Below are 72,089 nucleotides of genomic sequence, written 5' to 3' on the forward strand. Positions count from 1 at the left end.
GAATTGTTGTAATGTTATAATATAAAACTTTCTGTCCTTTATATCCAAAGAAAGAAGTGGTGTGGACAGTGAATTAATAAAGTTTTCCTTGAGTTACATTTAACTTCTAGTGAATACAGGAGCATAACTATTGAGTTTGCTAGCAATAATGCATAATTAGTATGCCAATGTTTTTGTTTTTTTTGAGGATCATCATCTAGAAGAGTCTACAGAACTAGAAATTCCTACAGTCTCCTATCTAACTGTACAAGTGCAACCAAGAGTGTTTTAAGATCAGATCAGATTCAGTGAGAGAATAGATAAATTCTTACATTGCTCCAGAATTTACACTATTATAGGCATATTTTTATAGAAGAATTGTTCCCTGAAATAATCTAGATAATTACATGAAATTAATCTGCATTCTTCTTGTATATAAATAATGTGTGTAGTAATTCAGTGATGGGAAACCTAAGCAGAAAAGAAACAGAGTCTACATATTGACGCTTAATGCAAAATAGAAGATAGGTACTTCCATAGACAAAATAGGAACAAGCTTTGGCTATAAGAGGACGGTTTCTTACATTTGGGGCTGTAATCAACCAGCAGCAATCTAATGGCATTGCTGAATTTAGAATATAGCAATAGCAATAGCAGTTAGACTTATATACCGCTTCATAAGGCTTTCAGCCCTCTCTAAGCGGTTTACAGAGTCAGCATATTGCCCCCACAGTCTGGGTCCTCATTTTACCCACCTCAGAAGGATGGAAGGCTAAGTCAACCCTGAGCCGGTGAGATTTGAACCACCGAACTGCTGCTTGCAGTCAGCTGAAGTGGCTGCAGTACTGCAGTCTAACCATTGCGCCACCTCGGCTCAATATCTGAGATTTCAGATCAATTGCTTTGCTATAAACCACATTCAATGTAACATCCCTTGCTATGTATTTACACAAGATGAGGTGAGATGAATACTTGAGTCTACTCATTCTGTGCAAAGTTTCAGAGAAGAGTTTTTCTCTTCTCTACAGTATCTTGGATCTTTATTTCCAAAGCATGTACTTTGCCTCTGAGTTACAAACTTACTGTTGTAAAATTGTTATTCAGTCACTAAGTCGGGTTCAGCTGTTTGGAACCCCATAAATCATAGTGTACCAGGCTCCCCTGTCCTCCACTGCCTCTTCGACTTTGGAAAGTGGAATCCTATCCTGGTGGCGCAGTGGTTAAATGCAGCACTGCAGGCTACTGCTAGATCAGCAGGTCAGCGGTTCAAATCTCACCGGCTCAGGGTTGACTCAGCCTTCCATCCTTCCGAGGTGGGTAAAATGAGGACCCAGATTGTTGGGGGCAATATGCTGACTCTCTGTAAACCGCTTAGAGAGGCCTGTAAGGCCTATGAAGCGGTATATAAGTCTACTGCTATTGCTATTGCTATTGCTTTCAATTCTTTACAATTTTTGTACTTGAAATTGAGGCATTGCTCTTTTCAGCATTGGGGTTATTTATTAGGAATAAATGCTGATTTTTTAAAAACTTCAAGATGGCAAGAGAATCTTACATTGTGTTCTATATCAAAATAAATCAAAAGTCAGTCTTATAAACTTCCTGTTCTGACCCAGCTCCCCAAACACAACAAACCCTCTGAAGTTAAATCAATGATTCATTTATTAGGAGTGCCATGAGCCCTGTCAAAAAGTTTCTCTTTTACCACAGGCTAACAAGTTGGTCTGGCAGGGAGATGAATAGTTGTCTGCCACATCTATTCATCTCTGCCCCATGCCATTTATCCCCAGAGCTAGGGTGGTGCTTCACTAGCAGCGGTGGCTCTTCTGTCCCAAGGATCGGCCCACAGATTTCCACTGCTCTCCTCTCCTCTGCCTTCTTCACATCCACATGTCAGGCATTGCACTGAACTGTTCCTCTTCTTCCTCATCAGCCACCTCCAGACCTGGGGGCTGTTGACTCTCCATCTGAGAGCTGATGGACAGTCCAGGCTCCACCTCTCTCTCTCTCTCTCTCTCTCTCTCTCTCTCTCTCTGACAGCTTCATTCCTTGTTCCACCTCAGGTTGCCTTGATGCTGACCCTAACTCCCACACCTCTTCCTCATCTGATTTGGCTGCTGGAGGAACTGGCGGCTGACAGACCACAAGACTTCCTTACACTTGCATTTCATTATTCATCAGACCACTTACAATTGGTCATTTAAGATGACCAATTCCTGCATGTTTCTGCCCACTCGTAGTACCTTATAATAATAAGCCTTTTATTAAAGAAAAATCTCTACAAACATATTGAATTTCTGGACAATCATTAGCACATTGCATAGTATATTAAAATAACACAAGGTATCCATTGATATAGGACCAGAAGACCCATTTCCTTGAAGAAATTGATCGAGTTGCTTTAAACTAGCTGGTTCTCTCACTTTAATTTTCCTCACAGTTTTAATATTATAGAGATAATTTGAAAGATATGCATACTATGTATGCTGACTTGCAATCCTATGGGAAAGAATCTAATGAGTAATAAATAAATAAAAAGGTAAAATAAAATAGCAAAGGATTCTTATTCAACTTTTTCAACTACAACTTAATCATTGATTTTTCCATTCAGAACACTACCTCAGCCAAAAATTTGGCTATCAACCAGATACAAAAAAAAACCTTAAAAATATTACAAAGCTTCCTCCTTTCTTATTAAGGAACAAAAATGCTGATCTCTTCCTTGAGCCTTTGGATGGTGATTTCTCAGCAGGCCATCCTCAAAGGGCAATTGAACTCCATAGAGATTTGAGGTCACACAGCATGCCTAAGCTTTCATTGACTGAAATATAAAACTAACAAACAAATCACATAGGAAGTTACATTTGGCATTGAGGGACATAATATTAGTGCTGCCATATCTGGGCTGAAAAAGTCCAGATGACCACCAGTTGAGAGAAACAGATTCAGACAACCGTGAATCTATTCCTTAAATTTGATGGTCATCTGGATTTTTTCAAGCATCTGGAAATGCTTACACCATGCATGTTCAGCCTTTTGACTTGCCTGGGCTTCATTGTGTGAAAAGAAATTCTCTTGGGCCACATATAAAATATATGTTATATTTAATGTATATAAATATCCAACTTCCTTTAACAGTTTTCAATCTTGCGGGACTGCATTACTAGCAGTTCAGGGCAGCACGTGGTCTGCAGGTCACAAGTGAGGCCATTCATGACGTACAGTAATACTATGTTACTTTGTAATGGTCCTATTGATTCTAAACATGCATGCAACCTATATTTTGGCCAGCAGTTTTTATTACCACCATTCTATTGCTGTATTTGATTTTCCACTAACTAGCATTAAGAGCCAGTGTAAGAAATTCAATTTATTTCCCTAGGAATTCTCAGGGCAATGGCCCACTGTCAGCAGTCAGATTTTGATTCATGAGAACCAGGGTTGAGTGTTGAAACTGATATTGGAAGCTGGACTTCCTGTTGCTAATACTGTAAATCCAACTGTGATCTCAATGAAAGGGCTTGCAGCAATCAAAGCAATCACTAAAACATTACTTAAATTGACTATATTCTGTGTTTGAAATGTCATGTAAGTTCCCCGTAGGTGGCTGCTTTGTATTGTTAACAGCCAGAGGGATGCATGGAGGATGTGAATGGCATGCTAAATGGGAAAGTTAAAACTGATTAAGTAATTCTGTGATTCTTGGTATGCTGAAGCTCAGATGGAGTTTTAATCCTCACAGACACAGCCACTCTTAATAATGTAGTTAGAAAGCCAATCGGTGGTGTCAAAATTTGAGATTTCAATTGATGTATCTGAATTTGATAGAACTGACATTCCAACTTGGGATACAAAGTAGCCAATGTCTATGAATGTCATTAAGCCGCCCTCAAAGCACACGCACTAGCTCAACTGTAATACATAAAAATCTGGTCCCAAGTTTAGCAGTTTCAGAAATGGGTTATAAACATACATTATTTTAATTGGAGTGTAACTTTTTATGGATGGATGTTCATTGGAGGTAGGGGTTTGAGTCCACACTAAAACTTGGGTTCACACTAAAACTTTCTTGAATTGGAATACATATTAAGAGCTGGAAATTAAAATATATTTTGCAAGAAAGTTGGGGTGCAACTTTAAAACTCTCTCAAGGTGGCGCAGTGGTTAAATGCAGCACTGCAGGCTACTGCTAGATCAGCAGGTCAGCGGTTCAAATCTCACCGGCTCAGGGTTGACTCAGCCTTCCATCCTTCCGAGGTGGGTAAAATGAGGACCCAGATTGTTGGGGGCAATATGCTGACTCTCTGTAAACCGCTTAGAGAGGCCTGAAAGGCCTATGAAGCGGTATATAAGTCTACTGCTATTGCTATTGCTCTCTCCTTCCATCCCTCCCCCCTCTTCCCCCCCTCTTTCTCTTTGGGGTTTGTCTAGAACAGTGATGGCTAATCTTTTTGTTGCTGTATGTGGAAAGTGTGCATGAACCCATAATGCAATGAACATGTGCCCCCCACACCTCACTCTTCCACGCATGTACACATGACCCCCCCACCTGCACCCCACCCCACTGCATGTGCATGCAACCACCATGCACAACCCCACACATGTTTGTGCATCTCCCACTTACACCCCCTGCATGACTGGCAGAGACCCAAAAACCAGCTGGCTGGTGGGAGGTGTGTGCAGAGTGCGATGGAGCTAAGCTGGGGCGATGGCTTGCGTGGTCGTAGAGAGGGTTCTGTGTGCCACCTGTGACACGCATGCCATAGGTTCACCATCAAGGGGCTAGAAGATCTCCAAGATCCCTTCCAATCCTATTATTCTGTGTTCTATTCCAACTTCATGCTATAATTCCTTTTTCTGGGTCTTGTTTTTGCCATGTAGTGAATCAAAAACATATGGTTCTCTGATTTTTTGTTCAGGGCTATTCGGCTTTTCACTGGTGCCCAACGTAACAACTGAAAGTATTAATTACTAGAATGTCGTCATCATCATCATCATCATCATCATCATCATCATCATCATCATCATCATCCCCACCACCACCACCACCATCATCACCATCCTCATTTCAGCCATTGTCCAACACTGCAAGATGAAGGCCTCTTCTTCACTTTTCCAACCAATACGGACCTGAGCTTTCTTTTGCTAATTCAGCCTGCAATACTTTCTAATGTTGTCAATCCATCTTGTTTTATGTTTCTTTCGTGGATGTTTTTTATCAAGTCGGATCCATTCTATGACTGCCTTAGTCCACCTGCCAACAGTTTTGTAACCATCCCATTTCCATTTCAATTCTTTTAATTAATCTCTTAATGATATCTTAGACTTTTGTTTGTTGTTCTCTAATCAACGGGCAGTCTTTCAATCTGCCAACCAGAATGTAAGTGAGATGAAATAGCGCAATAATACAATATTTTTAAAAAACAATGGTTGAAGATAAAATAAAAAATAGCTACAAATTCTAAGACCTTTTGTTTAAACCAAAGGGAATCAATGAGATTAATCTTATCAATCATATTGCTGATAATATTTTGTAATATTGCTACTAATTGACTACAATTATAATTAAACTAATTAGTGACATTAATAATTTGCACAAATCTTTAAAGAACTTCACCTGTCCTTAGACTTCTGTTTCCTTCTTCCAGTACTAAACCCATTAATAAATTGATTTGACTTCTATGCATTAGTATCTCAAGAAAAAAAATTCCTATAATATCATTTAATTTGATAGACTCGGTCTTTCAGGGCTTTAGGGAAAATATGCTGGAGGAGTAGCAGAGATATGTGAGGTTGTACTATGTTCAGTACATAGTTCAGTAAGAGGGAAGAGATGGCTCAGTGGCTAAGATACTGAGCTTGTCAATCAGAAAGGTTGGCAGTTCAGCAATTTGAATCCCTAGTGCTGCATAACGGAGTGAGCTCCTGTTACTTGTCCCAGCTTCTGCCAACCTAGCAGTTCTAAAGCATGTAAAAATGCAAGTAGAAAAATAGGGATCACCTTTGGTGGGAAGGTAACAGTGTTCTTGTGCCTTCAGTGTTTAGTCATGCCGGCCACATGACCACGGACACGTCTTTGAACAGCGTTGGCTCTTCGGCTTTGAAATAGAGATGAGCACTGCCTCCTAGAGTCAGGAACAACTAGCACGTATGTGCGAGGGGAACTTTTACCTTTACCTTCTTACTATGTTCAGGGTTAAATCATATTGGAAATTATAGCACATTTTTGTGGAAACAGCGAATCAGCTACAGAAAAAGGAGCTATTTGGATCAATGTGGCGAGGGTGAGCACTGTAGATACTTTTCTTCCTAAACACCACTTTATTTATTATTAAACAACTTCAGGAAACATCTTAAAGCATTGTGAGGATTATTTTTTTCTCTAACAAGGCAGAGTGAAACATTTCTGCAAGGTGAAGAAGCTCACAAGGGGCATTGATTATGACCCACAGAGTGGTGCAATCTATATTTGATGTCTCTAATAAATATCTCCTTGTAAGTATGTGCATTATAAGTGGTGTCATCCGGAATGATTCTCAGTTAATGGTAAAGTGAATGTGTGACAGAAAGTGGAGGGGAATGTGTTGAAGAAACTATTGAGTTTGTAGAAGTCATCCTTCAAGCTGGAAGAGGACATCCATAATCAGATGAAAGCATCTGACATCGGATCCTTTCGTCCTCACTTTCTTGCTAGCTGTATCTTTCATTGTTTGAGAAATCCTATGCTCAGATAGCCTCAGTCTTGACTTCAAATGTCTTTTAATTCAGCCGATTCTCTCCAGTTCGGTAAGACTCGTAGCAGTGGTTGCGGGAGGTTCCTCCCACTCGCCCCAAGGTAATCCAGAAGCATTCCACATGCACAGAAGGTTGTGCACATGCACAGATGAGGCACGTGCGAGTGAAGCAGGTGTGCATGTGAGGGCGCTCACATTTGTGAACCAGTAGGAACCACCCCTCCCATGCTCATTCCCTAAAACTGGACATCTGATAGATCTTAAGTAGTTTTCTACTTCTTTGCTGAACAAACTCATTCCATGGTGAAACTTCTACTGCGGTTTTGGTTTATAGCATGTAGAAAATTGTATTGTTAACTTCCCCAGTTACTTTCCACTAAGTAACCATTATAAGGGTTTTAAGTTTCATACATGCCTTGTAGAAGGATAGAAAATCACAAACATTTGTCCATATCATCCCGCTTTGTTCAATACAGCTTAAAATAAGTTGAATAAATTGGAATACTTACTTTGGTGTACAATAAGGTTTGCCCGATAACAAATTATTTCATAACCTGAAAGAGACTTTAAAAAGTTAGCAGTGCTTACAAGTAAGCACCCAAAACATAACATACCATGGAATTTTGTATTCTGCATTTTGTTTCATTGAAATATCAAAAGAAATTTTTATCTGAATTAATGAGTACTATCATTTTCCAAGTATACATATAAATAACTGGCTCTGCATTATGTCCATTTTTTGTTTTTATTTATTTATTTTGTTGTTGTTTTTTACTTCTGGCAACTCATTTATTGCAATGGTGGTGAATATCTGTAGCTTGGGTGTAGGATGAAGATGGAATTTCATTCTCTGAGCTTGTGGGTTGGTTTCAACTATCAGCTATCTTGAATAAAAATATGTTTTCTGAACACATTGTTATTCAAGATAGTTTAATATATTAGGGCATTTACCTTAGAATAATTAAAAAATTGCAGTTCACAATTGCTCTTATGTTTTCATATTTCCTTTTTCCTTTCAAGTTATTTCCCTTTGAGTATACATATATCAAAGATATGAATATGAAATCCTTATTTATTTCATCTGATTCAGTGTCAAATAGCCTTTCTTATCAAAATTCACACATGGTTTCCAATTATAATCTACTGCAGCAGTACTGCATAAAGCATTTTTCTCATATTCACTTAAAATGTAAGGAACATAATAAGAAAACATCCTGAAAGGAATAAACATTTGCCTCATCCACCAAAACTAATCTTTCCAAAACTACCCAGGAACATGCTTTCAAGAAGCCCACAAGCTTCTCATCAAAAACCATACATCTGCCACTTGATTTTTGATTGATATATATCTATCTGAGCCATGGTGACACAGTGGTTAGAGTGTAGTACTGCAGGCTACTTCTGCTGACTGCCAGCTGCCTGCAATTTGGCAGCTCAAATCTCACCAGGCTCAAGATTGACTCAGCCTTCCACCCTTCCGAGGTTGGTAAAATAAGGACCCAGATTGTTGGGGACAATAGGCTGACTCTGTAAACTGCTTTAGAGAGGTCTGTAAAGCACTGTGACGCAGTATATAAGCCTAAGTGCTATTGCTATCTATAGGATAGGATAGGATATGTGAGTTTGGAAATTATTAAAAAGTCACACTTTGGATCTTGCATGTTCCTCTCTGCTATTATTAAGGAAAATATCCAACATTTTTCATGCTTCCAACTGAGTCTGAAAAGAGACAGCACTGCATTAATACAAACTCTAAACATATACTTTGACAATGATTTGATACATTAAAGTTCATACATTCATAGACTCTTTTAATCTAAACAAGCTCTTTTTCATTTGTATGCTGTTTGTAGAATGATTTGCAAGACAGAGGTGTGTGCCAGTTGCATTACGACAAATAATAAATTCACCTCCCTTAACATGGAATCTGCAGCTCCAGACTCTGATCCAATTTATCACAACCACCAAGACCATGGAAGTAATGCATTTCAGGACAGAAACACATAGGATTAAAAGACAGAAAATCTTAGAATCTTAAGATAGAATAGAGCTGGAAGGGGCTTGGAGATCTTCTAGTCCAACCCTCTGTTCAAGCAGGAGACCCAGTGGTGGGTTTCAAAAATTGTTCGAACCTACTCTGTGGGTGTGGCCTCCTTTGTGGGAGTGGCTTGCTGCCCATGTGACCAGATGGGAGTGGCTTGCCGCCCATGTGACCGGATATGAAGATGTCAACGACACTTGTCAGAACCACCTTAAATTACCTCACACACAGCACTGGCATGCATAAGAATATGATGTAAAATTGTTTTTTTAAAAGCATCTTTGGTTTGCGTTAAAACAACTTCAACACACTCAATGTTCTGATTGCACCACAAATGCAGTAGTCATCCTTACCTTTCACAGAGGCACTGAGTTTTAAAAAATATGAGCATGATAGTGTAGAATAATCATATCCAAGGACCAGTGATGGGTTTCAAGGTGGGTTTTGGAACCTCTTCTGTAGGTGTGGCCTGCTTTCCGGGTCCATTGGTGGAAACTCTTCTAACCGGTTCGGTAGATTTGACGAACCGGTTCTACCGAATAGGTGCGAACTGGTAGGAACCCACCTCTGAGGAGACCCTACAAGCATAACATTGCAAAATAAAGTTCTCTGGGAGCTGTAGTCTTGTCAGGGCGCTCTGCTTCCCAGGAGTTGTCTGGAATATGCAGTGCTTTGGTTTTAATTCAGAAAAGATGCTTTTTTGTCACAATGCCAGGAAATTAATCAACTGCTTTAAAGGGTAAAGCGAGGTTCTATATCTCTGCTCCTGTATGTTCCAAAGGACCTTTTTGGAAATTAAATCCAAAAGGTTTCAAAATCCTATAATTAATTGTTCTGACCCCCCCTCTTCCCACACCAAAGCACGCAGTGACGTGCGGTCAGCTTCAAGCCTGGGGAGGCACTTTTTAGACTTGTGGACTTCAACTCCCAGAATTCCACAGCCAGGCATGCTCAGTTCCGATTTAAAGCGACAGCATTTTTCCCCCTTGCAAAATAAGTTTTCCCATTCTTTTTCTTCTCCCTCCCCCTCCTTCCTCCTTCTCTCCCTCCCTCCCCCTTCTCTCAAACAGACACATGCACACAGAGAACTTGGATCCCTCTCTCACTCACTCACTCACTCTCAAACAAACACAAACACAGAAGTTGGATTGGATATATTTTCCAAAGGCTTGAAAGCAGCTCCTCTGCCATACAACCCCACCCCATTCCCCTGCTGCCTTCCAATCAGAGCCTTTGATTGCAGGTGAATCACGTTGCCTTTTCAAACTTGTAATCAGTGAAGCTGGGCTTATATACTTTTATCCAGCTCTCTCTCTCTCTCTCTCTCTCTCTCTCTCTCTCTCTCTCTCTCTCTCTCTCTCTGTGTGTGTGTGTGTGTGTGTGTGTTTGAAAAGGCAACGTGGTTTTGTACGCAATCAAACTTTTTGAATTCCTCCCCCCTCCCCACACCCAGACCTTTTCCAGCTGTTTCAGAGACGATTTCAACTCTGCTTCTCCCTGCCTTGCCCTGCCCTCCCCTCATGAAAGGCCAGAGCTCTGTCAGACTGAGCTAGTTGCTCCCAGAGAACTCTAAAAAGCCTCTAAAAATGCCCTTTACAGGAGGCGAGAGAATACGTGCCTCATTTGCATAAGGAACTTTTTGCTTGTTAACCCTTGGTATACTCTTAAAAGGCAAAAAATTCCTTATGCACAGGAGCCCCCTAGTTCTCTGGCCTCCTCCTATGGTTAACATAAATCACTGTTCCAAGTCACTGTGAATCTGGCAGCAACTACCTTGGCTTTAATTATTTTAAAAAAAATCTTTAAAATTCTTTTTCTTTTCCTCATGACTGGTGAAGCCATGCCTCCCTTGCCTCTAGTGACTGCACGTCCCTGAAAGCACGCCAAGCCAAAGATACTTTAAGGAATTTATTAAAAGACAGCACTCCAGCACAGTCCAGGCATTGGCAGCAATCCAGCTCAGAGAAGACGTGGCAGCAATCCAACACAGACTAACCTTCGCAGCAATCCAGCCTGCCAAGCTAGCCCCAAAAGTTCTCCCACTTTAGTGCAAATGTTGACTCCTGCAAAAGGGGCATGTGCACGAGCATTCCTCATAGTCTTGAGAGGAGCCTAATTACCACCAGCTGAGTGCAATTACCTCCTGTAACTGCGCAACTGTTCCTTACACCTATTAGCGCTTTGGTGCCAGGCATCCAGGAACAACTTACTGCTGACGTCCGGATCACACTCCCTTGTCTCCTCCCCGCTTAGGCACCTCCTGGTGGCCAACCAGCTTCTCTGCACCCTGCTCGAAGTCAGAACCTTGTCCAGGGTCCTCCACATCCTCCAAAGCCGACTCATAGGGCCCCTCGCTGTTGGAGTCTGGTGGCAGCCCAATGGCTCCTGCTGGGCCACAACAATTAATGTACATGGATTGATTGATTGATTGATCGTTCATTCATTCATTTATCACATTTCTAAACCACCACATCATTTATGTGACTCTGGGTGACTTAAAGCAAAATCCTATCATAATATAAAGTATAAATAAAGCAATGTTAAAAACAGAATTAAAAGGTAGGATTACAGTACTAAAAGTTTAAAAATTAAAGAAAGATTTCCTCACAACACCAACCCATCCCCAGGACTACCTGGACTTTTTGGCTCATGCCAATTGGCAGAGCCCCATCTTAATACTTTGCCTGAAGGCTAGAAGGGGGAGGTGGTGCTCACTTTGGGGTTGGGAGGGAAGTTATTCCAAAGTATGGGGGCACTGGCAGAGAAGGCTGTCTTCCAGGATCCCACATGTGAAATTCTTTAACTGAGGGGATCTGCAACTTATCCTCCTTGCCTTACTAGGTGGGATGAGAAAATATAATTAGACAAGATGTTCCTCAAGTTACAAGGTCTCATGCCATAAAGGGCTTTAGGGGTGATAATGTACAACTTGAATTGGAGCTAGAAGCAAACTGGCATCCAATGCAGCTCACTTAGCAGAGGTGCTATATCAGTGATGGCTTTTCGGCACAGAGTGCCCAAACCAGAACGGGCGTGCATGCATGTGCACCGGAGCACCACAAACCTGAAGACCAGCTGGCTGACATGCACATTTCTGTTTCTTGGCCATTTTTGGCCTTGAGCCTGTTTTTTGGCTGTTTTTCAGGACATTTCCAGGACATTTTTGGGATGTTTTTGGCTCAAAGACCAGCTGCCTGGTGCACATCTGTATGCTGGAAACCAGAAGAGAAGCTGGTGATAGTTCATGTGCCCACAGGGAGGTCTTTGCATGCCACCTTTGGCATGCATGCCATAGGTTCTCCATCAGGGTGCTATATGCACAATTGTAGAGACGCCCATGAAAGTTTGTGCCACCATATTCAGCACCAGTCGTAGTGTCTGCATGCTCTTCAAGAATAGCCCCATGTAGAGTGCTTGGTTGCTCATGCTTCCTATATAAGTTCAAAGAGAAAGCTTTAAGTCTTTTATGTGAAATTTTCAATTTGGAGTAATGCAATACTGGAAACAGCACTAATAGTTTCTGTATTGTCTTTGAACCTGCCTTGAACTTTCAAACTGACTTCTTAAATTCTGACTTGTATATATTCTTCAGTAATAATAATTTTTAGGCAGCTTTTGAAATTTGTCCTGTTTTCTGACTTCCCATTGACTCTCTAGGAGAAACTTCAGCCCATTCAGCTATTCTTTTACTTTATACTTCTGGACTCAGTGCAGTACAAATAGTACTTTGGGTGTTATTAATTTGGATTTTTTTCAGTTCATTACTTAAAAAAAAAAATTAAACAGAACCACTCTTAAAATTATGGAAAGAAATAGTCCTTTTCTATAGCAGTTCATTTAATCTATAAAATAATCCTTAATTTGATTATAACCTGATTTTTGTAGACATGAAGGAAAATGGGAAAATAACAGATCTGATTTTTCTTTTCTAATGTAGTATTAATTGTTTTAATTATCAATTTTGTATTTTTATAATTCTATCTCTAGCTGCGTTTATGTAATTTTCTAAGTCACATTTCCCCCACTCTATGCTCTTTGGGAAGTCTAAACAATTTATTTAGTACCGTTCCACCTGTTTAGAATGATAACCCCTGATGAGCAAAAATAATTATGCACTTTTAAAGTTATCTATAAATACTTTGCCCATGAGTAAGGATATAACTTTCCAGTCTTTATAAATCATTTCTTTTCCACTCTAGAAAATTTTGATATATAGCTCTATTGCTGAAGTATGAGTCTCAAAACGCACAGATTTTATTTTCATTTTGTTAGAAATGAAACCAGAGGGATATCATTAAATTGGGGAAAGAAACAAGTAGTTGGAGAACATCACATCACCCTGAAAAAACATTGGTTTACAGTATTGATTTCTGGAGCTGGCTCACATAATCTCTCACTTAAATACAAAGAGACCTTACTCATTTGGCCCCATTTCATGACATTTGTGTTCACATACTCATCCTTGTGTTGGCTGCTCCGAAACTAACCTGCTCCCTAAAACACTTAAGAAATTAAATCCTGTATCATGTTGAAATCAATTCTTGAATTCAGCCGGGATCATAAAAATAACACATTCTTGTTCTCAAGGACTTTATACATCTACTGGACAAACCTTTTTTTAAGATCCTAAAAAGCAAAACAACAACAACAACTGGGAGTCCCCATTCAATTGAACCAATGGGTGTTTTGATCTATTTCACACCCCATTGTTCTCTCCTTTTTTCTGTTTCTGAATACCACCACATGCTCTCTCCCTGTCCTCTAGATTTTCCACTTCTATAAAGCTTTTTACCAGATACAGTGATTACATCTGCCTCCCTCTGCAAAACCTAGCAATCTTAGTAACTTTAGGTACATAGATCTGCTGTAGAGAATTAGAAAGGGAATAGAATAAAATACATGTAGTTCAGAATTGAACTATACATTTTTTATGTGCTCTGAACTGTATTGTTTGTTTGCAAACAGTTCATTACCCAATTAGATAACATCATCGTGCAAGTAAATGTGGGGTTTTATCTTTTACCTGTTTATACATAATGTTCACCCTACCAAGTTTTTCTTTGGATGGGGAGATGTTATGGATTCCTTCTCGGTGGTTCCTTGATTAGAGTATTGTTTTATTAGAAATCATACACAGAATAAATTCCCAGTCTCTAACAAAATCCAAAAATGTGGTTTTTTTATACAGTATATACGAGATCCAAGGTGTGAAACCTGGACTTTTTGTGTCAATATCTGGATTTCTATCCATTTGTGACCTTCCACATTTCTTTCTTTGATCTTTGTTAACAAAAAGGCTTTATCTGGAGTAAAAACCACCAGGTTTTCACATCATCATCTTTAATCCTAATATTTTTCTCCATTTCCTTTTTTTTTCTTTGTTTTTCCTCCATTTTTTCCCACCCACTTCTACCTATGCCTAACTATAATTTTCCTTCTTGGTCTTATCCCTTTTGCTGCCCACCTGTCCATTTTCTACTAACTTTCCTCATTGCCACACCAGATTCTATCCTAGGATCATCTCTCTCTCATCTCTTTTTGACGTCAGCCTAGGATACATTTTTCCAAATCAGTAATGCCAGAAAGAATTTCCATTCAATGGAATGAAAAGTAAAACCCAACCAGGAGGGAAAAAAAGAGAATAGCATTTACTACAATTTCTGTATTGTTGCCTAGAAAAACAACATGAATATACACAAGCCCAGAGAGATTAACAACCCATATATTGTGTTCACTAAGTACATAATCTCCTTGCTCCACAGGTTTGTCTTCAATATTTAGCTTCTTCCAGTTAAAAATAACAATGTCAGTGGATTGCTAGTCCTCCTATTTAATTTCTTTCTTCTTATTTCTATTTCTATTTCTATTTCTATTTCTATTTCTATTTCTATTTCTATTTCTATCTATCTATCTATCTATCTATCTATCTATCTATCTATCTATCTATCTATCTATCTATCTATCTATCTATCTATGTGTTTGTGTGTGTATGTTCCAGCATAACTCTGGAACGCCTTGAGCAATTTCAACCAAACTTGGTACATAGATGTCTTACTCTCTGGAAACAAATACTATAGGGGTAAGAGATCCCTAACATCCCTCAGTGTGTGTGTTCTGTTAAGATACAGCTTGTTGGGCCTTAAAATGGCTTCTACTGTACTGCCTTAAAATGGATTCTTCTGCACAGCACAGTGCAGCTGCCATGGTAATGGCTTCACAGTACTCCACAAGAGGCTCCCTCTGGTAAGAGTGAAAATCCAACATTAGAAATTACATTTATTGCGGACATTTCTCCCCTATAAATATATACCGAGGCAATGCCGGGTTATTGGTTAGTTTGATTATAAAGAATGAAATAAATCTGTAGGCATAAACTGTACTTTAGCATTCATGGTAATTCTTAGGTATGAGATGCAGGAAAAGACTAGGCATATCACAGTACCTTATCTTGCAAGAGGTACAAAATTGTATGTATTGCTGCCAGAGGAAAAAGACAAGATAGTACCATATACAAAATCTATCTACAGAGCCCATGTGGTTTAATGATTAGGGTGTGGGCTAGAACCAAGGATATCTTGATTCAAGTCCACCCACTGGTACTCAGAAACTTACTTGGTGACTTTAGGCTAGCTGTTCAGCCTGACCTACTTCAAGAAGTTTCTGACGGTATAAATGAAGGGAGATCCCTTCATAGGCCATCTTGAACTCCTAAAGTAAAGCAGGGTATAAATCAAACAAACAAACTGGGAACTTACTTCAGAACTGGTAGAAATGAAAAAAGTAGTCTTCATAATTCAGGGAAGTCACATAGCATTTAACATTGGCTGCCTTGCTGCCTGCCATTTTTCAGCCTTTATAACTGCCCTACTATGTGGTAATGTCAATCTTGGTTTATAACAAGCTTAGCCTCTGTTATTGGTTAAGATAAATTAATTACATCTCTAGGCTCATGAAAAATAGTAAATGTGATAATACGGGGAGAGAGTTTTTCCTCTGGAAAAAAATAATTGCAGAGGCATTTGGGGGCATCTGAGGTTTTTACCATTTCTCCATTGTAGACTATTACTACACTGAATTAGTGTGACATCTTCATGAGGCCATCAGAATCAACAAATGTGCAGACTTCATAGAAGCATTTTCTTCCCTGAGGATATATATAGCCATGTCCAGCTTTGATTTAATAGCATAATTCTGCAGTTAAATGTTCCTGTCTGATCTCTTCACATTTGGGGGTGGGGGGTGAGGGTAATTTATATCTGCAGGGGAAAAATATGGAAGTTATTTGTCAGCTTGAACTATCTCAGCTTTTCTGTGTGTCTAAAACATTAACTGAGATTCTGGCATAGGTTAAGCAAACAGAATGGATGCCAAATAAAAACAATGAAAACTCCTTTAAATGTGTTTTAGTGCTTTTTAGGCTTTTAATTAATAATGAACATGTTCCTATACCTTCAATCTTGAATAAGGTCAGACAGTTAGAGTAAAATGCAAGCTACTTCTCAAGGAACCTAAACTCAAGCTTTTGCAATGACATATCAGACATGTCACTGTAACCTTACACTTTGTGCCTATCTTCTCTTTTTTCCACTTACGTTTTAAGGCTAGCAATTGATTTGATGTGAATTCAAGTGATTCATCAATGGACTAAAAATGTGGCATACTGCAATCTTAGTACTTATCCTTCCTTCAACTGTCCTCAGAGCTCTGGACGATTACATCTATAGCTGAAGTCCTATACGTTCTGCATTATTAAATTGTAGCATGTATAATTAAACCAATATCAAATAGGAAAGGGGACAATGATATGATCCATTACACTCAGGGAGTATAAAAGCTTCAAGGAGGGGGAAGGAATATTACTAGCATGTTTGTCAAGTGAGAGAGCCAACTTGCTATATGGGGTTTTGTAGGTTTTCAGAAATCCATCAAACAGTGGTGTCCAAAATGTCTGCCTGCCTTCTGCAGAGTTTATTTGGCTTTTATACAGTTTTAACAAGTAAACAACAGTATTGTTTTTGGTTTACTCCCTCATTTTTCCCTTGTGAATCCAGAAGGCTATCCCAGCCAAGGTTGAATCTCACATAACTCCCTGATACAGCCTGTCTCTGTTCAGGGAGATAATGGGCTAAAAGATAACCGGCCACTTGAGATCACGGCTGTAATGCGCATGTCTGTACGTAACATTTCCTTCTGCTAATTAAGTGAGCTTGTAGGTATCCAAGATAACCAGCTACTGAGATCATGGTAGCTTCCTACGCATGTCTTTACCTAACCTTACCTCTATTCTTTCAGGGTTTGGCAATATTAGACGGAGACTCTACATTTGAGTACATTTGACAATGTAACTCCCTTGGTGACATGAAGATACTTAACACCTTTGTTTAACCTATCGCCATTATGTTTTAGACTTAGAACTTCACACAACCATAACTTGACTTGCAATCATTACTTGCTTAATTACAGTTTATCAAAGAGATTATAATTGATTGGATTTTTTTCTTAAAAAAGGACAGAATGTTGACTTCACATAGTATATTAAGGTGACGTTGAACAAAGTTTAAGCCTAGTGGCTTAAAACAATGAGTGGGCATTGCCATTTGTAGTTTATGACCTATATCCACCTAAACTAACTATTTTCTGGATGGATGTACCCTTTATTGCCTGGTTCAGCTTACTTCACAGACATTTGAGATGGTGTGGGCCCTTTCACCATCCATGTATAAAATCTTGCTTGGCAAACAAAGAAGCAAGGAAATATATGTACATATGTGTGGAATAGAAATTCAGTAGTAAAGTAGTAAAGGTGGTTCTCAACATAAGGCATGTAATGAGCTGAGGTGGCTCAGTGGTTAAATGCAGCACTGCAGGCTACTTCAGCTGACTGCAGTTCTGCAGTTTGGCTGTTCAAATCTCACCAGCTCAGGGTTGACTCAGCCTTCCATCCTTCCGAGGTGGGTAAAATGAGGACCCGGATTGTTGTTGGGGGCAATATGCTGACTCTGTAAACCGCTTAGAGAGGGCTGAAAGCCCTATGAAGCGGTATATACGTCTAACTGCTATTGCTATTGCTAATTGAGCCATTAATTATGGTTGTAAATCTTGGTGGTTGATAAAGGAGTCATCAGGTGTCTGCTAAGTGAGTCAGGAAGTGACTGCATCTTGCTTTAAATGAATGCATTTAAGAAAAAAGTGTGGACTTTAAGCAAACCCGTTGTACCCAATTGCATTTCTCCCCCAGAAACTGCCAAAAAAAGTTGTACATCATGGTCATATGACCATGGGACACAGAAAATGGCTTCAAATGTGGGCTGGATGCAAAGTGCCCCAACTCAACCACATGATGGATTGGGATCAACTGTCAGAGCCTTGATGTCAGGTCATAAGTACGTCTGGTGAGCTCCATTGTAACTTTGAATTGTAACTAAGAGAGGTCATAAATTAAAGACCATCTGTAATGGTAATTCTTTTTTTAAAAAAATATTTTTTATTGAATAAACATTAAAAACATTGGACATATGGCTCTGTCATTTCCATATATATTTTAACATAATAACAAATACAGTTTCTATTTATAGTACATATGTATTATCCACTTCCAATTTTACAATACTCAAAATCTTCTGTTCCAACTCCTTTTCCTCATTTCCAACCATTGATACATTTTGTTTCAAATTTCATAATATTCTGTCTCATCTCTATTTTTGATTTCTAGTGTTATTCTGTCCATTTCTGCATAGGTCAAAATTTTATTTATTACCTCTTCTTTGGTGGGGGTATCTCTGTTTTTCCAATTTTGTGTATATACCAATCTTGTTGTGGTTATCACAGGCAGCATTAAATATGTCACTCCTTTACTATATTTTTTAATTATTATTCCTAATAGGAATAGTTCTGGTTTTAAATCTATCTTTTAGTCTAACATCTCTTCCAACCAAAAATCATTGGCTTTATACGTAACCACCACATTTGATAAAAAGATGCTAAAGCCAAGTTACATTTCCAGCACTGCAGAGATTGATTCTTATTCATTTTGCTAATCTTGTGGGAGGAAGATGCCACCTATAAAACATTTTGTACAAGTGGCAGGTGTTAGTTTTTTTATTTCTCTCTCATAGATCTTGCTATTTGTCCAGTTCAATGTAATAACCAAAGTTCTTGGCCCACGTTACCCTGTAATGATAATTCTTTTGATCCATCTATTTTTCCTACTTTTCTAAATCTCTATTTAAATGCTCCTATTCCAAAACCAGATTATCTAAAACATAGTCATCCTTACTGCCATTCTGAAATTAAAGCTGAAATTAGGATAAGGGCAGAAATACATTGTCTAATCCAAATGCTGAAAAAAGAAAGTCTAAGGTAACAGCAAACCACTTTTATACTGTTTATGACAAAAACATTGTCATAAGAGTCATGTATCAGTCATTCAATCCATCAAATAAATAAAATACATATACATGGCATCATCAGGAATTCAGGACAATTCTAATTTTATGAGAAATTTGGGAAAACTGCGAATCAGTCACTTGACAGTTTGTTTCATATAGAGAACTGGAGGAGACAGCTGCGTTTCATTTCCTTCCTTCCTTTCTTCCTTATTCTATCCTCCCTCCCTCCCTCCTTCCCTCTATCTCTCCTTCACTCCCTCCTTTCCTTTCTTTATTTTTGAGACACTGCCTTAATTAACTAACTAGAAAGGAAGCAGGGAAATTCTTCTTACAGTTTCCAAGATTCTGTATTTACACCAAGAAGTCCAAAGCATTAAGGATACTTTATTGAAGTCAGTCTCATTTTTTGCTTTTGAGGTCCTGCCAGCTACACAAGGCCTGATAACCTTAACATATAAATTGCAAAAGTGAAAAGATAGCAGTTGTTCAAATGGAGAAACAACTGGACTTACTATAAATGATATAAGAAGAGTGGAGTCATTATTTGGACAAAAATAAATAGCTGTTAAAACCTAATAAAATAGCAGAGTTGGAAGGGACTTTGGAGGTCTTCTAGTCCACCCTCTGCCTAGGCAGGAAACCCTATACAATTTCAGACAAATGGCTATCCAACATCTTCTTAAAAACTTCCAGTGTTGGGGCATTCATAACTTCTGGAGGCAAGCTATTTCCACTTATTAATTGTTCTAACTGTCAGGAAATTTTTCCTCAGTTCTAAGTTGCTTCTCTCCTTGATTAGTTTTCACCCATTGCTTCTTGTTCTACACTCAGGTGCCCTGGAGAATAGTTTGACTCCCTCTTCTTTGTGGCAACCCTGAGATATTGGAACACTGCTATCATGTCTCCCCTCATCCTTCTTTCTATTAAACTAGACATACCCAGTTCCTGCCACCGTTCTTCATATGTTTTCTCTCCAGCCCCCTAATCATCTTTGTTGTTCTTCTCTGCACTCCACATCTTTTCTGCATCATGGCAACCAAAACTGAACGCAGTATTCCAAGTGTGGCCTTACCAATGCCTTATAAAGTGGTATTAACACTTCACATGATCTTGATTCTATCCCTCTGTTTATGTACCTAGAACTGTGTTGGCTTTTTTGGCAGCTGCTGCACACTGCTGGCTCATATTTAAATGGTTGTCCATTAGGTTTCATAGTTACAACTATTGAGCAAGCTACCACCTATACTGTACCTGTGCATTTCATTTTTCTTGCCTAAATGTAGAACCTTATGCTTTAATAAATGCCTTGAATACAATAACAACGTTGAGCATCCAAAAATAGGGCAGATCATACTGAAAACTGGAAGTAGAAACCAAACATGAATTATTTCTCATCTTCTTTCTCTTGAAGAATAAAAATCAATTACCATTTTAAAGTTCCTCATACCATTAAACTGCTTATTGGATAAAGTGTACATTGAAATGGTTCGTCTTCCATTTATCATTTAAGTACAATTAGAAGATCACTATAGAGATTTGAGAATGGTCAAGCACAGCAATTACCAAATGATCCAATCATTTGAGAGCTCTTTCATGAAGAATTATGGATTTGAAGTGCAAAGTTCACTGCAGAAGTCTCTTCTATCAGTCACTGCTGTTTCTCCATAATTTTATATTGTATAATAACAAGCCACAGATCTGTGCAATAATGAACATTTGCTTGGAGTTTTCCTATATGTACTTCTCCAACTGTATCTTAGTATCAGCTTCTTTACCTTGCTGCAGATCCACAGTTTAACAGAACAAGAGAGTTGGAAGGGACCTTGGAGGTCTTCTAGTCCAACCCCTGTTCAGTAAGGAAACCCTATACCATTTCAAACAAATGGATATCCAGTCTTCTTAAACATTTCCAGTGTTGGAGCGTTCATAACTTCTAAATGCAAGTTGTTCCACTGATTAATTGTTCGAACTGTCATGAAATTTCTCCTTAGTTCTAGGTTGCTTCTCTCCTTGATTAGTTTCTATCCATTGCTTCTTGTTCTTTGCTGCACCTCTTAGATATTGGAACACAACTGTCATGTCAGCCTCAGTCCTTTTTTCATTAAATTAGACATATCCTATTCCAGCAATGGTTATTTATATGTTTTAGACACCAGTCTCTAATCATCTTTGTTACTCTTCTCTGCACTCTTTCTAGAGTCCCAGCATGCTTTTCTCTATCATTGCAAGTAAAACTAGATGCAATCTTGCTTTTAACATAGTGACTGTTGCATCTTTTCACTGGGGAAGTTTCGTATATCTTAGGACTTATGGTCTTTAAGAATGTTAATAAGAGTTACTTCTTTTTCTATAGACATCAAAACAACAGAAATCTAACAAGGGCATAATTTACCATAGATTTGATCTATATGTTGCAGTATTTTTTTCACATCAGCCAACAGGATCAAAAACTATTATTTTTTGGCCATCTTGGCAGATAAACAAATATTCAATGCCCATTAATTTTAATGAGTTTTTAAAAACTGTCCAGATTGTTTAATAGCTGAGATAAGCACTCATCTAAACTCGGAAAGCTGGAAAGTATTGGATTAGTGAAAGCTGTCCCTCAAGATCATATATTGATTTTCTTAAAAGCATTTTTTTCCAGTTAACAATGCAAGAATCAAATGTAACCATGCATTGAGCTAAATGTGAAGGATGAAGGAAATGCTGGCAATGAAGTACAAGATCTTGGATAGTCTGGGGAAGTTGAAGCAGATGGTTTTTCAAAAAACGATCTATATTGAATTAAGCTTTGCGGCACAAAGTGCAGACAACTGAATTTAAATGGAGATATTGTTAAGAATTCAGCTTCCAAATATTAAATATTATGTTGTTAAAGAGATAGTCATATTATTTTTAGTTTGGATGAGATAGCTAAAATATGAGCTTCAGCTGCAGAGTGGAACAGAAATATAAAATTGGGATGGAGCAGCAAGAACTGCATTGATGTTTTGGTATGTTAGGGGACCATGCTCCATAATGCAATGCTCAAAGTTAGGTTAAAATTAATTTACTAAAATATAATTGATCTTATTGCTCTTTCACCATCTTTTAGCAATTTTTCCATCAGTCACTTTCAAGTAAATTAGTAACTATTTTTATTAATCTCAGAGTATGGCGCTCAAAGAGTTTTTGGGCCACAAGGTGCTCTGTGGCCTTGACTGACCCTTCTTTGCCCTCAGACTCACAATACATCCTCTTAGAACCTGAAAACCTAAACTCCTAATTAAACTCTGGCTCCCAGAATTCTTCACTACTTACTAAAGAGGTTTGGAACATAGTTCAGCAGCTTCTGAAGCACCACAAGGGTCTGATTCATGACCTCAATGCTAGGAATCAGAGTGTGAAACATTAATATGATGTTGCCTATCCGTCCCACAATGTGGGAATGCAACCATTAAATTACACAGGAAAAAGGAAAGTGATATCTCCTGGAGGTAGAGCTGGCATAGACAGTATGTTGCTTTCCAGATATTTTGGATTTTACCAAATCTTATCATTCACAAATTAGAAGAAGCCAAATAGGTCATCTAATCTTCTGCTCAATCCAAGGATATACTGAACCATCTCTGCCAAATGGCCATTCATGCCCCACTTGAAAACCCCCAATGAGGATCATCCATCACTATTTTACCTAGGCTATTCCATTGTTGCTATCTCTCCTATTTTCCCTGAACGTGGTGACACAGTGGTTAGAATGTAATATTTCAGGCTAACTCTGTCCTCAGCCTGCAGTTTCAATCCTGATGGGCTCAAGAATAACTCAGCCTTCCATCCTTCTGAGATCATTACAATGAGGATCCAGATTGTTGGGGGCAATAAGATGACATTGTAAGCATATTGTAAACACTATAGAGAGTGTTGTAAAGCACTATGGGGAGGTATATATGTCTAAGTGCTATTGCTATTTCTGCTAATGTGAACATGTTAGTTCTTGTTTTATACTCTAGCAATGTTGTATAAAATTAATACTACAACGAGAGCCAAGGTGGCGCAGTGGTTAGAGTGCAGTACTGCAGGCCACTTCAGCTGACTGCTATCTGCAGTTCGGCGGTTCAAATCTCACCAGCTCAAGGTTGACTCAGCCTTCCATCCTTCCAAGGTGGGTGAAATGAGGACCCAGACTGTGGTGGCAATATGCTGACTCTGTAAACCGCTTAGAGAGGGCTGAAAGCCCTATGAAGCAGTATATAAGTCTAACTGCTAACTAACTAACTAACTAACTAACTAACTAACTAACTAACTAACTAACTAACTACTTAAGACTAAATACGCAAAACTCCAACTGAACACCATTGCACAACATTCGACTATTCACACTGAAAATCAAAGATCTTGCTTTGCTCCACACACTCTTTGTGATTAAGTGACATGTAATTCCATGATCTGTAATGCACTATAGCTGTATGCATTTTTACTCAGAATTAAGTCCAATTAATTTCTGTGGGAAATATTACCAGGTAAGAATGCACATTTTCTTTTCTTGTTTTGCTTTTTCTTACTTAAGACTCATTGCAATGTAAGAAAGACATATACTGCAATTAAAAGAAGCTTCAGAGTACAATTTATTTGGTCAGTTTTACAATGGCTGACATGTTCCTTGGTAAATGGGATTGTGTTTTAAGAGAGTGTCACTAATTGCCTTTCACACATGGTGATGACTAGGCTAATTTAGTAGAAGCTATTAAAAGAAAGAGGCATTTAAACAAGTAATGCTCTATTCCCACAGCAGAAGAAGTCTTAATATCATTGGTGAACATTTAGAGTAATGCCAAGCAATGGATTGTTCCTGAATTAATGCTTCCTTTCTGGTAATTAGATGGTTAGTTGATTGGTTGATTGATTAAACATATTTAACCCTAGATTAAAAAAAATGATCAGGGATTGCAAAGATTTGTTATACATTATGGGTCAAAAGTGATGACAAAGTAATTGGGAAATGCTACCAGGTTGATTCACACAGAGATGTAAGATTCATCATTGCTTTTACTTTAGGGTGCTCCATAGGTTGATAGAAATTTTAACCTCTTCTATTGGACCTTGTCTGAATTTGTATAGCTAAGGAGATCAGAAATGGTTAATATTTTCATATAAAATTGGCACAAAATCCCAGGGTTGAAAATGAAACTAAGAAATTAAAAACAAACAAACAAATAAACAAACAAAAAATCTCAGCATTCTGGAAGAAGGCTATCATAAATCAATTCCAAATTTATTATTGATAAACAAAACAGTTACACTCACATTAATTAATTAATTAATTAATTAATTAATTAATTAATTAATTCATTCATTCATTCATTCATTCATTCATTCATTCATTCAAACCACCTAACAGCCAAAACTCTTTGGGCAATTTACAATAAACAAACCAAAAAATAATTTAATTTGAGTTAAAACATACTTGACCAAGTCAAACAAAGTATAAAATTAAAAAACAAATAGTACATCCTAGGCAGCAGCAAGGCAGTCAACAAATCTGAAACAATATGAATTCAAATATGATTAGCATATAATTAAAATATGTTTACAAAGCCTGGGCAAATAGACAATGAAATGATGCTAATATGGTTTCTCCTCTCTGGGGAGAAAATTCTATAAATAAGTTGCTGACATACAAAGTCTCCCTCAGTGGTGGGAATAATTTTTTTTTACTACTGGTTCTGTGGGCGTGGCTTAGGGACTTGGGAGGCAGAGGATAGATGAAGGTGGGCTAGTCAGAGGTGGTATTTACCGGTTCTCTAAACTACTCAAAATTTCCACTACCGGTTTTCCAGAACTGGTCAGAACCTGCTGAATACCACCTCTGGTCTCCTTCCCTTGCACAGACTCACCTCATCACCTTTGGTGGAGAGACCTAGATTAAAAATTTAAAATCTTAAATACATCTAAGTTGTTACTAAGGGTTTAATTTGATTTGAAAGTTTTATCTGTTCTTAAATGGGCAGTGAGATTCCACTTCACTTCCAATAATGTTACCTCAGACTTTACTGTATTTTACTTGAAACTTTGCATGCTATGCCAAATTCTAATGTATTTTGTTTACTGTTGGTTTAGCACAGTGTGTTAATTCAGTCCTGTGACTTCTAAGCAATGGTTTGAACAAGATGGACATTATTATTTTTTGTCTAATCAAGAAGAACAAGAAAAGAATACTTCCAACTACTCCTGGAAACACCAAACCTGAAGTAGTCAGCAGCAGCCTGAAGATGACGAATGTGACTTCGTCGAAACGTCGCCAAGACATCTCCAATTCTACGCGGGAGAAAACCCGAACAACTAGAGACCTATATATATAGCTAGCTGATGAGAGCTAAATAGCTTGAAATAGATCTATACTAGTCTCCCTTTATTTATTTATCAGCACAAATTAAACACACACACACACACACACATATGCTTTCTGGTGGCTACGTGGCTGTATGGCTGTATGGCTGTATGGCTGTATGGCTGTATGTATGTATGTATGTATGTATGTATGTATGTATGTATGTATGTATGTATGTATTTATGTATTAGAGAGAGCCCCCAGAAAGCAAAAAAAACAACCCTTTTCTTGTTCTTCTTGGTTAGACAAAAAATAATAATGTTCATCACACACACACACACACACACACACACACACACACACACACACACACACACACACACGCTGTGAGGGAGGTTTACCCCTTTCCAAAATCAGTTCCCATGAAATAGACCAAAGTGTTCTGAAGTCATGAGCCATGGTGGTGCATCGGTTAGAATGCAAAACTACAGGCTACTTTTGCTACCTGCTGGCTGTCTGCAGTTTGGCAGTTCAATTTTCACTGGCTCAAGGTTGAGTCAGCCTTCTATCCTTCTGAGGTCAGTAAAATGGGGACCCAGATTGTTGGGGGCAATATGCTGACTCTGTAAACTGTTTAGAGAGGGCTGTGAAATGGTATATAATCTAAATGATATTGCTATTCTGAAGTTATAAAAGGTACATTGAAGGAGCATTCATTGTGATTCATTGCTTAATGTTGGATATGAATAAGCCATTATGTTCAACAACCCAGTATATTCAACAATGCTCCACAATGTATGAACCCACAACTGGCATTTTAAGAAGCCTGAACCACATGTGTCTTGTAAAAATCAGCTGCCTATTGTCTGTTAAAAGCTATTTAGCTGAGGTAGCACAGTGGTTAGAGTGCAGTACTTCAGGCTAGTTCAGCTGACTGATAGCTACAGTTCAGCAGTTGAAATCTCACTGGCTTAAGGTTGACTCAGCCTTCCATCCTTCTGAGGTGGGTAAAATGAGGACCCATATTGTTGGGGGCATTATGCTGACTTTGTAAACCACTTATAGATGGCTGTAAAAGCACTATGAAGTAATTTATAAGTCTAAGTGTTATTGCTATGGCTATTTGATCTCAGTGGATAATTTATCAGTGGCCTCATGATGGTGAATAGAACCAATCCATTTTTTCTTCTATGACTTACTTCTATTATTCCACAGTCATAGTTATTCACTAGACTGTCAGCAGAATAAATAATAAGATATTTATGTCAGTGTGGTCTGTAGTTTCAGGTTGTCTTACCCTTTTTTGAATTTTGAATGTGTTTTGTGGGAATTCTGACATATGGCTGCCCTGGTGGCATAGCCAGTCAAAATGTCATTTATCAGTAAGCAAACTAGTGAAAGTGATCAACATTCCCTAAGTATTTTAAATAGTGCTTTGAATCCTAGCTATGTAGCATATGGTGAAGTATTTGTATCTATAAATCAATTTAAAAAATGAAAGAAAGAAGACAGTAATATTCCTGGTTCTTAAGCATAATAATTTATTAATTCAGGTAAAAATAGCGAGTGATAATTAGTTAAATGAGATTTTTTATCATTGATGAATAATCATGTTTTTGATTAGTCTCATAAATGTATATCTATTTTGATCAAAACAAGTGTTTCTCATTAAAATTGTATAATTTTAATGATGGGCTGGAAATTAATAGACATTATTTCATTGGAGTGAAAAGTCCACTAAAAGGTAAAGTTATAATGAAATGCATACTAAAATGGTTTGGGGGTTTCTAATAAAGCAATATATGTGTAGAAGTAATATATATGGTTTTCATTATCTAGATCCCAGAGGTAGAATCTTTTGTATGGTAGCCAGTATCATTAGGGAAAACATATTATTGTCCCCATATCTTACATTTGGAGAAAGTGCAATCCTAAACGTATTTTGGTATTCAAATGGATACTTTTTAATCAAGTAAACCAACATGTTTTCCCAAAAACAAGACAGGGTCTTATTTTCTTTTAATAAGGTTTTGGCCTTATTTTTGGGGAGGTCTTATTATTTTTGAAGTGCAGGAGGAGGCAAATGTGGTCACCTCATGGCTGCTGCTGTGTTGTAATATTTTCAGGTTTATTTTTTTGGGAGGCTTATATTAGCATATGCACTCAAAAGCCCAATTGGGCTTATTATCTGGGGAGGTCTTATTTTCAGGGAAACTGGGTAATTAGTTAAAATATAATTTAAAATGTTTTAATATTTATGATTTATTCACATTCCTATTTATTGGACTAAATATATTAAATATATTTGAATTAAAAATATATTCTTCAGGATATAGTAAGCACTGTTCAGATGCTCTGAATCGGGGCTGACTTTTATGCATGTGTGGGTTCCTATATGATTCTGCATTATTGGGATCCCAACTCAAATTGCTAATTCAATTGAATTCTTTTCTAAAGACATTAATATGGAACACTGAAATGGTTTTTTAAAAGCCATTGAGATTGTAAATGCCAATTTTCACTTTAAAGAAAAATTAATTTCAGGTTGAACACACTAGACAATTTTTCTTTAACTTACATTCTCTAGATCCTTTGAAATAACAACTTCCATATTTCCTAATTAGCATATTCTACTAAACATGCTAGCTGTGAGTTCTGGAACTATATTCTCAATACATTTAGATAACAAAATATTGACGAATGCAAAACCATTCTTTTCCCATTTTGTGTGATGACACCTAATATTTTTCTTTGCCTTTCTGAAAAATTGCACATATATAAATTAATATCCTGATCCAGGACTATTTCAGAATTCTTCTGAGATATCAAAGACAGTCAGAAATGAGGATGACATTTTAGATATAATGAATGGATTCATTTGTACCTGAAATAATGTTCTCTTGGGAAACTTGAATGAATAGATATCCAACCTAATACATAGGTATTAGAGATGAAATCTCCTCCTATCGAATTCTCACAATGATTTTAGCACAGTGAAAAAGTTCTATAGAACTTCTAAATGAGTATTCATTATAATATACTTGCTTTTGAAACGGTTAAAAACATTCTACAAATATAATGTATTATTCATATATACCCATTAAGGCGGAACAAATAATGGATGGTTCTCGTTTATCGAGAAATCTATTTTGCTGACACAGTAAAACCTTGAGGTAGAAAATGTATCCCAGGTATAGTCAAAAATGATGAAACAGCCACCATGGAAATGCAGCAAGCCAGCCCAGTGCTTTTGAAGTTGCTTCAGTCAGCATCAATAGTTACCTTTATTGCACTTTTATTCCTGAGATCTTGGGAAACTCAACAGAGGAAGCTAAGAACCAAATAAACAAACTATATTTTTAACTCAGAGGTATGAAACGTAAAATTATTATTTTTTTTAAAAAAATGAAATAAAGCTCAGTAGGACAATTGGCAGCCTCAGGGCTTCATGGTATTCTGAACCTCTTGTTTCATTAGCCCCCAAAAGTCTTCCAGCCACAATTGCTTTAGAAAAAAAAGTGATTTGGCTTTACACAATTTTGACTTAGGAAGCAGAATCATAATGTAAATCCTTTAAAATAGGGAGTCTTAATTTAGTTTAATAAACAAACAACTCCTTATTTAAAGAAGGCTAGAAAATGAATTCATGACTTTGTTCTGTAAACAGTAACTTTTCTACTCTGATACTCAACCCCTTTCCAAGATGTTAAAAGCAGTTCACTACCATCAAAAACATGGCCTGAGCCCCTTTTGTTTGAGTGTCTGGAGATGTCAATGTTTATTTTTGTGGTACACTGCCCAGAGTCTCATTGCTTAACTGGCTGGTGCTTATCAATTTAAATAATAATAGAGATTGGGTAGCCTTATAAATGTGTGGAATAAATGCATGCATGTACTAAGAATTCTCAATTGATTTTGAAAACGAAAGCTCTCTTCTTTGCATTTAGCTCTTTTCAACCTTTATTTGACATCTATAAGGAAATCAGGAATAAATATAAGCAATGATAACTATCAAATGGAAAGTTCTAATTTTTCCTGGGGTCACTTTCTGATACTGTGTCAGAGTGTGTTGCAGAAAAATCAACTCAATATGGATAACTGATTCAGCTGGATTAATTAACTTCTTTATATACATAATAACAGATGAATAAATGTACAATACCAATAGTAGATTCTTTCAATCTACTAGAAGTTACAAGCAGAACACAAGCAGAGAGAACAGTTTGTTTCATTTCAGAGTTCAGAGCAGACAGAGTAGTTTCATTTCCAGCACAGAGTTTCTCAGCACAACACAGAGCTGCAGAGCTAAACCATGCCCGATCTCCAACCTGTTTCAACTCCCATTGGCTGATCTGTTGCCACACCTATTCATTTGCTGACCTTGTTACCATGTCTCTCCCAGTCATGAATATTCTAACATACTGGAAGTCTGTTTTGGCTAGGATTTGCTACAGCATCTTCTTTCATTTCTGCCTCTAAATGCTGAAAATTATAAGGGATCTTATGTAATAATGAAATAATCAAGGGAAGATACAACAGCTCTACCAATTACAGTTCTAAAAAATTGCACAGAGATTCTCATTCTCATAACCATGGCTGAGCCCTGGGGAAGACAAGAGTTTCCAGAATGAACTATTGCCCCCCCCCCCCCCCCGACCAGACGTTTGCCTAGCCCTCCTTTTTTATTCTTTAACACATTCCACCAGCATCCTGTCACTTCAGATGTCATTTTGCTGATATGTTTGCTGGGCCAATGTGATTTGCCTCTTGGCAATTAAGTTACTTATCTCTGGTTACTGTCCGCTGGTCCTTGTCTGATTTCAAAGTTGACTTCCTTATCTCTTTTGCTTACTTACATGTGCTCATCCTTTGGTAGGGTCAAATTTTGGTCATTCTACTTCAGCTACTTTCCCCAAAATTGTAGCCCATGTAACAAGACTAAGGCTGGAAAATCTGCTCCTTATTTTATCACCACTTCGACCAGGAAAGATATAGTTGAACTATTCTGAGGAAAACATCCATAGATAAGATAAGGCTATTAAGTCCAGGTAAGTAATTTTCAGACTGTGGGCTTATTTGTACTGACATCCTTACAGAGATGTTTCTTTATTAGAGTTAAAAAGTTAAATGGCTCTGAGAAAAAAAAAAAATTTTTTTTAAAAACCAAAAACTCCCCAAAACATTTCTGATGGATTTCAAACTGTCACGTTATATATATAACCCTTTACATTTGTTATTGCCATTGTTATTGTTTGTAATATTGTAATTATTATGCCTACATATATGTTCATTTTAATATCCTGTGTGTGTGTGTGTGTGTGTTTCTGTGTGTGTGTGTATATATTCAATCTCATACTGTGTTTGTGTGTGTGTGTGTGTGTGTGTGTGTGTGTGTGAGAGAGAGAGAGAGAGAGAGAGAGAGAGGGAGGGAGGGAGGGAGAGAGAGAGGTGGAGTAAGGGTATATGTTTAGGAATATCAGATATAGGAATAATAAGAAATTGCTTTCCTGGGACAGAAAGGTGGAATGGCAGAGAAGAGGGAAAATTTGTTGACTAGAATAGCAGAGTTGGAAGGGACCTTGGAGGTCTTCTAGTCCAACCCCCTGCTTAGGCAGGAAACTCTACACCACTTCAGACAAATGGTTATCCAACATCTTCTTAAAAACTTCCAGGATTGGAACATTCACAACTTCTGGAGGCAAGTTGTTCCACTGATTAATTGTTCTAACTATCAGGAAATTTCTCCACAGTTCTAAGTTGCTTCTCTCCTTGATTAGTTTTTATCCATTGCTTCTTGTCCTACACTCACGTGCTTTGGAGAATAATTTGACTCCCTCTTCTTTGTAGCAGCTCCTGAGATATTGGAATACTGCTATCATGTGTGCCCTAGTCCTTCTTTTCATTAAACTAGACATACCCAGTTCCTGCAACCGTTCTTCACATGTTTTAGTCTCCAGTCCCCTAATCATCTTTGTTACTCTTCTCTGCACTCTTTTTGGACCCTCCACATCTTTTCTACATCGTGGTGACCAAAACTGAATGCAGTATTCCAAGTGTCACTTTACCAAGGCATTATAAAGTGTTATTAACACTTCATGTCATCTTGATTCTATCCCTGTTTATGCAGCCTAGAACTGTGTTGGCTTTTTTGGCTGCTGGCGCATATTTAAATGGTTGTCCACTAGGACTCCAAGATCCCTTTCACAGTTACTACTGTTGAATAAGGTACCACCTATGCTGTACTTGTGCAATTTGTTTTTGTTGCCTAAATGTAGAACCTTACTCTTTTCACCATTGAATTTCATTTTATTAGATAGTGCCCTATGTTCAGGTTTCTCAAGATCCTTCTGTATCTTGAGCCTGTCTTCTGGAGTGTTGGCTATTCCTGCCAGCTTGGTGTCATCTGCAAATTTGATAAGTTCCCCTTTTATTCCCTCATCCAAATCATTGATGAAGATGTTGAAGAGTACTGGGCCCAAAACAGAGCCTTGGAGTACTCCACTGCATACTTTCCTCCACGTAGATGCAGTTCCATTGAGGACTACACGTTGAGTGCGGTTGGTCAGCCAGTTACTAATACATCTGCTGGTGATGTGTCTTATCCACATTCTTCTACTTTATCTAGTAGTAGGTTATGGTCTATGTTGAATACTAGCGCGGGAATAAGGTCTCCCTTTCTGATTGGTCCTCGGGCGGAGCCAGTTCAATCCTCTCCCCGATTGGTCGAGCTACTCGACGCCCCATTGGCTCATCGTTCAAACCTGGGGGTATAAATGTTTGGCGCGAACCACGCCACGTTGAATCATAGTTACTCTGCTTTGAATAAAGGTTGCTGCTTTTGCTACCCCTCTTGTCGCGTCCTCTTCCTTCGCTCCAAGATGCAAAACTGGCGACGAAGGTGGGATCTGATTCCCGCGACCACGGAGAAGAACAAGCCAGCTTGCCACCGCGTCTGAATCAGCACGAACACGCTCCCCAGGCTGAGGACCCCGGCAGCGAACGCAAAATTTTCTCTGCTTTCTTCCTCCCCTTCTCTGGCGTCGCACCACAATGGCGTCAGCGCTTCCTCCCTTCGCACCTTTCGGATCTGCCGGAGAGTCATGGGACGGCTTCATGGAGCGTTTCGAGTGTTACTTAATCGCATCAAAGAACCGGGCACAGACCGACGAAGAGAAATGCAGTTTCTTCTTGTCCTGCTGTGAGCCTTCCATGTTCGCCTCTGCGAGAGCTCTGGCCGCCCCGAGGCCAGCCTACAAACTTGGGTGGGACGAGCTGATGTCCAGGCTGCGGGACCATTACGCTCCCTCACCTTCTCTAATCGCACGCCGTTTCACTTTCCGCCGCCGAGTGCAGAAGCCCAACGAATCCATCAGCCAGTTCCTAGAGGCTTTGCGCACAGTGGCCGCCCAGTGCGATTTTGCAGACCTGGAGGAGAACCTCGTGGAGCAGTTTGTATGCGGGGTCCGCGACGTGCAATTGCGCAGCCGAATGCTCCGAAACCACAAAATTACCTTGGTGCAAGCCGTGGAGACAGCGCGAGCAGCAGAGCTCTCTGAACAATCCACGGCCGACATCGAACGTCTCCAGCTGAAAACCCCCGCGCAAAACGCTGCGGGGCTTTCCACCCAGACGAACCTCGTTGACGACCTCTCTCCTACGGAAGATGAGGAGGAGGAAACCGTCGGACAAATGAGAATGCAGCCGAAGCGGAGGCCACACCAGCAACCGCCGACGCCCGCTCAACCAGTCTCAAACGCACCTTGCCGCGGATGCGGCGGCCGCCACAGCCGCACATCCTGCCCGTTCCGTTCTGCCGTCTGCCGCCGTTGCCGAGGAGAAGGACACCTCGCCAGGGTCTGCCGGGCTCTCGTGCCAGCCCCATCGTTCATGCAGCCCAGCGACCAGCGCCAGGCATCGCAACGCCGCCAACAACTGCGTCCTGCGAGGCGAGCTGAGGACTGCCACTCAACCTACCAGCTCTCCAGCGCCGACTGCGTGGTCTACCAGGCGTCCCACATCCCCGCCGGCGGTCGCAAAATTAGCACCGCCGTCCGCCTCGAAGGTCAGCTTTGCCGAATGGAGGTGGACTCTGGGTCTTCCCGTTCCCTTCTATCTTGGGCCCTGTTTTCTCGCCTTTGCCCCAGGGTTCCCCAGAGTAAATTGCGCCCCGTTGGGGTCTCCCTCCTAGACTACCAGGGAAATGGGATTCCTACGGCAGGAATATTCCACATCCGGGTGGAATATGGAGATTTTAAGGGGAAACTTCCAGTTTTAATTGTCAGGAATGACCTGCCCGCTCTCCTTGGGTTGGATTGGTTTCCCGCCTTGGGCCTCACCATAGAAGGGGTGCACAGGGTAGTTCCCCGTACCGTAGATAGCGTTTTAGACGAGTTCGCAGACGTGTTCGATGGGAAATTGGGCTGTTATAAGGGCACCCCTATTTCCCTTTGCCTCGATCCTCAGGTCGCGCCCATTAGGCTGAAGGCACGTAGGGTCCCCTTCGCATTGAGAGCAAAGGTAGACGCCGAACTTGACAAGCTTATAGAGCAAGGGGTAATTGAACCCGTAGATCATGCCCGTTGGGAGACCCCCATAGTCCTCCCGGTCAAACCTGACGGATCGGTGAGAATATGTGCCGACTATAAGTCGACCATCAATTTGGCCCTGCAGGCAAATCCATATCCGGTTCCTGTAGTGCAACACCTACTCCACTCCTTAGGGCAAGGCCGTATTTTCGCCAAGCTAGATATGGCACAGGCCTACCAGCAGCTTCCCGTAGACGACAATGCGGCTACAGCCCAGACCATCGTCACACACCGCGGGGCTTTCCGTTGCCGCCGTCTCCAATTCGGCGTTTCGGTTGCCCCGGGGATTTTTCAGAGTCTCATGGAGCGGTTGCTCCACGGGCTCCCTGGCGTCGTTCCTTACTTTGACGACGTCCTGGTCGCAGCCCCTAACCACTCGGAACTCCTGAAAATATTGCGGGAGGTTCTCACACGTTTTAGGGAGGCAGGACTGAAATTAAAGCACAGCAAATGCGAAATCGCTGTTCCCCAAGTAGAATTTTTGGGATTTCTTATCGATGCACAAGGCATCCACCCCACTCCCTCCAAAGTTGCCGCCATTAAAAACGCACCTGCACCCACCTCTAGGGCGGAATTGCAGGCGTTTCTGGGGCTGTTAAACTTTTATGCCCCTTTTATTCCCCACAAGGCGTCGCTAGCTGAGCCGCTACACCGATTGCTTGACCGGTCAGCGACCTGGAAATGGGGTAGCCGTGAAGCGCACGCGTTCGCGGCTATAAAAGATATTTTAACCTCGTCAGCAGTCCTAATTCAATATAGCGATAGGATGCCCCTAGTCTTGACATGCGACGCCTCTCCCTATGGCATAGGGGCGGTCCTGAGCCATGTCCTCCCAAATGGCTCAGAGGCCCCCATAGCTTTCTACTCCCGGACACTTTCTTCAACGGAGCGGAACTACAGCCAAATCGATAAAGAAGCCCTGGCTGCAGTGTCCGGCATTAAGCGATTCCATGACTACCTTTATGGTAGGAATTTCACCCTTGTCACGGATCACAAGCCGCTCCTGGGGCTACTAGCAGGCGACAAGCCAACCCCCCCCATTTTGTCTCCCCGCATGACACGCTGGACCGAGTTTCTAACGGCGTATTCGTATACGCTGTTATGCCGTCCGGGTAAGCAGCTAGGGCACGCAGACGCCCTGAGCCGTTGCCCCTTGCCGCAGACGGATACAGCCCACGTGCCCTCTCTCTCTATTTTGTCCATTGCTGAATCCGACCTCCCCGTCTCTGCCGCGGATGTTGCAGCTTGTACAAAGGCTGACCCCGTCTTATCCCAAGTAGCTTCATGGGTTTTGAGGGGTTGGCCCGCGGAAAAGGTAGCGGAAGGATTCCGACCATTTAAAGCACGACAAGCCGAACTTGCACTTCACGGGGGTTGTCTTGTCTGGGGGGATAGGGTAGTGATCCCCACAGCCCTGCGGGCACGAATCCTGCCCGCTCTCCACAAAAACCACCCAGGCATAGCGCGAATGAAAGCCTTAGCCTGCAGCTATGTGTGGTGGCCCTTGCTAGATTCGGAAATTGCAGAGTACGTAGGTCGATGCAGGATATGCCAAAATTCTAGGCCGAATCCCCCCACAGCCGCCCCTCGTGAGTGGGAAATTCCTAGAGGCCCATGGTCCCGTTTACACATTGACTTTGCCGGCCCCTTCCACGGCCGAAATTTCATGATAGTAGTCGATGCTTACTCCAAGTGGGTGGAGCTGGTAATCATGACCTCCACTACAGCAGAGAGTACAGTGAGGGCCCTTCGTAAGATGTTCGCCACACATGGGCTACCGGATGTGATAGTCTCAGATAATGGGCCCCAGTTTACCTCCACCACGTTCCAAGAATTCCTGGCCGAACAAGGAATTAGACACGCAGCCACAGCCCCTTATCATCCAGCTAGTAACGGCCGGGCGGAGCGCGCAGTTCGCTCAGCCAAAGAAGCCTTGGGCCGCATGAACCAGGGCGACTGGCAGGAAAGAGTGGCGGCTTATCTCTTGAGCCAGCACTCTATACCCTGCCCAACGACTAATAAAAGTCCTGCGGAGCTCTTGATGGGTAGGAGATTGCGAACCCCCCTAGATAGGCTCCATCCACTTTACGCAGGGGATCTGCCGAGCAATCTGGGGGCCCTCCCTTCCCACACGTTTAAGTTAGGGGATCCCGTATGGGCCCGTTCCTTTTCTGGGGATCCACGGTGGGTTCCCGCAACCATCACAGCTCTGACTGGCCCCTGTTCCTTCAGGGCCGGCCTGGCCGACGGAACACAATGGAGGCGCCACCTGGACCAGTTAAGGCGACGCCTCCCCGCGGAAGCAGACGGCCCAAGCCTCTCAGACATTCGTTCTCAGCGTGAGCTACCCTCGATGACCTTTTCCCCAACGGACTGCCTCCATTCGGGGAACGGGGGACAAGCCGATACGAACTTTTCGGACAGACGCGCCTCATCCGGCTATTCCTTTCCTCGAAGCCTTTATCGAGACTCTGAACCTACATCCCAACCAGACTGCATGGGGCCCCTGTCGGACACTCCTGTTGCCACGGAGACGTCACCTTGGACAAACGGACATCGGGCACGGGGCACGGAACCAGCGCCATTTCTCGGGGCCGCGTCGCAGACTCACCGCCCCGCTACGGACACGCCTCCGCCGGCGGCTTCCCCCCCGACGACAACCGCCGGGGAGCTACGAAGGTCGGGACGAGAGCGTCACCGTCCCACCTACCTACAAGACTATGTTTGCCCTTCTTAAGGGTACTCTTGACTAGGGGGGGAGGGGTGTTGAATACTAGCGCGGGAATAAGGTCTCCCTTTCTGATTGGTCCTCGGGCGGAGCCGGTTCAATCCTCTCCCCGATTGGTCGAGCTACTCGACGCCCCATTGGCTCATCGTTCAAACCTGGGGGTATAAATGTTTGGCGCGAACCACGCCACGTTGAATCATAGTTACTCTGCTTTGAATAAAGGTTGCTGCTTTTGCTACCCCTCTTGTCGCGTCCTCTTCCTTCGCTCCAAGATGCAAAAGTCTACCTTATCAAATGCCTTACTGAAGTCCAAGTAAACTATATCGATGGCATTCCTCTGGTCCACTAATTTTGTCACATTATCAAAGAATGCAATAAGATTAGTCTGGCATGATCTGTTTTTGACAAACCCATATTGGCTTTTGGCTATTACTTTGTTTGCTTCTAGGTGTTCGCTAATTCGTTGCTTGATTATCTTTTCCAGAATCTTTCCTGGTATTGAGGTCAGGCTGATAGGTCTGTAGTTTCCTGGATCTGTTTTTTCCCCCTTTTTTGAAGATGGGAACCACATCAGCTCTTTTCCAATCCTCTGATAGTTCCCCTGTGCTCCAGGATCTCTGAAAGATATAGTTCATTGATTCTGAGATCTTGTCTGCCAGTTCCTTGAGAACCCTGGGGTGTACTCCATCTGGTCTTGGTGATTTGAACTCGTCTAGGGTAGACATGTGCTCACTTACCATTTTCTTCCCTATTTCAACTTGTGTTCCTAATCTGATTTTTGTGGTGGTGCTTTTGATAGGTTGGACTGTTTTATACCTTTGTGTAAAGACAGATGCAAAACATGAATTAAATAGTTCTGCTTTCTCCCTGATGCTTGTCACCTTCTTGCCACTTTGGCAAGAAGTATGGACCAATTGTTTCCTTAACTTTTTTCTTGTTTTTAACATGTTGGAAGAAGCTTATTTTGTTATTTTTTATTTTTGTGGCAAGCCTTTCTTCATTGTGAGCCTTAGCTTTCCTCACTTCATCTTTACAGGCTCTGGCTATTTGCTAATATTCTGCCTTAGTTATGTCCCTCCTTTCCACTTTTTATACTTATCTTTTTTGTCTTTCAATTTGTCAAAGATTTCTTTATGCAGCCATGCTGATTTCTTTTGGGAGGTGTTATTTTCCTTTTTCATTGATATTGTGATAGACTGGTCTTTTATAATCTCACTTTTCAAAATTTCCCAAGCTTCTTGAGTTGTTTTCCCCTTGATGATTCTCATCCATGGAATGTTTCCCAAGCTCTCTCTAAGTTTATTGAAATTAGCTCTCGTAAACTCAAAGACTCTAGTTTCATTTTGTTCTACTACTTGTGTTTGCATAATGTTGAATTCCAATATTGCATGGTCACTTGCCCCCAGGGTTCCTGTGGCTTCAACACCTTCTATCATTCCCTCTCTGTTAGTGAGAATTAAGTCCAATATCCCCTTGTTCCCTTCTCTACTTTTTGGGAAACAAAGTTTTCTGCTAGGTTTGTTAGGAACCTGTTGGATCTTCCACTTGGTGCAGAGTTTGTTTCTCAGTTGATGTCAGGGTAGTTACAATCCCCCATTACTATTGTGGTGTGCTTCCTACATACCTTAGTTAGTTCACTAGCAAAAAGTTCATCTACTTCCTCTGCTTGGTTGTATGGCCCATAGTATAGACCTATGGCAATGTCATTTCCCCCCCCCAACCTTTAATATATTTTAAATCTTTCTGCATTCTATTTGTCAGTTTACAGCAATTTGCACTCCTTATAAATTATGTTTGTGGCAATCACATTTGGTATTCAACAATAATCATAGCAACATTCATAGAAAAAAAATATTTTTCCTTAAAATAGATTGATTGCAACCACATTGAGATGGAGATTCCTGTGTCTGAACATTTAGAAATCTTATTCAAATCTATTCAAGGAAGACGATGATTCTTTTATTGAATCAGATCATCTGTCAATCCAGAATGTTACTTTCAACATTGAGTAGCAACATTTTGGAACATTTGGACATATGGAAGAGTCCTATCATTCCAAAACCACAGCTGGAGAAGCTAGGCATTATTCTGGAAACTTTATACATGAATAATGTATTTTCTATCTCTGAAATAAAGCCTGCCTTCAACAATTAAAACTCTGACCTTATCAATCAATCTAGTAACCGAAGTACCTACAAATCAGATGCTCATAAGTTAAGCAGTTCATAATTATTTTAAGGTGAGGGTTTCTACACTGCTGACCAAGATTAATCTCAATGTTTTCAGACATTAAAAAAATAAGGAAACAATTGGGAAGAAAAAGTAGCAAGTAACATCTTGAACAAAAGAAGAGTACACATATTTTCTAGCTTTTATCTCCTTCTCTATTCTGTTGCTTTTACATAGTGTATAGTGTAGTATTTAGGATGCCATTCCATTTTGTAAAATTAGTTTTAGGCATGTGAAATATAACAGAAGGCAATTATATTATTTTTTTCTTCAACCAGTTGTATGTCTTGATTCAGCTCTGTGATGGGTATAGTCAGATGTTATAGGTCTGTGAAGGTGAACACATGGCACTCATGCCACAGGTGACATGCAGAACCCTCTCTGTATGCATGCCAGTTGTCGCCCCAGCCCAGCTCCACTACACATGTGCACATACCTCCTGCCATTCTTTGGGTCCCACTGCACATGCACAGGGGGCGGGGCACATGCAAGGGTGTGCATGAGCATGCATGGAGGGAGGGCGCATACACAGGGAGGCACTCACATTGAATTTTGCGGGCTTGCGCAGCCCCTCCCCATGAGGCCTGGAAAGCCTCCTGAACCAACCTGGAAGTCAAAAATTAGCAAGAGGGAGGCAGGGCACATGTGTGGGGAAGGGAAAGTACGAGGGGGGTCATGAAGGGCTGGGGCGCATGCGCTGAGGGCTGGGGCATGCGGGGGGGGTCACACACACATTGCATGAAAGGTTAGCCATCACTGTTATAGGGTTAGAAATAATTCAGCATAGAGGCCTCTAGAAAGCAATGGTTGAATGCTTCTGAGTGCATATTAATAATCACCTTATTTACTTTAGGAAAGCTTGTTAGAAATAGCCATGCAAGTTGTTATTTTGTATATTCCTATGACTACAATAAAAATAATGTCAATTTTACCCATAGCTTGCACCACAGATATTGAACAACACACAATTTTTAATTTCTCTATTCTTACTGCTAATCAACTGCCAGTGAAGATAATTTTAATTTAATTTTTGATCTGATCCTAGATCTTTATGTCAATACTGCTATCACTTGGTAAATACAAACGGAACCTTCAAATGAATATTGATTTGTGTTACTTTTAGGTTGTTGAGAGAGTTTTCAAATATATTAAAAACAGCAAGTTATAAGAACAATTCAGGACAATTATCTATGTATTCATAAGAGGGATTTTTTCCCCACCTATTGAAAATTCTGAAAAGATGTAGGTGTCATAATGACAATTTATATCATTAGGATATAACTCTCTCTGAGATAATTAGCTCTTTCTTATTTTTAATCTTAGTAAATTGGATAAATATTATGAAACGGAAATACCAAGATTCTATAGATGTTTTCATCTGCTGTTGGCATGTTAATTAAAATATCTGCATAAGTATTCTATTATTTGCAAATCTGAAAGTAGTTGAAATACTGCTAAAAAATGTTAAAAGCTGAAAATTCAGTAAAAAGAAACCAGTTATTAGGGACAGTTGATGGCTAGGAAAATCCAAGATTGAAATATAAGATTGTAGAAGACAATGTTGTTGCACCTAAATTATTGTGGACATTTTTATAATGGTAACCTGTTCCATAGGAAAAAAAATGTATCATATTGTCATAATTTTTGGTTAGCAATAAGCAAGCTGTGGCTTGCCAGGTTGTCTCCTTTTTCCCTGGAGGAGAAATTGTCAATGCTTGGGTCTCTGTTATAAAAGGACACATTGTTTTCAAAGTAACCTAGTTTAAGTTTTATTAGGGCTTTGTCTACTGAAGCCAAGACCTTAAACATAGATACAGCTCCTTTGGCATCTGCAGGTGACATCACAGATGTCATAACATCATTGTGCATTTCCATCATTTGCATGATAGCATATTCTGGCATATGCCACATGCGCTATGCTGGACCCCAATCTTTCAGATAACTTAAATAAACACTGTACTTGATGAATGAAGGCAAATGCACGTGTCTCAGGATAATATTGCAATATCCAATCTATGTCTGTCACTAGGAGCAAAGGCTTAGTTTTTTTGAGCTTTTGGATTCATGCTGGAGTCCATCATCCGGGAACTTCTCTTTACCAGAATCTGGTAGCAGACATTCTACTACACATTCTGGTAAAGATAAGTTCCCTGAAGTTTGGCTCTCGTATGAGTCCAAAGGGTTAGAAGACTAAATATCTGGTCCCGATGACCAGCACAGATTGGATTCTGCACTATACTTGATAATGCCAATCAGAACACTTATTTCTGATTCTTCTAGTTTCTTTCACAGATAAAGCATGGTTTATGGTTTAGAGTTGGTAAGTCATATGATGTCAACTGATGATTATCATGAAACAAAATATGATAAGCAGACCATTAAAAAAAGAATTTAACTTCCTTATGTATTTTCTCTTGAATGAATTAAAATTGAGGTGGATTGTTAAAAAGTGTCAAAAATATAAATATATGTAATGTGAACAGTTAGTTTGATTGCCACATGGGGCTCTATCATCATATTATTCCTTTATATGCACATGATTGAAAAGAAAGAAAAAGCTATTATTGTCAAATGCTTAAGCAAAAAAATGTTTAATGTGCTAAACAGATTGATAAACACTATGATAAGCACTGTGACCTTATTAAAGCAAAGTGTATGTGTTTTTCTCTTTTGTTCTTGGCTCTCATGGGACATTTCAAAGATAGAATAGCAGTTCTGACAACAAAATTATTGCTCAGGTTACTCTCAGGAGGGGAAAAAAATCAGTGATATGTCTTTTGCTTAATTGAAGAAATAAACTTTCTAAATTTACTGTAGCAGCAAGTATATATCCATGGAGTCTAAGCAAAGTCTAGCAATACAAGGTTCAGCAGTTAAAGAAGTACAGGAAGGCCCAGATGGACATAAGCTTACAATAGCTTTACTTTACTATATTGTCATTGCACACATGTGTGTGTGTGCGCACACACAAACACACACACACACACACACACACACACACACACACACATATATATACACACACACACATATATATAAGATTTTTACAACCCCTGGTAAGCCCCAATTATGGGAGGAAGCTAACTGCTTCCATCATCTGTCAATCGGCTCGTCACAAGAGTCCATCACGACAGAAACCCAATATTTTTACTGTTGTCTTTGTTATATTTGTGTTTTATTTGTGCTGATAAATAAATAAAGGGAGATTAGTATAGATCTATTTCAAGCTATTTAGCTCTCATCAGCTAGGTTCGAATCCCAGTAAGGGTATGGCTAGCTGATGAGAGCTAAATAGCTTGAAATAGATCTATACTAGTCTCCCTTTATTTATTTATCAGCACAAATAAAACACACACACACACACACACACACACACACACACACACACACACACACATATATATACTTAAAGTCACAACCCCTGGTATGCCCAAGTATGGGAGGAAGGTCACACTTCCACTCTCTGTCATTAGGCTCGTCACAAGAGTCCATCCAGACAGAAACCCAATATTTTTTACTGTTGCCTTTTTTGTTACATTTGTTTTATTTGTGCTGATAAATAAATAAAGGGAGACTAGTATAGATCTATTTCAAGCTATTTAGCTCTCATCAGCTAGCCATACCCTTACTGGGATTTGAACCTGTGCTGTATTGCATCTCAGGCAAACGTCTTAGCCATTATGCCACAGGTCTCCTCCTTATCAGCTGAAGCCAGGGAAGAAGGTATATATTTAGTGTCACAACCCCTGGTAAGCCCCAATTATGGGAGGAAGCTAACTGCTTCCATCATCTGTCAATCGGCTCGTCACAAGAGTCCATCACGACAGAAACCCAATATTTTTTTTTACTGTTGCCTTTGTTATATTTGTGTTTTATTTGTGCTGATAAATAAATAAAGGGAGACTAGTATAGATCTATTTCAAGCTATTTAGCTCTCATCAGCTAGCCATACCCTTACTGGGATTTGAACCTGTGCTGTATTGCATCTCAGGCAAATGTCTTAGCCATTATGCCACAGGTCTCCTCCTTATCAGCTGAAGCCAGGGAAGAAGGTATATATTTAGTGTCACAACCCCTGGTAAGCCCCAATTATGGGAGGAAGCTAACTGCTTCCATCATCTGTCAATCGGCTCGTCACAAGAGTCCATCACGACAGAAACCCAATTTTTTTTACTGTTGCCTTTGTTATATTTGTGTTTTATTTGTGCTGATAAATAATTTATTATTTATATTTATATATTTATAAATATAAATATATACACTAAATATACATACATACATACACACACACACACACACACACACACACACACACACACACACACACACACACACACACACACACACACACACACATATATATATATATATATATATATATATATATATATATATATATATATATACACACATACATACATACATACATACATACATACATACATACATACATACATACAGTTTACACATACAACAAAATTCACATAATACCCAGAGACAGACCCAACACACATAACAATCCTCCTAAACCACCCAAGCATCCACACAACAGACCAAGTAGTGCTGTCCAATGGTTCAGTGATGGTGGCCCTTTAGTTCATTGTTGAGTGCAATTATAGCTCTGGGATATTCAGAAGACGTGTGGTCTTAGTTTTAATTGTTCTGTATCTTCTGCCTGAAGACAACAGTCTAAAAAGATTGTAAACAGGATGGGAAGAATCTCTGAGAACGTTATGCAACTTCCTCAAACAGTGAGGTGCAAAGATGTCATCCAGGGCTGGTAGCTGGAGCCCAATGATATTCTGGGCAGTTTTAATGATTCTCCATAGAGCTTTTTTGTCTGCTGCAGAGCTGCTGCCGTACCATGCAAGAATGCTGAATGTCGGGACACTTTCAATAGTGCTGCAATGGTGGGACAGAAGTAGATGCTGAGATAGATTGATCTTCCTTAGCATTCTCAGGAAGTACAGCCTCTTCTTTGCCTTCTTCACAAGCATGTTAGCATTCATGGCCCATTAGAGGCCCTCTGAGATATAAATGCCCAGAAATTTAATACTACCAACCCTCTCCACCTCCTCGTCATTTATGTACAATGGTAAATGTACATTTCTCTTCCTCCTGAAATTAAATTAAGGAGAAGAAGAAAGGATGATAGAAGGGAAAGGGAAAGGAGGATAAAAGAAGGGCAGGGGGAGAGAAGGGAAAGGAAAAATGTTAACAATAAATTGTTAAGTGGGAATTTTAATTCTTGACAGCAGAATAGAACAGCCATGATATCACTGCTGTTGAAAAGGAGTAATGCTATGGCTTCACCATCTTGACTAATCTAATCCTCCATCAATTGTTATGATATGTATCGGTGCTACTTGTCAAAAAGGACACTGCCAGAACAGGGATGGTATGATCAAATGTCAAAAGTCCACATGAAATAATAAGGAAAAAAGATACGTATAAAAAAATATCTCAAGGATGTTTGTTTGTTTGCAAAGGCACAGGTTCATATTCGTTATGCCTTTAAAAGTTTGCATTGGAGAAATGTGCATTCAAAAGAACAAAGTTATATTAAACAAATCTTTCTTGATATTAGGAAAAAGTGTGAATTAATAAGTCAATACAATTTTTTTAGTGGATTTTTTGAACAAAACCACCAAAGTATTAAAAGAAAAAAGGAAAAGTATCTCAAAATTTCTAACACAAATATCTCACTTAAGTTGATTTATGCATCATAATTTTATTATGCTAACATATCACTATCCTAACTATATCCTACAATTATTTGAATCATGGTTTAAGATAAGGGGATAGATTACATGAAGATGCAATGAAAGTATTATATTACCTTACATTAGTTGAGCTCACACATCATGCTAAGATAGTAATTTTCTTTGTTTACTTATTGTAATTATTGCAATGTGTCAGGCACAAAACTGTGACTTCAAAAGAACAAATCCAGCATGTTCTTTGGCAAAACCAACTATTAGGAGAAGATGAATAAAATCAGTATGGAAATAGAAGGTAATTTTCTGTAATAACACCATAATTTCATTTTATGTTATTCCAATGTGATTTGAGAAGACTTTTAATATGGTTCATTCGATTATCAGTATACTTTTCTCCTGTATTGATTGATTATGTACTTAGGTATTAGGTTTGCTTTATTTCATTTATGGAGATGCTCTGTTAAATGCAATAAGCATTCTGAGTCTCAATACTGAGAATACAGTGTCTTCTTGTTTATCATGATGATTATAAAGAGGAAGGCAGAGAAAACAGCAAGCAGGCACATTCTCAAAGCTTCCCACTCATATGATTAAATCCGCCACTCTCTTTTTAAAATAACTTTACATATCTGTCTCAGGTTCTTATTGAACAATAATTGGTGAATTTTGAATTTGGTAAAAAAAAAAAAACTAAGAGAAAAGAGAAAAAGAACCTCAAAATGCCCTCTATATTTCTCTCCACCACAAACTGGTGTTTTCCAATCTACAAAACCTCTGAATACGAGTACTCCGCCTTTTGGCTTTTCCAACTCACATGGTTACTCCTTATAATTCTGGGATTTCAAGTCCGCCTAACTGGCAAGTACCCATACTGGAGAAGGGAGCTGTAAAGTGTTAATGGCAGAAGTTGCCAGGGTTCCAAAGAGGATCCAAAATTAAAACAAAGTCCAAGGCAAAAGTATTGATCAAAGTTCCAATTTATTAAGAGAGCCATGTTGGCACATCTGGGAAAACCCGAATCTGAAAGCTTCCCAGTTTTCCCACCCAGTTGAAAGTTCAAGATCTTGCCCACCACACCCACAAGCCCATCTCATGGTCCAATCTTCCACTGCCATGCTGGCAGTTCCATCCATCCAATTCCAGTCAGGTGCAGAGGTGCAAAGGATGACCTTGGCTTTCTAGAAAGAATTTTGTTATTGCTACATATCATCTAACTCCATATAAATCCCCCTCCCATTTTCCCATAATAGAAAAGGCATAGTAGAATAATAGAAAGTGTGGCAGGCCTGACATTCAAAAGAAAAGATGGCATACAGGCCAGACAGAAGTAATAACCATCATCAGCAAAACAGATCAGTACAGGGTAAGAAAACATTGCTTATATCTTTCCCTATATCCCTAATGTAAAGTAAGGCCCAAAGTTTAGTTTTTAGTATCCATAGTAGTATTCATAGTTGGGTGACACCTTTCTTAAAGCCAAGAAAATGACAGAAGAAAGTACAAGACAGAATGACTTCCCACACCCAAAGCATTTGGCAAAAAAAGGGGGAAAATATGCATGGAAGCTTCACTTAACTCCTACCTTTATAATTGCCAGCTACTTTACAAGCTGATTTACAGCATTTCTGGTATCCATCTGCTGTAGATCTGAGTCACTGAAAACATAATTATAGAGTGAAATGGAAAGAAAACTACTGATCAAGACATCCTAAGGTCTATTAAATTTGAAGAATACTTCCTTCTACATCAGTTGTCACACTGTTTCTTGGATGTCTCTCTCCTTTCAAACGAAAGAAGAAATAACAAAGCAGTTGTTCTAATTTGTCATATTGGCTAAATAGGTAATAGTGGCATATTTAAAGTTGGATTTGTATGTTTGTGCAAGATGTTCCACTGATTAATTGTTCTAACTATCAGGAAATTTCTCCTCAGTTCTAAGTTGCTTCTCTCCTTGATTAATTTCCAACCATTGCTTCTTGTTCTGCCCTCAGGTGCCCTGGATAATAGTTTGACTCCCTCTTCTTTGTGGCAACCCCTGAGATATTGGAACACTGCTATCATGTCTCCCCTGGTTCTTCTTTTCATTAAACTAGACATACCCAGTTCCTGCAACTGTTCCTTTGGTGGCAAGGTAACATGCACCTTCAGTGTTTAGTCATGTCAGCCACATGACCAAGGAGACGTCTTTGGACAGCGCTGGGTGTTTGACTTTGAAATGGAGATGAACAGTGCCCCCTGGAGTCAGGAATGACTACTACATATGTGTGAGGGGAACCTTTACCTTTATATATTGGAAATGATAGGTGTGACATATCAGTTTTGTTTCTTATTGTTTCTATAGCTTTCTTGCATTTTTATTAGCATAGTATCCTAATTAGAAATTAGAAAATCATTTAAAACTTAAAAGTTTATGTTTACTTTTCCAATTAGCAGTTAAAGTGAAGCAGTTAAGCAGTTGCTTCAGTTAAAATTAATCCATGATGTGTTACTGTGTCCATGCATTGAACTCCTGTGCTTTATCAAAAAGTAGTTTATGTTCCAATACAATGTACAAACCATATATATAACTTCAAGTTCTTTACTGAAAAGAAGATAAGGGTAAAACAGTAAATCTAGCTAAAGGTTCATTTAAAATCATAATCTCAAGGGATAAATAATATAGTCTTCCATAATTTGTAAGAACAGCTGACTACATTTTAAAAAGTCAATAAAACAAATATAAAACAGACATTAAATATACAAGAACCATGAGGTTGCATTATAGATGACTATGAGCAGATAGATTATGGATAGAACTTTTGGACAATGAGACAAATGATCTGAATGGAAATTGATTTTTTTGCAGTAGAGATTTTCATGAAGAAGCTGAATATATGAATGGACATTAAGTATCATTCAGAACTTGACCAGACCTCTCTTTACAAGATCAAGATCAAGCATTTAAACTAATTAAACTAAACTAAAAGGCGTAGTCAATGAAGATATCTCTAGTGTTGTCTTCCAAAGGACTTTCTCAATGTAGATCCTCACTACTGGTACAAAGAAAGCATGGACATCTGCTGACCAAAACATATCAAACTTGCCTAACCAAATTTGGCAGAGCCTTAATTTTAAAAGCTATTTCCAAGTCAATACATTAGCTGTACTTCTATGTAATAAAAAAATGAATAACTGGTTATTTGTCAAATTAGAAACTATCACAAGCCATATGTAATATATATCTGTCTAAACTAGGTAAAGTAAACATTAGATAATTAGCTTTCCATATTGTCTAGACCAGCAGTCCCCAATCTTTCTGGCCAGGCCAAGGGGACTCCTGGTTTAGACCAATATTCCAGCAGTTTCAGTTCAAGAAATCTAAATCTTATGATCTAGAACCATATAATGTGTTCTAGAGGTGGCATGCAATGCCCTCTCTTATGGCACAGAGCTGTCACCCCAGTTCAGCTCCACCATACATGCAAGCATGCCTCCCGTTAGCCAGCTGGTCTTCAGATCTCTGCTGCATATGTGCGAGGGTGAGGCACATGCAGGGGAGGGTTGTACACACATGCATGGGGGAAGGGGGCAGGGTGGGTGCGAGGGGTGCGTTCATGAGGGTGAGTCACACATATATGCATGGGGGCCTGTAGGGGGTCACATGCACAAATGGGAGGGTTGGGTGCATGTGGGGGAGTCACATGTTCATGCGTGGGACATGAGGTGCATGCATGGAGGGTCCTGGGGGGGCTGGGATGTGTGTGTGAGGGATCACATGGGGCAGGGGCATGCACAGGGGTACACATTGCATTTTGGGGATTCGGAAACACATGCACTTTGGGCACTCCAACTGAAAAAGGTTAGCCGCCATTGATCTAGAAGGAAAGGAAAGAAGTATCAAAAGTAATAGGATATTATGATTGGAAGATATCCTAAGTAATCATTTGAATTTTCAAATTGGAGTATCCTTTGTTTTTAGCTTGTTGGTATGTTGCATTGTATTACCTAGCATCGAAGAGCTAAGTTATTTTACTTCCTCTCCTTTTTCTTTTTGAAGAATACCAAGCCCTAATTTGTCATGTACTGGACCAATTGGCAGAGAGAATATGCTAGATATAGCTACTTATATCCAGCCAACTCCATGTTCTCCTCTCAGTATAGCCAGGATTAATTACAGCAAAAGTATGGCATAGCTCAAAGCTGAATTACTCTACTAATATCATTCAATATGTGTGAAAGCTTGGGGCCTGTTACCATTAGTTTAAAGAGAAAGAGGAGGAGGGGTTAAACCACAAAGAAAAATATGTCTGTTTTCACCATTTTCCTTGGTGTCTGTTTTTATGTTGTCTTTTAAGAGCAAAACCATCTTCTTTTTTTTGATGGTCCACAACTTTAAAGATTTTGAAATTAAACAGCAATTAAGCTTGCAGCATTTTATAGCTTGGGGTAGGTATATTGATAACCTTTTAAGCAGATGGTCTCTTGCTTTTATAATTATTAATGTATCAAAAGAACTGTGGATCCTGAGATTGCTTGGCAATGAAAATGTCTATGATCTCATAAGCCAGCTTTAAAAATAATCAATACATAAATCATATCCTTTATAAAAGAGATGCTTTTATATAACACTATAAATATGAATCTTGAAAATATTGAGAACAAAAAAGGGAGGGGAAAAAACACCAACCAGTTTTACCAAAAAGGGAAAAAGGAAGGGAAGGTGGGAGCAGGAAGGAAAGAGTTTTAAAAAAGAAATCAACTTAAATGAATTGCATATAGTCCATTCTCTTTTCTCAAGTAGCTCAAATCACATTTAATTCTAAGCCATAGTTTGTTTCTTTTAAGTGGAGTCTATTTTGTATGGGTTTCAGTCTTTGTATTGTACACAGACTCCAATAATTTCTAGAGCATTGTCTTTCTAAGCTATTTCACTGCATAAGAACACAGACATGATAATCAGTAGTATTCTCAGGAGACTTTTCCAAAATCAAAGTTCAACACCAGCTTTCTATCGTCTTTATTTAAATGACAATTTTTTGCTTCCATAGAATGTTACAGGGAATAACAATAGCAATAGCACTTAGACTTATGTACGACTTCACAGTGCTTTCAGTCCTCTCTAAGTGGTTTACAGAGTTAGTATATTGCCCCCAACAATCTGGGTCCTCATTTTACCCACTTTGGAAGGATGGAAGGATGAGTCAACCTTGAGCTGTTGAGATTCAATCTGACAAACTGCTGGCAGCCAGTGATGAGTAGAAGTAGCCTGTAGTACTGCACTCTATCCCTGTGCCACTTTTGCTCAATACCATTGCTTGCACTATTCTAATATTCTAATATGTCCCTTAGCAATAGCAATAGCAATAGCAGTTAGACTTATATACCGCTTCATAGGGCTTTCATCCCTCTCTAAGCAGTTTACAGAGTCAGCATATTGCCCCCACAGTCTGGGTCCTCACTTTACCCACCTCGGAAGGATAGAAGGCTGAGTCAACCTTGAGCCGGTAAGATTTGAACCGCTGAACTGCAGCTAACAGTCAGCTGAAGTGGCTGCAGTACTGCACTCTAACCATTGCGCCACCTCGGCCCTTCCTCCCTACCACAAGGATTCATTAAATAATAGTTGGCTTGCATAATTTTCTATAATTCAATCTATTGAGAAAGTAGCCAATGCAATTCTAAACTTTTAAAAAGTTTTTATTTTAATTAACATAAGAGATTTTGGGGTAAAGCTCTTCTTTCACAAACTGAAAAATCAGTTACAATAACCTAGCTTTTTTCATAACAATAGAATGTTTTCAAATATTTAAATGAATGTAGTTGCTGAACTTTACAAAATAAAATGAAATCTCAATCAATATCCTTTTTAATTAACACAATCAAGCCAAGCAGGTCCTAATATTAAACAACAAATTATGTTCCATTGTTCGCTTAAAAAAAATAAATTACATTTTTCTTTGGACTTTTTTTTCTATAAGTTGAGTGGCAGGTGACAATTTGACTAACACTCTATCTACTTAAGTTAAAAGCAATAGTTTAGATATGTTCATTTATTTCTTTGTTCATTTGAAGCCTGCTTGCCAGCAGCAAACTTTGCAGAACAATTGGCTTGCTTTTTTTAAAAAGGTCTGTTGTTTTCTGACTGATATAAATAAATAAAATTTTAAAAGGCTGTAGAGCCTTAAATGAATGAATAGGATTAACACTACAATGGGAATGTGTGTGTGAGCCCAACAAAATCACTACTATTGTTTGGCAGGCTCTGCAGTTAAATCAAAGCTCAATAAACATTGAACTTGCAATGCTTGCTTTCAAAGACCCCAAATAATAACTTCAGAACAGTTAAAACAACATGATGCTGCTTGAAACATCATGTTTTCTTCCACCTTTGAAGCAAAGTTTTTGGAACAAACCCATCTGATTTCAAGTTCAAAACATCTGAAGCTTTTTGAAGATCAAACCTTGTTGAACTTGAAATGTTCTGCATATAATCTATTTTAAGTAACATTATGGCAATGACTGCAGCCAGTTTTGAATCTATATCTTCCAATTAGCCGAGAACTTTTATTCTTCTTCATTTTTTTTAAAAAAACGCATTAATCTTAAAAATGGATGGCACATGCTTTCCTGCTAATAAAGTTGGAAATGTCTGTAAAATATATCTTTCCAGATAATCTCAAAACCATATCTTCAGCTTAGGTCAAAGGAAATGCTGAAACCTCCAAAATGTTAGTTGGTTATTTGATTAAATCAGAAAAAAAATATTTTCTTCCTTCTATCAACTTTTTTCCTAAAAAGGTCCTTTTTTTTAACCCATCCACCCACCCCCAGCTCTGAGGCATTTGCTGTTACATCTGCCAATTTTATCCCTTCTACCTACTTCTGTTACTGCAACTACTACAGCAATGACAGAAAAGAAAGAAGGGCTAACACTCTTTCTACTTCTGTTTTTTCTTCTTCTTCTGGTGCATAGTGTACATAATGCATTGTTACATAATGCAATGAAAAATATAGCTGGTTTTGAGTGCTCCTGAAATGTGAAAAATCAATTCAGCTTGGATCAGCATTAAGCCAAACCATTTCCAAATTCTTGGGGTGGAATTTACCTTATGAAAGCCAATATGATCTAAGCTTATCCACCATCTCAAAAACTACCCTTCAATACCTTATCCACCGAGATAAAAAAAATTATAGTATATCCATAAATAGTAAACAGCAAGCACTTATCTCCACTCAATTTGGAATAGTAAACTACATTGGCCTTACTTTTTACATAGAAACTTGTTTGTCAGGTAGATAGAGGGAAATCAAAGTTTAGTCTGCCAGTAACTCTAACCTCTGCATTTATACAGCATGGCTGAAATACTACAAATTTGTAATATTGGGGCCATCATCCCTGAGATAGTGATATTGCATGATCTCATATGCCTAAATAAGCCCTAATATTTGCTTAGTTAATAAAATCAGCATCCGCTTCTTAAATAATATATCACTTTATGGCTAATCTATACTGTTTCACTTTAAGGAGAACAGTTCCTTATTGATCATAATGCATTATCTCCATACCAGAAACTACCAAGCAGTTTTTATCTCCAATGTATATCTAAATAATTCAGAATGTAATTAGATTGCTCGCCCCCTCAAAGATCCATCTTTGAAAAACACCAATATGTTCTGTGCAAAGTGAGTTTAACAGCAAAAACAGTTCAGCAACTTATTTAGAATGGCCAACTGCTCCACCTGCTAGAAATGCAGTCTTGACTTCCTGAATAGTAAAGGTGGCATTTCTCATATAATAAATAATTTCCTCAGTTTCCAAATTCTTAGAATTCCACATTCTAATGCCATCTTTTGTTTTATTCAGTTCCTTGCCAAAGATTCTTAAGACAACCCCCACACACAGACACAATTGCTTTTAAAAACAAAAACAAACTACATTCAACTTTTTAAATTGTTCCTCTTCCTGTTTTTTTTTTAAAAAGAGTTTTGACTGGAGAAAAATAAATTATTTGATTCAATTCAGTGCTGTTAGGGGCAGAACAAGTCCATGTTGGTAATCTCATGAATCTGTTGCAATGAAAAAAATACTCTTTTCATGTTATTCCTAATAAGCAGCAGGCTTGATGTTAGCTGCACAAGCAACATTACTTAATAATATTCACATAAGGTCTATGTGGTGTGGATAAATTCATTCCTGTAGTCAGGACCTTATTTTTCTTCAGGGAAAATGCTATATCTAAGGCAATGCAGAGAAAGTAGACATGTTCTTTTAATATTTCAGTTTTCCCTAAGGTTGGAAACACAGATCTCTTCATTAAAATGAATATTTTGAGAGGCTCTCAAAATATTTGAAATCCCTCCCTCTCTCTCCCCACCCACTATAGATATATCTCTCTCTCTCTCTCTCTCTCACACACACACACACACACACACACAGATTTTCACGGGTGTAGGTATGTTGCTCTTGTTGTATTCGGGTCTTTTCCCGTGTAAGATTGAGATTGTCTTGGCAAGGTTTCGGCAAGGTCTCACTCGCCATCATCAGGCTCTCCTCAGGTGTTTTTGGCTTAAAGCATGGTCAGAGATGGTCTTTCTATAAATCTTGGTGGGGGTGTATGGTGTGCTGCCGTTGTTTCAGTAAGTGGATTGATTGGCTGTGTGGCTGTATCATGATTGGTAGATTGGTGCTGATTGGTGCTGGCTGTGTATCCGTTGTTGTTTTGTGTTGTAATGGCCTGGGTGGTGCGTGGGGCTCAGTTGTTTACCAGGACTGGTTTCCAGATGTCTGGCAGGCAGGAGGCATCATCACGTTTATTCATGTTGTGGGATATTTCTCTATTTCAATAGCTTCCATAATTATTCTCTTGTTGAATATATCACAATATATACTACGCAATCCCACAATACAGTGTGTATATATGTATATGCATATGTATATTTATATCTCTCTGTAGGGGTGGGGGTATTTGTATCAGTGCAAAATTTTGTATTTTTTTTCAAATTTTCATCAAAAATTTAGTATGTGTTGCTTTTGACATAACATTCTTCCGTTCATTTTTAAAATAATTTTTGCATCTATTTTATAGCATATTTTTATACATTTGAAATATTATAACATGATTCTGAACGATAGGCAGTAAAGAATATATGGCTGAATAACTATATTTGGTCTTGAAAAAGAGGGGTGCTACTAATTAATTGGGACAAATTAGTCCACATTTCATTGTTAATACAAAAAAGATTGGCACAATAGAAAAATAACAATAACAATATTTTATATTATTTATAGAAGTGACCATCTGCTTATACCATATACTCCTTAGGCCCCGACAGTTCTGAGTAAATCAGACAAGTGACTTTTATTTTTAATGCATTCAACAGCCCTGAATTGTTTTGTTTGTACTTAATGGCCAGTGTAACAAATGAACTAATTCTTACTATTATTGATCAAGAAGTCAACTTCATATTTAGACTGGATTTGGCATTTTCATACATCTATCATGTCCTTCTCAAGGACCTGGGTTAGCCACTTTAATGAAATTGAAGACCTCATCTTACCAGTCATTAATGGAACATTGATTTTCATGTCTGTAGCACCTCTATGCTGTGCCCCTTCTTTTTGCTGTTGTATCTAATTGAGAGTAAAACACTGGGGGGAAAGCAGAAGAAAAATCCAATAACAAAAAGAATAGTAAAAAAAAGTTTCTCTTCTCTCACCTTGGTCACTGTGAGTGGATTGGGATTTAGCCAATAACCCATTGCCCTAGATCTTTAATATACATGGCAACATTACTTGGTTGTTGTGTTTTCAAATATTTTTATTGGATAACACAAGGATAGTTATAGTGTCTTTTCTACACAGTTGTTAAACTTAGGGTTTCATGCCATTCTATTCATTTATTCTCTTTGACATTCAGTTCAGAAAAGAGATATATTCATGCCGCATTGTAAGTGAGAACACATGTCTGAATGATTCAAAACTTTATTAAACAACATCCAAGTTAGTATGAAAATCTGTTCTCATGTTGACTCAAACATGAATAAAGCTTTCCCTCATCTTAATGTATGTATGCCAAGGAATGAGGAGGTAAGTTTTATAACCCATTCTTTATCCCCTTTGATACCTAAAGTACATTCAGCTGTATTTCTGAACGGAGTTATCCATTTCAGTTGACATCCTCTGCTGTAGCAGAAGATTCAGACACAGCCATTCAGGACCTTGGAGAGCTCCAAAATGTGGCCTGGACTGACTCCCATGGAGCAGCCTGCAAAACAAGGTGGTTTACAGTTGTGCTTTGAATTTAATTAAAACATGCTTCATTCTCATCAAACTTTCTCACATCAAGCCATGTTGTTAGAATGCTTAAGCAGAAACAAGAATTGGCACTCCAGCAGATTCGAGTCAAAGCATATAATTGGATAGGCCAATTGATTCATTTTGGCATCTGGAAAGGAGGGAAAAAATAGTATGTGTGCCTCTTGGTTTTCTTGGCAGTGGAGCAAGAACAATAATTAAATGACTCAGAATTTGCTAACTTTTTTATAATTGAAATTCAATTATAGTTTCTGAAGTAAATTACACTTCAGAAGTAACAGGTTTCTTGCCTCATTGGAGTGGCAGTGGATGGGTTCTGAAATCCCATTCAGTAATTCTGGGAGAAGATCCTAGAGTCTAAGTTATTGTTTTCCCAGAATGCTAAATGCACATAAGAAATGAAAGAAGCACTTCTACATATATTAACTGCAACAAGAATAGTATTTGCTCAAAATTGGAAGCAGAACAAGATCCCTCCAGATCTGTGGTGAGTTCCGGATTCTGTTCCAACCGGTATGGTTGGTACGGCCCCGGTGTGACCTACATGCACGTGTGCAGTGTGCGTGCACACTCCCGCAGTGCGCACATGCGTTGTAGCATCAAATGATGCTTCTGCAAGCCTTCACATTGCTCCAGCTGCTCAGCGGAGCGTCACACAAGTGCTGTACGTGCTGTGCATGTGAGCGGAACCACCAACAGCTTTAAAACACGGTAAGTAGTGCGGGTGGGCAGGTGGGCTCTTTGGAGCACCGTACCAGACAAGTACCTGGTGCTCTGGGCAGGATCCGGTACGCCCGTACCAGGTCGTACCACCTGCAATCCACCACTGCGCCATATGCAATCATCATAACAAAGATACTTGAGTGTGCAGAGATGGATAGGTTGTCCATGGAACTGAAGGATAGAGAAAAATCGGAATACTATAAAGTGTGGAACAGATGGTATAAATGATTGGACAATAGACATGAGGTACTGCATAAGAACTGACAATATTTATGACAAATATGATAACACTATATAAATCTGTAAATATTAATATATTTAAGTGATTATATGATATACAATATAGAATATATTCCGAAATATAGAAATATAGCTTATGTAAATACAAATGATATCAACGATACTGATATCGGCCCACTGTAATGGAGTGGAAATTTGTTTTTTTTTTTAATGTTTTTTTAATGTTTAAATAAAGCTTAATAAAATATTTTAAAAAACAAAAAAGAAAGAAGTGAAAGAAGCATTTCTAATTTTCAGAGCTATTCAATATGAAACATTTCAGTTCTATTATTTCCATCGTTGTTTTTCAATATTTCCAGCATTTTTATATCCACAACCTGTTCTGAAACAAAGAGTAACAAGGCAACCTTATAGACTATTTGTTCATATTCCCACTATAATCCATCACTTCCAGATGGTAGCTCGCATTCTCCTTTCTGTCTGAGTCAGGATGTATTGAAACAACAGTGAAATATAATATGTGCACTGGGTTTTTTTCTTTTCTTCCTCCCCCCTTTTTTAAAAAAAGGCACGTATTCAGAGGACGGTGCTGACACCAGTTCAGAAAGCTGTGAAATCCTCCATTAAACCAAATCTGGCACAGTAAATTGTAATATATGAGATTCTATAGACTTATTAAAATCCTGCTCGGTGCAACAGATTGAATTTCTCCTCACTCAGTGAAATGCCGCTGTACAATTCACATCTGGTATAGGCAAGATATTTCAGGATTTAAAACTACACATAAACTGAGAGAGGGGAAAAAGAGAGAGGCTGCCACTTAAAAAGTTAATCAGCCTGATTTTAAAGTCCTCATTGGAAAATCTAAGTTGTGGGCAAAAAAAGTAATTAAAAAGTTATTGTAAATTTGTTTGCTGCCCTGTATATAAGCTGTGCAAATAAAGCTCAAATATATGTTGCATTTTTATGTTTATTATTGATATGGAGCCAAAACACCTTTGAAAGAAATAGTAGGCCTTTTCTTTCTTTTTTTAAAATAAAACTTAAGGCTGCAATTTTATCAATAATTACTGAGGAATGAGTTCTGTTTAACTCTATAAGGTTACTTCTACATCATATAAATGTTCTATTCTTAAAGTACTTTTAGTAATTCTTTTCTGGTATTATCCAGAGAAAGGAGATTTTATTTATTAATGTTGAACAGCTAAGTGTATTTATTATATATCTTAGACAGAGGGAACCTTCTGCACTAAAAGCATATGGTTTAATTTGTTTTTTATTACAAGCTTCTTTGTTTCTTTCTTTGGCATTGTCCCTTGCCATCACATAAGAAACAGACCAGTTTTTGCAGTTAGAAAACAGAATTGCTAGAAATTGGATTGGGGTTGGGGTGTGGGAAGAAGGAGAGATAGTGAACAAAAATCATTTAATAACTGCATATGGAATTCTTTAGGCAAACTATCAGTTAGAAACAATCAGTCTAGCTTACATATTTATTCAGTAGATTTATAGTTCAGCAACGGTAATTCATCACCCTAGCAATAAGATAATTGACTGTACTTATGATCTTTGTTTGGCTTGTGAGGTCACAGGTGCCATAAATCTGCATCCAGCATCATGGGAGGTTATGGGTTGTTGATCTGATGTGACTATAAAATATAGCCACTGCATTTGAGTTCTGGTTAGTATGCAGTGGATACTAAGCTTGATTGGATCTCAGGCTTTCTAATTAATCCATGAAGTGCTTGCATTTTGATCTACAATGTTTCAAAGAATATAAAAGTATGAACAGAGTACCTTTCTGTAACAACACACCCTTACTTTAAGCACATAACAACACACCATTGCTTTAAGCACTTGCAGACAGACAGGTGTCACATTTGTCTCTTCTCTGTGTGAAACATTTTTTGGATATTGAATCTTTATTTTACCAGGGTATCTCTGTGTTTACATGGAGCAGTGTTTCACAGCCTTAGGAACTTTAAACTGTATGAAGTCCAACTGCCAAAATTCACCAGTCAGCATGCTGGAAATCCACACAACTTAAAGTTACCAAGAGAAACAGAGATATAGTGCTATTATGGGTTTCCTCATCAATAGTTAAAAAGAAATATAGTAAACTTTCATTTAGCAGATCTAGATGCAACATAATTGGAAGGAAACAGATCAATTGCACAGCAATTTCCATTCCTTATTTTAAAAATATCATCACACAAAAGACATAAATTGATACAAAGAATGACCTGCTATATCAGCCATACATCCTATATCAGTGGGCATTAAGTAACACATTATTGTTTTTGAGATCCTGTTTGATATTTGGCTGGGTTTATACATATATTATATTAAACATATTTTATTTTAAATCCATAGATCTGAAATCTGAGGATATAGGAATTTAGAAAACCTTTTACATACACGTACACACACACACACATATACATACATACATACACATACATACATACATTTGTATTAGTTCTTCAGTTTCTTCGTGTTAAAGCCTTTAGTTACTGGGACCACCGTTTAGGTTTTCTGATAATATTTCTTCAAAGAATCATAACACACACAGTAAATATTGATGAAATTCTAAATGATGGAAAAATAAGGCTTTACAACTTGTAATCCTATGGGTGAGTTGCACAGTTCTTGGGAAATCATACTTCATACATAATGTTGCAATATTAACAGAAGCATACACCAAATCATATAATTGCAGGGTATTGGACTAGAAGATCTCTGAGGTGCTTTCCAACTTTCTATGTTTTATGTTCAATTTCAGTGGAATTGTGTCAAGAGATACATGCCCCAAGTCAGGCAATGAAGCTCAATAGGACTTCACCAAATTATGTTTGGTTACATCTAGCTCCTAATATTTTTCCCTCACTACCAGGCTTACATCTATCTGTATCAGGGCTGGGTTCCTGCCAGTTCTAACCTCTTCTATAGAAGAGGTTCCACAAATCTACAGTGCCGTTCAGAACTGGTTCCAGCTCCCTCCCCCTGCCCATCCGCACATCATCACAATGAAGAGTGAGAGGAGGAATTCTGGGAGTTGAAGTCCACAAGTCTTAAAGCTGTCAAGTTTGAACACCCCTGGGGTTTTTTTTCTAAAGGGTTAGGGGTGCAAGGGTCTTGTAACTTGACAGCTTTAAGACTTGGGTGCTTCAAATGCCAGAGTTTCTGAGCCAACATTTTGGTTGCTAAGCAAGAGCATTGTTAAGTGAGTTTCACCACATTTTACAAGTTGGCCATGCCCACCCAGTCACATGGCTGGCAAGCCACTCCCACAAAGTAGGCCACACCTACAGAAGAGGTTCTAAAAAAATTGAAACCCACCACTGATCTGTATCATCCTTTGGTTGGTGTCTCTTTTGGCCATGGAAGCCAAATACTTATTCAGTCTAGATGTTTTACTGAATATGACAAAGCCAGTTTGTTCACTCCAACTATTTTGTTGTTGTGGTTGTTTTAGTATAGCATCATTAAGAAGGAGAAAGATAAGAAGGTAGAGGAAGAGAGGGAAATTGGCAAAGTAAAACAGCCACTGCTGAGCATTAAAGATATTTGAAAGTATATCAGATTCCAAATGAGAGGAAATAGAAAAGAAATAAAAATTCACTTACTAAATCTATCCTTCCTGTCTTTTTGAAAAAACAAGACTCATAGACAACTTCATAAATCTATGGCACTCACAACTAGAAGACATGGAGACAAGTTAGGAAGAACATGATGTAATCAAGAGAGTAGATCTGTCTGTCACATCTGCTCTCTCCCCTCCCAATCCAGTTCTTTTCTACATATGAAAAAGCAAAAGCCGAGAGCACTTTTGAGATTTTCCAGCCATGCCGCCTGCCTTTTTGAAGCTTTTTAATGAAGCAAATCAATCACAATGATCCAGGCTTGGTTATTACCACTTCAATGAAAATCCTATTTTAACTTAGAAAGCCTCTGAAACTCAAGCAGCTGATTTGACTTGGGATTTAGCTGAATTTGATATAGGCCCTTGGTAGAAGTTAATCATTTAACTGCTTCAATCTGGGGAAGCAACAGACAGAGCTACTCAGACTACAGCCCATTGTGAATTTCGCATTCCTATGGTCATGAATAATCCAACAAGAGAAGATCCTTTGTTGAAAAAGATGAAGCAAATCTTGGATGGTGGGTGTGAAACTCCCATTTGAAAAGTTATATAATTCTTCTGAAAGTAGTTCTATCAAAAACAAAACTTTCTAATGTCATTCTTCTTATTCCCTTTTTAGTGAACTTCCTAAACAATGACAGGGAAGAGAAGTCAGAAGAGTCGACAAAGTGGCAAAACTGCAAAGAGATTTAGTGTGAACTGAAATACGTGTATAGTAGCTTCCTGCTCTGGATATTGTAAGTGACAGGCTGTATGACAAATGAAAAGACAATTAGACCTCTTTTTTTCAATAGCTTCCATTGTTGTATCACTTTCCTTCTTTTTTACTCATGTTTAATTGTTCCATTTATTTGCTTTCCCATAATCAAGATACATGTTCTGGGGCAGGAGTATCAACTCAAAACCTAAAGGCTGGATCCAGTCCATGGGGTGCTTAGATCTGGCTGGCGGGGCTGCCCTGGAAACAGCAAAGAACTGGTCCATGGTTCCTCTGCCAGCAAAAATGTTTTCAATGCAGTCAAAAATGGAGCTTGGGAGTCCTTTTTCACTGTCAGAGTGCTCAGGCCACCATAGGCACCCCGAACACAAGTGCTGTCAGGCTGCTGACAGGCACCCCAAACACGAGTGCTGACAATATAATACAATAGCAGAGTTGGAAGGAACCGTGGAGGTCTTCTAGTCCAACCCCCTGCCTAGGCAGGAAACCTTATACTGTTTCAGACAAATGGCTATCCAACATCTTAAAGACTTCCAGTGTTGGGGCATTCACAACTTCTGGAGGCAAGCTGTTCCACTGATTCATTGTTCTAATTATCAGGAAATTTCTCCTCAGTTCTAAGTTGCTTCTCTCCTTGATTAGTTTCCACCCATTGTTTCTTGTCTTGTCCTCAAGTCCTTTGGAGAATAGTTTGACTCCTTCTTCTTTGTGGCAACCCCTGAGATATTGGAACATATCATGTTCCCCTAGTCCTTCTTTTCATTAAACTAGACTACCTTGGCCACGGCCGGCCGGCCCCCAGGGTCAAACACAATCCTGATAAGACCCTCAATGAAATTGAGTTCTGTTCTAGAGACATAGCTCAAGAGTCTCTTGAGAACAGCACCTTGATGAGTATAATCATTCTGACTTTGACCTTTAATAAATCCAGGAACTGCTGCAAGGGAAGCGGTATGTAGAAAATGCTTGATTTTTTTTTTTACTGTCTTTAAAAAAATTCAAAACAAGAATTCCTTGGTGTTCCTGCCTTGAAGGTCTTGTGAAAAGAATGATATTTTTAGATAATATCCTATATACATGTTTTGTAGCCCGATTATATTTGTTTCTTTTTTCATTATCAGATCTTATTTTATTTTTTTCCTCTCTACTGTACAACATTGTCTCTATCTTTCAGTTTTCCTATTAGCTGATAAATTTCCTTTCTCATCAACCAATGCTAATTATTTCTTCAACAAAGCTAATTCAAAACAAACACTACAACACATTAAGGAATTTTCACAAAGGCAGAGAGAGATGGAGAGATGGTACTTAAACTCCCAAAGAAGCAATTTGAATGATGAATTGTATTCTGAGTTTTGCTTCTTCGTTGCATGAGCAATTATTGATTCATAGGTTTATTAAAACAGGAAAAAAAATAGTCAATCAATTGTTCAATTGTTTTATATGCACTTATTTTTCAAATTATCTCCAAATTATCTTCACACCTGAATTTATCATTCCAATTTGGAGCTCAAAACATTTTCTGGTATTTCATGTAGATCACACAAAAGTAATTCCTAATCTATATTCTAGGTTTTAATGAATATAGAGTTCATAGCAATAGGTACTTCTTTTTCAAGTTTGCTGTGCATAATGAAAAGGTTAATTTCATTAGGTTAATGTTTAGTAGCTAAACACCGATCCTCCAACATGTTTATGGAATAGCTATGACTGCATAATGGATAGTTTTGTCTTGATGCCAAAGGGTTATTGAAGTATAATCCTATACTGAGAAACATAAAAAGAAGGCTGAAAGTGTAAAATAGGGCTTTAACTTAGACATAGCTCACATTTTATGAATTATAATCACTTTGATTGTAATATTATCTCTTTGCAGAAAAAGAAAACCTTAGGAAGAGGCTGCTGGATCCCAGAGACAGAGTATCCCATAAGTTATAGGGGCAGTTACCATAAAGGCACAGGTCCCTTTAAATGGTGATATTTCAGGAAGGGAATCTGGAGCATGCCAGTCCTATCCAATCAAGGGGAACAGGTAGATATTCTGGGAGAGGGGCAGTCCTGCAAATTATAATAACAAAATATTATGGAATGGAATTTTAAAAAGAGGGATTTATCAGTATTTCCTTCCTTCCTTCCTTTTTAGAAATAATTCAGCATATCCCAAACACCTTTCTTCTTCTATTTTCCCCGCCCCACACTAACAACCCTATGAGGAAGTGGTGGGTTTCAAATTTTTTTTAGAACTATTCTGTATTCTGTAACTATTCTGTAAACAGGTATTCTGTTTTGTGGGAGTGGTTTGGTGGTCATGTGACTGAGTGGGAGTGGCTAGGCAGTTATGCGACCAGGTGGTAGCAGCTTGGCAGTCATGTGACTGGGTGGGAGTGGCCAAGTCAATGTCACGAAATTCTTTGCCCCAAAGAATGACCTACAAAAAGAAAATATAAAAAAGGAAATTTATTATTTTGTGCACTTACTACTTAAATAAGAATAAAATAACTACACAAAACAATAAAATAGCTACTTAGAGAGGAAATATGGCTGTCCTTGCCAGTCTTCAACATTACTGGCCACCTTACACACACACTTCCAGCCACTCTGCCTCTTCCCTCTTCCTGGATTCACTCAGACATTTTAAGACTCATAGCCTGTGCACATGCATACACTTCCAGCCCCTCTGCCTCTTCCCTCTTCCTGGATTCACTCAGATGTTTTAAAGACTCACAGCGAGCGAGCAAGTGGCAACTGGGCGGGCGGGGGGTAGGGGACAAGTGAGGGGGGGCAGGAGGAAGGGAGCATTCCGGTACTGTCCCGCCAGATGAAGGGGTTCTAAAAGGTACAGTAAATTTGATGAACCTCTTCTGGCATACTGGTGTGAACCGTGTGCAACCCACCCCTGCTATGAGGTGAACTGGACTGGCAAAGAGTCACTGGCTTAAAGTCATCCAACTGGCTTTCATGGCTAGAGCAGGACTAGAATTCAGTCTCCTACTTTGTAGCCTGGTAAATTAGCCAATAAACAAAAATAATGCAGCAAAAATGTCCCAGAAGCATATAAGAATAGGTTTTTTAAAATAAAACCTTTGTTTCATAATGAATGTGCTTTTTATGTTGTTTTTTTACTGTATTACATCACAAGAATCATTAGATTCCCTTGTTTGTTCTGCATATTGATCAGTTGAAGTAATAATGGATGTAATGTGAAAGTAATGTTTGAAAACCAGGTAAGTACAATTCAGACAGTATTGAAAATAGTTAATTGCCCTGTCTCCCAATACTAAATTGGCACATAATTAGCTTCACAATCTTAAGGCTCTAGATACCCAGTAAATATTCCAATCACAAGTTAAAAGAGTGGAAATATATTGCTATTACATTAACAAATATCTAATATTAATTTTTACATCAAGATAGAATCCCAAAATGGAATATCTATAGTTTGGTCAACATTTACAAAATGGCACATAAAAGAAACATTTATTTTTTCTCACACGGAGATAGGAGGGACTTTGCTGGTTATGAGAAAGAAACATCATATTCATGCAGCTCCAAAATTCAGTAAATGAATTTTCCCGCCCCCATCTATTCTCTACCTCCCGAGTCCCAGCTGATCAAGAGGGAATGGGGATTTTGTAGTAACCTTTCCCTGGAGAGGGGAGGGAATGGAGATTTTACAGTATCCTTCCCCTGCCACGCCCACCAAACCATGCCGACCAACCCATGGCACGCCTACCAAGCCACGCCCACAGAACCGGTTGTAAAAAAAAGTTGAATCCCACCACTGATGGTGGGATTCATTTGTAGATAATGATTACTAGGGTAATAGTACTATTACCACAAATAGAATAGAATAGAATAGAATAGAATTCTTTATTGACCAAGTGTGATTCATCACAAGAGAAATCCATTTTCAACTACAGAGAAGAATATGTCACTGTGGCTTAGTAATCAGAGAATTATTCTTAATTCATCTTGACTAGGAAAATAAATTAAATAAATTAAATAAATTAAATAAATTAAATAAATTAAATAAATTAAATAAATTAAATAAATTAAATAAAATAAATAAAATAAATAAAATAAATTAAATAAATTAAATAAATTAAATAAATTAAATAAATTAAATAAATTAAATAAATTAAATAAATTAAATAAATTAAATAAATTAAATAAATTAAATAAATTAAATAAATAAATCTTTTTTCCTCAAGGCCTCTGCTGAAGAGAATGGAGCCCCTGCAGCAATGCACGCTCCCTTCAGAGGCTTCATTCTCTTTGGCAGAGTCTTGAGGAAAGGCCTTTACTGGCAAAAATACAGCCCCATAGCGGGCCTGCGTTCTCTTCAGCAGAGGCCTTGAGAAAAGGCCTTTCCGGGTGAAAATGGAGCTGCGGAGCAATGCACATATCCCTCCCGGCCTCTGTTGTCAACAGCAAAGGCTTTTTGCAAAGTTGGCAAAAGGCTTTGCAAACAGAGAAAAAGCTTCAGTATTTCAGGCCTTCCCTCCATTTGCAAAGTGACATCTTGTGCTACTGATCTCATGTGATCTTGTGGTTCTTTAGGCCTCGATTCTCTGCATACTTACCAAAGGCCTGAAGTGCTGAAACAGGCCAAGAAAGCGAAGGCTGATTGTCTCTAGATCTTTGCAAGTTGAATACAGTATCACAGGCCTACTGCCTATGAAGACCTGTTGCAGAAGTGGAGGGGATTGGCATGGCAAATGTTGCAGAGCCTCTGCAGTCATTCGTAAGGGCAAACAACTGCCGTGGTGTTGCAATATTCGAAGTTTCGGGACTTGTTCCTAAATGTTAGCAGGTGCTTATTATGTAACTTCAAACAGTTGCTAAGGGAAAACCCAAGGATTACCTGTACTTCATATTAGTCCTTGTTAGTTTTTAATCTTTTATTCAAAACTCTGAATCAAATATATATATCACAGAATTAAGGAAAGATTTTTCAAGTTTCCAAGAGTTTCATTCTTTTAGATAGACAGTGATGTAGTGTTGCCTTTACAGAATACAGGTCAAGTGAATGGACAATACTTGTGGGGAAGGCTATTTAAGAGATATGTGGTTGCTGTGGCACCTTGTCAAGGGACCTTTAAAATCTGAAGTGGACACGTGCTTTTTTTTTTTTTTAACTTAAAGCTGAAAATACCTCATGTGGCATGGATGTTATTTCCTTTTTAAATGGACATCATACATATTCAAGAAAATGTATGCTATGTCTTAAATCAAAGCACACAAACGGAAATTATGTTTTATCTACCTTGCTCTGGGAAGGCAGGAAAAGAGGGATCAGTTTATATTGGGAATACGAGATGTTCCTGTGAAAATATTAATGCAAATGCATACAAAAATGCATATGCTGATTTTAGTTCAGTTCTTTTGTTTGTTTGTTTTAGTTGAATAAAATAGGATAAAATGGCTTATTACAGAATTTATGCAAAACAAATTTAGGTCATAGATAGATATATTCTGATTTGCACATTTTTTCTTAATCATTTCCCTTCAACTGAAATATATCCCATGCTAAGAGTTATGCATATAATCTCAGCATAATTTATTCCTTTGAGAATCCTCAACCTATTTATGAAATTTCTGTTTGTTTATTTGTTTTCTTCCTTAAGCCATTACATTAAATAGGAACTTTCTTTATAGACTAAGCATCTAGTCTAGTCATTGTGATGCAATTTTCTTCAAGGAAATTCAGAAGAGAGTGGATTAAGGTTAATTCTCTATTGAGCAGGCTTAAAATAGCTAATTAAAGGGCAGGGAGACCAGCCAAAACTCTACCTCATGACTTGCAGAATGAATAAAAGTGCTTCAGCTTAAGCCCAAGAAACTGTGCAATGAATAACAGCTCCATTTTCTTAGATTGATTTGATATACTATTTATAAAAATACTACGTCTACATAGTGCACACCTAAGTCTGTGTCTAATATAGATGATAGGTTTCCAGATAGATAGATAGATAGATAGATAGATAGATAGATAGATAGATAGATGGATGGATGGATGGATGGATGGATGGATGGATGGATGGATGGATGGATGGATGGATGGATGGAAGGATGGATGGATGGATGGATGGATATAGTTTGATATGAGAGGTAGATGATAGATAGATAGACAGACAGACAAATAGATGGATAGATGATAGATGTATAGATATAGTTGGATAGATAGTTGGAAAGATAGATAGATAGATAGATAGATAGATAGATAGATAGATGGATGGATGGATGGATGGATGGATGGATGGATGGATGGATGGATGGATGGATGGATGGATGGATGGATGGATGGATGGATAGATAGATAGATAGATAGATAGATAGATAGATAGATAGATAGATAGATAGATAGATAGATAGATAGATGATACCATTTTATACTATAGCATCTCATAGCAATTTACGGTAAAAGCAGAAATAAAATACACAGTAAAACAATACATAGCATGCCATTTCATAATAAACTGCACTGATGATGTTACCCAATTTGGTAATGAAATGTCTGCAAGAAAGTGACCAAGTTCAGAATGCACCAAGGATCCATCACTTTAATCTTGAGCCACAAATATTCTCATCTATTGGTATAAAGCATTCACTACATATATATTCAGGCAAATATACTTTCAATGTCCATCCAGGAAAAGAGGTGAGTTTTCAATAGGCAAATTTTTTTTTTTTACAGATTTTATGAGAAATATCATCAAATGGTAGGGGAAGGAGAACATATCAGGGAGCCTCATGACAGTTCTATCCATATGCAGCCATTCAACGGCATTAAAGCTGACAGTATCTATACTCTTTAGGAGGAGTCCAGAAAATAAACACAACAATTAATATTAGTTCTATCTTCATTGTAAGATGACATTAACAGAATCATGCAAGTCTGAATGTATTTCTCCCCCACCTTTTACTCTCCAGAAAACTAGGAAGGGTCTCTTCTAAAATGTTTCCCACATCTCCCTCTCCTTCCGTGGACTGTGTTATCTTTTACATGATTATTGTCTTCAGCTCTCCCAAGATCCTTCCCACATATCTTCATAAGTATCCTTGGATTGCCTTGTAATCAAATAAGTGCACACTCGCTCCACTTACAATAACTTCCCTGAAATTCTCTGTTGCTATAATAGCCATGTTGAAAGCAAATTCATCAACTTAAATAAGAATAGATAGAGGAGAGGAAAGCAACATTTGTACACAGAATGGAGCCATTAAACATTTCATTGTCCTCCTATTTGCCAACCCCACCATTAGCTTTTAGGGGTAGAAGACCTCACATATTAAATGTTGAGAGAATCTGGCAAATGTAGAGCAGACTTTCAACAAATATGATGTAATCTGCACGATGAGGGGAAAGGGCAAGCCTCCTCTTCTTGGCAGCCTGGTAAATACTGGAAGCTGGCCTAATGAGTTTCCCTTTTCACTGAACTATGAGAAGACAAGTTCCATTTCTTACCTTTGCTATCATGGGGTAGGAAAGTCCCTTCATTTCTATCACTTTTTTCATGAATTTCAAACTGTTTAACCTTTTTGCTACAAGACCCAAACCAAACTAAATGAAATCGAACCAAAAAATTGAACAAGCACCAGGATATATTATTATAATTGTACTGACTCAGGAAGTGATAATGTCTTAAGTAATAGTCCAACTTTAGTTTAAATTCCATTTGGAACCTAAGTTTACTTCTTTATTCAAAGATTTATGTGCCACTTTTGGTAGGCTGGAAGGCCCAATGCAAAAGATGGCTTCCAGGCCTGAGAGGCCTGGAAGTGATCTTTTGCATTGGACCTTCTGGCCTGCCAACGTTCTTTGAAGCATTCAAGGTTGCTTATATGAGAATCCTGTGAGGTAGAGAGAGAATTATTGACTCAAAATTATCCAGTAAGCTTCCATGGGTGAGAGTGGGTTTGAATCTGGCTCTTCCTGGTTCTAGTCTAGTACATTACACATTATACCACTATAACTCTCCTATGACATAAACAAGGAAACATTCTCTTAAGACACCTTTACCAGTTTTAGACCAAATAATGGGCATTCACCTTTATCAACATGGATGGATTCTCGGAATTCAGAAAACTGTCAATGTATAGATAATATGATTGGGTTTAGATATGGGCAATTATGCCTAGAACAGGAGTTTCCAAATTTGGCAATTTTAGGACTTGAGGATTTCAATTGGCTAAGGAATTCTGGGAGTTAAAGTCCATGAGTCTTAAATTTGCCAAGTTTGGAGTCCCCTGGTCTAAAAGGAAAAGAAGGACTAGGGTTAACATGGTAGTTGTGTTCCATATTTGAGAGTCTGCCACAAAGAAAAGGGGTTCAATCTATTCTCCCAAGCACCAGAAGGCAAGACAAGAAACAATGCATGAAAACTAATCAAGTAGAGAAGCAACCTAGAACTAAGGAGAAATTTCCTAACAGGGAGAATAATTAACCAATGGAACGGCTTGCCTTCAGAAGTTGTGAATGCTCCATTACTGGAGGTTTTTAAGAAGAGACTGACAGCCACTTGCCTGGAATAGTATGGTTTCTCCTGAGGGTTGGACTAGAAGACTTCCAAAATCTCTTCCAACTCTGTTATTCTCTTAAACATTTTGTTAAGTAGAGAAAAAACAGCACCAAGTATATCTATCAACTGGAGTTAGTATTGTGTTGTGGCCCAGCAGGAGCCGTTGGAGCTGCCATCAGACTCCGACAGCAAGGGGCCCTATGATCGGCTCTGGAGGATGTGAAGGACCCTGGACAGGGTTCTGACTCCAAGCAGGGTGCAGAGAGGCTGGTTGGCCACCAGGAGGCACTTGAGCCTTGGACCAGTGGGGAAGAGACAAGGGAGTGTGCTCCTGACGTCATGCATTGGAGCAGTGGGGAGGAGACAAGGGAGTTGGTCTTGGATGCCCGGCAATGGAGAGCTAATAGGCCTAAGGAACAATTACGCAGTTACAGGAAATAATTGCACTCAGCTGGTGGTAATTAGGCTCCTCTCAAGACTATAAAAGGAATGATTGTGCATACGCTCGTTGCAGGAGTCAACGTATTCACTAGAGCTGGAGAACTCTTGTGGCTAGCTTGGCAGACTGGATTGCTGCCAAGGTTAGTCTGTGCTGGATTGCTGCCAACATCTGGACTGTGCTGGATTGCTGCCAAGGTCTTGTCTGTGTGTTAATAAATCCTTGGAGTATCTTTGACTCGGAGTGCTTTGGTGTAGGACGAGTGGGGTCAGAACAGTATTGTGTAGAGAAAATATATTCCCCAGTCGAGAAACCTTCCAGTGATGAAGCATCCACAACTTCTGAAAGCAACCTGTTATGCTGGTTAATCGTCTCACTGTTAAGAAATTTCTCTTTTGTTCTAGGTTGCTTCTCTCCATGATTAGTTTAATGCTCTCCTTGAAATTTGAAATAGGTTCAAAATTCTATAAACAAGGTGATAACCACCATTTCTATTTCTACATCAATAAGCATAACAAGAAAAATAAATGCCTACTTCAGATGCCAGTAGCTTGTGACATTACTTCAGATCTGATACATTTCTTGCAACATTTTCTTTGACAAAATAATTTATCCTAATTTATAGGAAAACCTAGAGTTGTAAAAGTGTTATGTTAGTTTAAATTGTCGAATTTGGCAATTGCTAGGAAGTTGTACCATTAGCTGCAGAACTCACAGGTTAAAATTTCCTATCATCTGCTCTCTCCTCCTTTCCCTTAGTTCCAACCATCTGGCACATGATGGATCTACCTGCTCTTCAGTACTTAAAAAAACATTTCAAACTCAGCCTAGCAGATTTTCCGCAGCATGAATGGACAAGCTTAACGACTTCACATGGGCAATGCAGTAAATGAAGCAGATAAATCCTGAGGATCACAACACTGCAATACAATACCCTCGAAATTTCAGAATATGTCTTTTAGCACAGACTTAATTGGAGTCCTTCCTTCTCTGCACAAAACTCAATTTATATGAGCAGATCCCAGCCCTCACCATAAACTCTAATTAAATGCACTAATTGTAGAAAAAATATTTTTAATTACATCCTCTGTGGATAAATTTGAGTATTATTATACACAAATTCCTCTCCATGATTGAGTGAACTAATATATTCTTGGAGCAAGAGGATTCTTGGGTATATATATATTTTCAATTCTACTTAATGAATTTTTAGCATGTTCAGCTCTTTCCTAGAGTTGAGCAGAATTATTCCCATTCATCCCTCTGTGTTTGAGAGACTGAAAGAATTTTAGTTTAAAGACATGGCTTCATATGCCAGGAGAAATACAACAGTACAAAAGCAACTTTGAATTTCTATAGCTCTGCAAACTCATTCACAAATCGGCCTTGAAGTCTGCAAACGTTCTGGACACAGAATTCAATCTGAGTTTAGGAAATGAACTGCAGACGCATTTAAATATGCAGATATTGTAACATTAGACAGAAGCTGAGATATGAGTACAATCTTGTTATGTTCATACTTTTTTTGGTTGAAAAAGTTCTTTCCTTCTTAATGTTATGACTAACTGAACACACACAAATGATCATCTTAAGAATCATACTTAAAATGTTAAAGGACTGATTTATCTCCTGTAAAAATGCCTTAAAAGCCACACGAAACAAGGCCATGTGTAAAAAAAAAAAGCTATCGTCAAACAGTTATAGGACATATGCCATTTTCAAATTTGTAAAGCTGCAATAGCAATTAAAAATCTAAAAGAAGGAACAAGAAGAAGCATTCTTCAGAGTCTAAAATTATTGTTCGTTTCTTGAAATCTGTAATGCTTTGATCCTTCTCAACTTTTCCATTACCACACTTAGCCATTTTTTTTCACTCTCTCCCTTTTCTACTTCCCATTTAATGGCCAACATGTCTCTTTAACTCACACTTGCCATTTCCTATGCCATTCTTTCCATTATACAATGCCATGTAGTTATTTTTGTGTGGGTTTTTTTGTTTTGTTTATTTTAATATGTATCATAAAGCAGTAGGGAGAGACAAAAAGAGAGACAGAGAGCATTGAGAAATGTATTATTTGAAGATATGCAGTTTTAAGATAGTTATTAGTGTATTATGGCTGATTGTAGTATAATGTTTAGTGGCCACCTATAGAGTGATGGTGAAACTGTTTGTAAAGGTGTGCCAAAATTGTGCGTGTGCCCGCACACATGCCCACATCCACAATCCAATGTCCCATGCCCATCTGTGCATGGGTGTGTCGCCCCTGTCCAGTGCATGCATGCACCCCCCCCATGGGGGGAGCTTTTTCCCTCCCCAGAGCTCTGGAGGCTTTCCTGAAGCCTGGGGAGAGTGAAAACAGCCTCCCCGGCCCCCCAGAGGCCCTCCGGAAGCTGGAAACTGATCATTTCCAAACTTCCGGTTGGCCTCTTGGGCCCATTTTTTCCTCCTTCCCAGCCTCTGGAGGCTTTCCTGAAGCCTGGAGAGGGTGAAAACAGCCTCCACCGGCCCTCTGGAAGACCAAAAATCAGGTGGCCTGCGTCTGCATGCATGCCAGAGCTGATGGCTCACGTGCTTGGAAATATGGCTGTGCCATCACGGACCTATAGAGTCCGTCCCAAGGAATTGGGATAGCAGTTGTTGATGTTTAAGTTCATCAAAGGTATTATTATGATTGTTATTGGCACATTATTACTATTATTGTAGTAGCAGTGCTGATAATGATTCAGATTAGAAACCAACTATCTGACCATATCTACTAATTCTGTCACCAGATAAACTCAAGCAATGGAACCTGA

The sequence above is a fragment of the Thamnophis sirtalis genome, unplaced genomic scaffold (genome assembly GCF_051295495.1).
Source record: "Thamnophis sirtalis isolate CommonGarterSnake01/CBP01778 unplaced genomic scaffold, rThaSir2_p1.2 scaffold_11, whole genome shotgun sequence".
Classification (NCBI taxonomy): Eukaryota; Metazoa; Chordata; class Lepidosauria; order Squamata; family Natricidae; genus Thamnophis; species Thamnophis sirtalis.